Source organism: Amblyraja radiata, unplaced genomic scaffold (assembly GCF_010909765.2).
Source record: "Amblyraja radiata isolate CabotCenter1 unplaced genomic scaffold, sAmbRad1.1.pri S124, whole genome shotgun sequence".
Lineage (NCBI taxonomy): Eukaryota > Metazoa > Chordata > Chondrichthyes > Rajiformes > Rajidae > Amblyraja > Amblyraja radiata.
Window position 1 is genome coordinate 56779 of NW_022630110.1, and position 72089 is coordinate 128867.

At 49.8% G+C, this 72089-nt stretch overlaps 3 long non-coding RNA genes across 3 annotated transcripts in view; 2 read left to right on the plus strand and 1 right to left on the minus strand.

Moving 5' to 3' along the window:
• Positions 1–1130, plus strand: part of LOC116969217 — a 16052-nt gene extending 14922 nt beyond the window's left edge. The window contains exon 3 of the long non-coding RNA XR_004410682.1: positions 1121–1130. This is a non-coding gene — a long non-coding RNA (uncharacterized LOC116969217). The remainder of the gene's footprint in view (positions 1–1120) is intronic.
• A 3376-nt stretch (positions 1131–4506) lies between these two features.
• Positions 4507–5637, plus strand: LOC116969216. Its single transcript, XR_004410681.1, has 3 exons — positions 4507–4524; positions 5279–5449; positions 5595–5637. It is a non-coding gene; the product is annotated as an uncharacterized LOC116969216 (long non-coding RNA).
• A 28132-nt stretch (positions 5638–33769) lies between these two features.
• On the minus strand, positions 33770–58433 carry LOC116969215. Its single transcript, XR_004410680.1, has 3 exons — positions 58283–58433; positions 50752–50756; positions 33770–33780 (listed from the first exon to the last, which is right to left on the minus strand). It is a non-coding gene; the product is annotated as an uncharacterized LOC116969215 (long non-coding RNA).
• Positions 58434–72089: the final 13656 nt, after the last annotated feature.

Here is a 72089-nt window from a genome sequence, read left to right on the forward strand (position 1 = left end):
CTTGTTGCACTTGTGATGCCTGTGTATTCTTCATCACAATAGGAACCTAATAGGCAGGAGTGGCTGCTCTGTGGGAGAGCCACTAAGAGTGCATGGGGGGAGGTTGTGGGGAGATGCACTGAATGTGTGGGTGGGCGGGGAATGGCAAGGTGCTGAGTGGGGGGTGAAGGTAGGCGGGGTGACTGAGTGAACTGCCAGCGTACCAAGCGTGAGTGACTGCACTGCCAGCCCACGAGCCATGAGTTAGTCAACTGTCAGCCCACCAGCCGTAAGTGACTAAACTGCCAGCCCAATAATCTATTCAGTCCACCCTCTCCCCCATCTCTCTCTCACAGTCTGTCACCTGTTTTGGGCAGAATTTCTGGCAGTTTCTCAGCTGCCTGGTCCGAGTGATTGTACTGCTAGGCCTCAGTGACTGAGCTGCCAGCCCAAAAATCCATTCGGCCCACAAACTCCATACTAGTCCTCTGGAAACCAGTATATTCGGCCCACAACACTCATACTAGCGCAACAGAACGCGCCCTCCCCCCCCGCCCCCCCCCCCCCCCCCCGCACTGGCCAGCAATATTGGAATTGGTGGAGAGGTGGAATATTGCGTTGCGTGACCGGCCCTCCCGTTTAAGCTGGGACCCGACGGGTCCCACTTAGTCTAGTATAAACTATAAATAATAATGACAGGGAACATAAAAACGGACTGCAGACGTTTTTATAGATATGTGAAGAGAAAAACATTAGTTAAAACAAATTAGGTCCCTTGCAGTCAGAAACAGGTGAATTGATCTTGGGGAACAAGGACATGGCAGCCCAATTGAATAACATTAGTGGTTCTACCTTCACTAAGGAAGACATAAATAATCTGCCGGAAATAGCAGGATACAGATGGGATAGCAGCACATTTGGAAAGTGGTGAAATCATTGGAAAAAGTCAGCATGGATTTATGAAAGGTAAATCATGTCTGACGAATCTTATAGAATTTTTCGAGGATGCACCTAAATTCTATGTCTCTATGTTTCTATGATGAGAAGGGGTGGGGGGGGGGGGTGAGATTGCGCCGGGCCTGTGAGTTCAGCAGGGTAATGGTGTTGGGGAATAAGCTGTTCCTTAGCCTGCTGGTGCGAGACTCCTGATCGGATGAGGGCAAACAGTCCATGGTTGGGGTATGACGGGATCCTTAATGATGTTGCCAGCCCGTCTCGGACACCGTGTGCGGTGAAGGACAGCCATGGCAGGGAGAGGGGCACCGATGATGTGATGGCGGTTTTCACCACCCGTTGCAGTGCCTTCCTGTGAGCTGTGTTGCAGACGCTGTACCCAACCGTGAAGCACGTGGTCAAGATGCTTTCTATGATACAGCGGTAGAAGTTGGACAGGATCGTGGGGGACAGGTAGAAACATAGAAAATAGGTTGAGGAGTAGGCCATTCGGCCCTTCCAGCCTGCACCGCCATTCAATATGATCATGCCTGATCATCCAACTCAGTATCCTGTACCTGCCTTCTCTCCATACCCCCTGATCCAATTAGCCACAAGGGCCATATCTAACTCCCTCTTAAATATAGCCAATGAACTGTGGCCCCAACTACCTTCTGTGGCAGAGAATACCACAGATTCACCACTCTCTATGTGATAAATGTTTTTCTCATCTCGGTCCGAAAAGATTTCCCCCTTATCCTTAAACTGCGACCCCTTGTTCTGGACTTCCCCAACATCGGGAACAATCTTCCTGCATCTAGCCTGTCCAACCCCTTAAGAATTTTGCAAGTTTCTATAAGATCCCCCCTCAATCTTCTAAATTCTAGCGAGTACAAGCCGAGTCTATCCAGTCTTTCTGCATATGAAAGTCCTGACATCCCAGGGATCAGTCTGGTGAACCTTCTCTGTACTCCCTTTATGGCAAGAATGTCTTTACTCAGATTAGGACACCAAAACGGTACGCTATATTCCAGGTGTGGTCTCACCAAGACCCTGTACAACTGCAGTAGAACCTCCCTGCTCCTATACTCTTGATCGGTGGGCGGCGCGACTCCGGTCAGCAGCGGCCTCTGCAGTCCGTCTGTGTTTTATTATTTTTATTATTTTTTGTCTCGTTTTTATGTAGTTTTTGTTGATTTTTTTGTTGGGGTACGTGTGTGGGGGGGGGGGGGGGGGGGGGAGGGGGTAACTTTAAATATTTCCCCTGCACGGGAGACCCGACCTTTTCTTTGTCGGGTCTCCGTTGTCTTTGGGGCTGCAACGTGGAGCGGCCTCCAACAGGAACGACCTGGGGTTCCAGCTGCGGAGCGGGTGGAGCGGTGGTGGAGCGCTGCTGCCACCCGAACTCCGGAAATTCGGAGGCTGCAACTGCGGGTTTGGCGGGCGGCACCGGGAGCCCGCGGGTCCCTGCTGGGAGACCGCTTTTCGGGGCTTCCGCAACGGCGACTTCTCCCGCCCGAGTTGCGGGGTTGAAGAGCACCTGAGCGGGGCCTTACACCATCGCCCCGCGCGGCTTGGAATGGCCGCGGGACTTTGCGAGCGCACGCCGGGGGCTCTAACACCAAGACCCGGTGCGCGGCCTTGCATCACCCGGCGTGGCTTTAATGGCCGCGGGACAATCGCCATCGCCAGCCGGAGGCTTTGACTTTGACTCTGACTCTGACATCGGGGGGGAGAGTGCAGTGGAGAATTACGTTTTTTTGCCTTCCATCACAACGATGTGATGGATATTTGTGTAAACTGTGTTGTGTCTCGGGTCTTTTTGTTTTGTAATGTATGGCTGCAGGAACGACATTTCGTTTGGACCTCAAGGGGTCCAAATGACAATACATTGAATTGTATTGTATTGTACTTAAATCCTGTTGCTATGAATGCTATGAATGCTAATATACTTCTTCACTGCTTTGTTCACTGCCTGCTGCACCTGCATGCCTACTTTTAATGACTGGTGTACCATTACACCCAGGTCTCGTTGTATCTCCCCTTTTCATTCCGTTTGACGCTAACACGGAACTGTAAAATGGTTTCACTATATTGTGCTTCCGGCCTGCACCCCTTCTATGGGGCCGGCTGTCACTTTTGCTTAAGTGCACCACAGCCCTCTTTATGTTCCCCTCCCCATGTTGTCGGTGGTCGACTCCGTACTCCCCCTCCGTCATATCGCCTGTGGTCGACTCCGTTCCCCCGTCCCCTGTGTCGCCGGTGGTCAACTCCGTTCCCCCCTCCCCCGTGTAGCCGGTGGTCGACTCCGTCCCCCCCTCCCCCATGTCTCCGGTGATCGACTCCGTATCCCCCCCCCCCCTCCTCCAGGTCTGCGGTGGTCAACTCCTTTCCCCCTCTCCCGTGTCAGGTGTGTTGTAGCCGTTCTCTGCACAGGGAACATTTTCCCATCCTCGGGGAATGAGACTACATGGTGAAAGTCACCAAACACCACAACAACAGATATTTGCGGATGACACAAAGCTGGGTGGCAGTGTGAGCTATGAATAGGATGTTAGGAGTTTGCAAGGTGACCTGGACAGGTTGAGTGAGTGGGCAGATGCGTGGCAGATGCAGTATAATATAGATAAATGTGAGGTTATCCACTTTGGCGGCAAAAACAAGGAGGCAGATTATTATCTCAATGGGGTTAGGTTAGGTAAGGGGGAGGTACAGCGAGACCTGGGTGTCCTTGTACACCGGGCACTGAAAGTTGGCTAACAGGTACATCAGGCAGTGAAGAAAGCTAATGGAATGTTGGCCTTCATAAAAAAAGGATTTCAGTATAGGAGTAAAGAGGTTCTTCCGCGGTTGTATACGGCTCTGATGAGAACACATTGTGTACAGTTTTGGTCTTCTAATTTGAGGAAGGACATCCTTGTGATTGAAGCAGTGCAGCGTAGGTTCACGAGATTGTTCCCTGGGATGGCGGGACTGTCATATGAGGAAAGATTGAAAAGACTAGGCTTGTATTCACTGGAGCTTAGAAGGGTGAGGGGTGATCTTATAGAAGCATATACAATTATAAAAGGACTGGAAAAGCTAGATGCAGGTAAAATGCTCCCAATGTTGGGCCAGTACAGAAACAGGGTCCACAGTCTTAGAATAAAGGGGAGGTCATTTAAGACTAGGTGAGAAAAAACATTTTCATCCAGAGAGTTGTGAATTTATGGAATGCCCTGCCACAGAGGGCAGTGGAGGGCGAGTCACTGGATGGATTTAAGAGAGTTAGATAGAGCTCTAGGGACTAGTTGAGTCAAGGGATGGGGGAGAAGGCAGGCATGGGTTATTGATAGGGGATGATCAGCCATGATCACAATGAATGGCGGTGCTGGCTCGAAGGGCCGAATGGCCTCCTCTTGCACCTATTTTCTATTTTCTATGTATTTATTCAATCATTTGCGGTGCTTCCAGAAATATCTATTTGGAAGAAGTTTTTCCAGGAGTTGATTTCAGATTATTTCTTACTCTGTCTGTTTGTGTTTAGACTGGGAGGGAACAGGCTGGGAGATTCCGGAGTGAAACTATGTCTGCGGCTCTGGTGAATGCGGACTGTAAAATACAGAGACTGGGGTAATTTCCAGACTGAGAGAGATTGTGTTTACAGTTACAGTGTGTCTGACACTGAACATTAATATGATCAGTAATTATGTCACTGATAAACACTGGGGTTTGCACTGTTTCCTGTCTCTCCGTGTCCCTCACCCTCAGTCTTTCTCTCATCTCCAGGCTGGACGTTGTCGGTCTCACAGATTCTGGAGCCGAGGATCTCGTCTCTGCCCTCGGTACAAACCCCTCACTGACGGAGCTGGAGCTAACTGAGAATAAATTGGGAGATTCCGGCATGAAACAGGAGTCTGCGGCTCTGAGGAAGCCGGACTGAAAAATACAGAAACTGTGGTAAGTCCCAGACTGTGAGAGATTGTGTTTACAGTCACTGGGTGTCTGACACTGAACTTTAATATGATCAGTAATTGTGTCACTGATAAACACTGGGGGTTTGCACTGTCTCCTGTCTCTTTGTGTCCCTCACCCTCACTTTCTCTCATCTCCAGGCTGGACGTTGTCGGTCTCACAGATTCTGGAGCCAAGGATCTTGTCTTTGCTCTCAATACAAACCCCTCACTGACGGAGCTGGACCTGGGAGGGAATGACCTGGGAGATTCTGGAGTGAAACTGCTGTCTGCTGCTCTGAGGAAACCTGACTGTAAAATATAGACTGGGGTAAGTCTCAGACTGCGAGATTGTGTTTACAGTCACTGGGTATCTGCACCGAACATAAATATTTGCACTGTCTCCTGTCTCACCCTCATTCCCTCATTTCTAGGCTGTGGGCTGTTGGTCTCACAGATTCAGGAGCCGATGATGTCGCCTCCGCTCTCAGCACAAACCGCTCACTGACGGAGCTGAAACTGGGAAACAATGAACTGGGAGACTCTGGAGTGAAACTGGTGTCAGCGGGTGTTAGGAACTCGGACTGTGAAATACAGCGACTGTGGTAAGTTTCAGACTATGAGATTGTCTGTGCAGTCTCTGGGTGTCTGGCACTGAACATTAATATGATTAGTAATTGTGTCGCTGATAAACACTGGAGATTTACACCGTCTCCTGTCTCTCTATGACCCTCACTCTCTCATCTCCAGGCTGGACAGTATCAATCTCACAGATTCTGGACTCCACGATCTAACCTCCGCTTTTAGTACAAAGCCCTCACAGCTGGAGCTGGAACTGGGATCAAACTCCCTCACAGACCGATCTGTTGCCTCTCTTCGCCGCCTCATACTTGCCCTCCCGAGTCTGGAACGGTTCAGGTGAGAATTTGTGTTAATGTTTCATGTGTTAAAATATCAGGGAATCCGCTGGCTTCTCTGGTGATATTTGTAAGTAGTGTGGAAATATTAATCGCAGTCCCCTGTTTGTGACACTGTTGTTTAATTTCTTCCTTTCATCTTTGTTCCTCGACTGTTTCAGGCTGGGGAGGAATCGGTTCAGTGCAGATGGACGAACCAGCTGGAGAGTCTGCGTGGAATCAGACCCGGGCTGAGTGTGGAGCTGTGAACATCTCCATGTGTGAAAGTCACCTCCCAGGGAATAGGAATAATGTTGACCAATTTCCCGCCCACCCCTGTAAACGGCCGCGCTCCGGGATTAACCCTCAGTGGTTCCCAGCTCGGGCCGGGGTGGCTGTGACGTGAGAGGCAGCCGTATTGACACGTGACCCGGACACGAGGCGCTGCTGCTGATGCCGGATATCCGGTGCTGCCCCCAGTTTGATACAGGTGAATTGCAGCAATCTAGGATGTGACTTTATCATCTTCTTATCAAGTCAACATCACAAGATTATGATGATATTGATCATCCTGGACTGAGCACACTTCTCGGCATCTGCATTATCGGCAGCGTGATCGGCTGAGTTCCAGCGAGTTCCGGTGGGCGGCGCGACTCACGTCGCAGCGGCCTCTTCAGTCCGTCTATCTTTTTTATTATTTTCTGTCTCGTTTCAATGTAGTTTTAATTTTATTTGTTTTTGACGGGGTATGTGTGTGTGTGTGGGGGAGGGGGGGGGTGGGGAAACTTTAAAATCTTTCCCCTGTACGGGAGACCCGACATTTTCTTTGTCGGGTCTCCGTTGTCGTTGGGGCTGCAACGTGGAGCGGCCTCCAACCAGAACGACCTGGGGCTCCAGCCGCGGAGCTGCGGACTTACGTACCATCACGAAGTTCGCCGAGTCCGGAGCGGGTGGAGCGGTGGTGGCGCGCTGCTGTGACCCGACCCCCGGAGTTCCGGAGGCTCAAACCGCAGGTCTGGCGGACAGGAACACCAGGAACTGCTGGGAGACCGCTTTTCGGGGCTTCCGCAACGGTGACTTCTCCCGCCCGAGTTGCGGGGTTGAAGTTGACATGGAGCGGGGCCTTACATCACCACCCCGCGCGGCTTGGAATGGCTGCGGGACTTTGCTGGCGCCCGCCGGGGGCTCCAACAACAAGACCCGGAGCGTGGCCTTGCATCACCCGGCGTGGCTTTAATGGCCGCGGGACAATTACCATCGCCCGCCGGGGGCTTTGAATCTGACATGGGGGGGGGGGGGGGGGGGGAGAGGGGACTGCAGGGCAGAGATACGTTTTTGCCTTCCATCACAGCGAGGAGGAGATGCGCTGTGATAGATGTCTGTATAAATTGTGTAGTATCTTGGGTCTTTTACTTTTTGTATGTATGACTGCAGAAACAACATTTCATTTGGACCTCAACGAGGTTCAAATGACAATTAAAATTGTATTGTATTGTATTGTATTGTATTGTATTGTATTGTATTGTATTGTATTGTATTGTATTGTTGATGTACATTGGTTTTCCAGTTGAGCGCACTTCAGCAGGTATTGCAATGTTTGTGTTTCAATAGCACATTCGCAGGTGACATGGTTGGAGTTATATCCCCACTTGTTTAGAGACACCTTGGCTCTGCCAACACCAGTTCTCAATCGCTTGAGGCATTCCCATCTGGCCCAACTTGTGTCTACACCAGGAGGGAGTTGCTCACTTGCCGTTACTGGGCTCGAAATTAGCGGTTGCCCGGTTGCCACTGACCACTCAAAGTGCCGCCGGGAAACCTAAATGGCGAATCATTTTGCCCGGCTTGGCAACTTGGTTTATACCGAAGATAGACACAAACAACTGGAGTAACTCCGCGGGTCCGGCAGCATCTCTGGAGAAAAGGAAGGTGACGTTTTGTGTCGGCGACGGTTGTGGGAAAGATGCTAAGTGTGGCGTCACGGAGGGTCGGAGCGAATGACGGGCACCGCACAGCAGCGACGGCGAACGCTCAAGCTTCTCCTCCTCCCGTACCCCGCGCGGTCTGATAACGGCCGCTGGCTGCCGCTCCGCCAACGGCGCTTCCAAAAAACCCTTGGAGGAGCGAGGTGTCGATCAGAGGTGGGAGTAGAGTAGGGGGGGGGGGCTAGGGGGGGCTGAGGATAGAGCGCGGTGATTGGAGGAGGGAGACGTGCCAAAACACTCTCGGCAGACCTGCACCGTAGCCAGGACCGATCCCGGATCTCCGGCGCTGCAATCGCTGCCGAACCGCCACTGGACCATTCCCGTCCCCACGCGAGACCCCCCCCCCACGGTGGTGGCCAGAAACGTCGGGAGTCAGACGGGCGCGGTGTCCCCAGGCCCACAGCCAGCGCAGAGAAGCAGCGCTGCTCATCTGCCTGTCCCTGCCTGCATTGAGACAGGGCTGTCGCGAGCCAGGCAGAGTTGAGCTGCATTCAGCGCTGGATTGAGCCTCCGAAGCCTCGCGCGTGTGTGTGAGTGTGCGCATGCGCGCACGGCCGCCAAGATATTCTGACCGCGGTCCCCTCCATGTTTTGATTGCGCTTTCCGTGCCTGACAGGTGTTCTCCGAGGAGCGCTGACCTTCCTTCCCATCTCCTCTGCCCCTTCCTCCCACTCTCTCTTGTACGCCCCCCTCCGCTCCCCTTATCCCCTCCCCTCCTCATCCCCCCCCGTCTATTCGTCCTGCACTGATCTCCCTATCCACCTCGCATTGATTCTCCTGCCACTCCCCATCAATCCTACACTGGTCCCCCAATTCATCCTGTACTGATCCCCCTTCCCATCCATCCTGCACTGCTACCCCATCCATCCTGCACATATCCCCACCATTCAACCCCACTGTCATCCCCCGCGCTCTCCCCTCACAATTTTACCTACTCCAACCAACACGCACTAATTCCCCTGCCTCAATCCATCCAATCCGCACCGAGTGCCTTCTCAATCCCCCCCCACCATCTATCCATCCTGCACTGATTCATACACCCACCCCCTCCCGACCCTATTGTGCTGTAAATGTCTTCAGAGCTAACATTGACTATGTTTGATAACGGAATGCAATCAAATATTTTTTAATTCCCAATGTTATTATTTGTTTTAATCCATAAAGATGGGTTAATTAAATTGTGAACACGTGAAACATTAAAACCGCAGTGTTCGATTGTCACTGGCACGTTATTAGAGAATTCATTTTAACGGCAAATCAATGCTCTATGTATGGAGTGCCAGTACTGTAGTTGTTTAATGAGCAACATTCACAACTATACAGGGCTCTCGCTTAACTTTTTTCCCCTGTTGCCAGCCGGACAACCTTGGCAGCTTTTTAGGTTGCCAAATGACAGTTTGGGTGGTCATTTAAGATGGCTTGCATGACGCGTGTTCGGACGAAGTGCGTATTTCCCAGTCGGAATGATGCTCAATGAAGCCTTCGCATATTATATCTGCTTCAAATAAAGTCACAAACTAACATATTCACCAATCAAGACATTATATATACTACAATGACATGCAGCAACATTATAATACGGTATCTCAACTCTTTTTACACATTGCAATTAATGCAATTTTTATTATTTCTTTCCACTTCCAAACAAAAATGTGGTTGGATTATTCAGTGTATGATCAACCTGTGTCAATAAATCCTGGACCTTGATAACATATATGCTTAACCATGCACACTACAGATTGATGCAAGCATGTTTTCTGTGAAGGACCGAAAATTATCATAACATGGCCATACCATGTGTCGTTATTGCTGCTTCTGCTTTCACCTTGCATACCTATACAGTGCTCGTACTCAGGAGCAAACCCGTGTCGCCGCCTCACCTATCACCGCGTCGTCATCCGTACCGGGAGATGCATGACACTCGCAGTGTCCTAGCAACTCTAAAAAGACATGTACATCAGACATGTTTGAGGCAGGACATTCTTGCTCTTGATGGAATGCAGCGTAGGCTGACAAGATTAATTCCTGGGATGACGGGACTGTCATATGCTGAGAGAATGGAGCAGCTGGGGTTGTACACTCTGGAGATTAGAAGGATGAGAGGGTATCTCATTGAAATAAATAAGATTGTTAAGGGCTTGGACACGCTAGAGGCAGGAAACATGTTCCCGATTTTGGGAGAGTCCAGAACCAGGGGCCACAGTTTAAGAATAAGGAGTAAGCCATTTAGAACGGAGACGAGGAAACCCTTTTTCTCACAGAGAGCGGTGAGTCTGTGGAATTCTCTGCCTCAGAGGGCGGTGAGGGCAGGTTCCCTGGATGCTTTCGAGAGAGAGCTGGATAGAGCTCTTAAAAATAGCAGTGTCAGGGGATATGGGGAGAAGGCAGGAACGGGGTACTGATTGGGGATGATCAGCCATGATCACATTGAATGGCGGTGCTGGCACGATGGGCCAAATGGCCTACTCCTGCACCTATTGTCTATTGTCTATTGTCTATGTTGGTAGGTGTGGGAGAGTTGGGCCGAAGGCCCTGTTTTCACAATGTATGACTCGATGATTCTATGACTCTACGACTACATATGCTGCCATCCACTCCCAATATTGTAATTTACTGAACTCGCAATAATGTCCCGGCTATAAATGCACCATTGTTCTAATAAACTCTTGCGAGTCAAAACTCATATTGATTCGAGTCTAGTTCTATCACTGCGAGTCTAGCGAAACTTTGAAAGTTTGTTACAGCTTGTTGAATTCAATTTGAGCTTCGGCAGAGAAGAACCGTTTTACAGAATAAGAGAAGCGAGGCCGCACATGTTGAACGTGTTACAGATAAGCATTCAAATTCCGACATTTAAATCAGCATTAGAGGGAAATTACGTAAATATATAATCTCAAGTTCAGGTACTTTCACTTAGGTTAAAACATAATTAGTGGTTATATATCGTGTGGTGAAATCATAGCTGTGAATATTGTTGATACGATGTTCAGATACCATGAGGTGATGTTAATGTTCATGTTTGTGTCTTCCTGATCCCAGGGGAAGACTATCTCTAGTAGATATGAAGCGTTTCTCTGCAACGCGCTGTCAGTTGCATTCTAGCATCGAGCTTTGTGCTTCTCTCTCACTTCTCTCCAGGATGAAAATTATATTCACCGATTATCCGTTTTTTCTGCTGCCTCCCATAATCCAGATAGAAATGATGTATTACCCGATTATAGCAGTGCTTGGAATTCTTGGTAAGTAATTGGATCTATGTTACGAATCGTCCATGAAAGCATTTTTTCTACTTTAACCCTGGCAGAAGCGTGATGTTTAGATTTCCCTGTCCTCCAATCCATTGAAAGACGTCTATAGCCGTGTTTCTGAAGGGCTGAACTCAGTAATACCTCGTTTCGGTCACCTGAAATGTAGATTTCAACAGCAAATGCTGCAGTTGTTTGAAATGATTTAGCGTCTTTCATAAATGGTCTGTTTCACTGAACCTTCCTGTAGTCAATAAAATATTTTGTGTTTACATTATAGTTTCCATTTATCAGCTCTTCCTATACGGTGACACCAGGTAACGTGAGGTTCAAACGGAGTTTCGTTTGATCCTCACTGAGGTTCCAATGACATGTAATAAATGTTGTGTTGTCTCGTCATTTACAGGTGTAACAAACCGCGCTTCTTCGTCCCCTCTGTGCACACATATATCATGAGCTGTTCGGTTCCAACAAATACACTCTGGGTTCTGAATAAACATGACCCCGGCTGCGGTGCTGTTGGCCACAATGTCCCCAATGATTTACACCCAGGTGAAGGATATTATTCATCATCATTGCAATGCCTGCCATGGGTGGATATCCACTCTTAGCAGGAACAAACATAGTCTACTCAAGCGCCCCGCTCAATATTACATTATCTACGCATTGTTCTGTCATTGCGCGTGAGAAGCAGTTGCCTTCTGTAGCATCTGTGACAGTAGCGACATCGCTGCCGCAGGGAATCCATTGCGCCGGGTAAACGGCTGAAGGAAGGTCCCGTCTCTGCGTGATACTGGTCAGAATCTCAGGTACGTGTGTAGCGGTTCCGATTTCCTCTCAATGTGTCTGTAAACATGAATAGGAAAAATAAGACAGTTATACAGTTTATAACTGGCGAGATGTTACCGGGAGTGATAGGACAAGAGCGGTGACTGACTGATGAATTGAAATGATGAAGTGAAAATAGTTGATTTTATTGATATTCTGCGGGACGTTTCAGTCAAACAGAAAATGATGAAAATAACTGCAATTAACTGTATCGATGTAATTCGATGCAAAATAACGGCATCGTTTACTGTTAGAAATACAAATTTCATGTTAATGAAACGAAGCGTAAATGAGTAGAAAATCACGGCTAAATTTAAAGACATGCATTATAAGATACCTGGTGGCATTTGATTTCACTATCTGCCACAAGTAAAACGCCATGGCGTCTCGCTTCATTTTCAGATCACAGATTTGTAGTCTGATACTGCCCCTGCCGCGAACACCAGATACAATACTGTTCCGTGTAAATTCATTATTATTATTTTCATGCACTCATATGTTGCGATTCCATTCGCCCGTCAACACTGGCGACAGTCCTAACATTGCAAATGCTTTTCTTCCTCGTCGCCCAACCTTTTAAACATTTTGTGCGGTGGCCGCTCGCCCTCTCATGAATGTCTATCTCAACTCTAATCTTCATGTGAAATCGCGTGTTACGTGGGGAACCCTGTAACCTACACTGCTAATGCACTTTGTCGATTTCTGATTCTTCCCGTAACACAGCTAATGTGATATCGATTGTGATCCTGTCCCGGGGAAAGTGCGGTCTCTCCAAATGTGTATCACGCTATCTTGTGTCCATGGCTGCGGCGGATCTGTTGGTTGCTGTCATTGACGTTTTACTTTATCGTATCAATCATCTATATTTCCCCACAACTTTTCTCTTCATTACTCAAGTCTGTTCCTTCCATCGGGCCCTCAACCACGCAGTCACAGACATTTCCGTGTGGTTAACACTCTCGTTCACATTTGATCGATATTTGATGATTTGCTGCCACAATCTGAGATCTAGATTTTGCACCGAGAAAACTGCAGCCAGGGTTATAGCAACTGTGTGTCCGCTGTTCTGTTGCAAAAACATACCCTGGTACTTTGCATTTGAACCTTCTATATCAATACATAATGTAGCATGGGGCTGTAATGTAAAACATGAATGCTTCATTGAACCCACATGGATATTATTCACCTGGATTCACCGATGTTTCAGCCCTCTGCTCCCAATGTTCCTGATATTACTGCTCAACGCTCTAACAGTCGGGCACATTTTAATGGCCAGTCAAGTCCGCAAGAATCTGAGAGGCAGCAAGAATGGTGCGAATCAGAATGATGCCGAGCTGGAAAGCAGAAGGAATTCAATCATCTTGCTCTTTGCAATTTCGGGCAACTTCATTATGCTTTGGATGACGTATTTTATATGTTTCCTCTGGACACAGATAACAACACGGTTTTATTTTACCGGTTTCAGTGACCCGTTGTTTATCGCGGACGAAACCAGCTACATGCTCCTGCTGTTGAGTTGCTGCACAAACACGTGTATTTACGCGGTAACTCAGTCTAAATTCAGAGAGGAACTGAAGACCGGGATGACATATCTGTGGAGAATTATGTCTAAATGTGTTAAGGAAGGAATCTAAAGTAGAAACTATAAGAAATAAACCACAGCAGCATTGTCTATCCCGTTTCATCTATGCCAGAAATATGTTCGTGTATATCTGACCTATCTCAGTGCAACATCTAAAATATCCTGAAGATTTCTACATTTTGCTTTAGTGAACAAGTCGGCAGATTTAGACTGGGTTAGATACTGAGCGAGCTGATGGTCACGGGCTAAATCGTTATCATACATGCACACAACTTAATTAAAAACCTTGTTTGTCGGGAGATCTGTGTGGTCCTGGGAATAGATGGTTGGACATTTGTTTTAGAAAACAAAATATCTTTCCTCTCAACCTGTACATAACAAGGCGTGTTGCGTCATCAAATCTCCAATAATTAAACTGCACAGAAAAACGGGTAATTAACAAACTTCAGTGGGCGTTCAGTCAACACTCTGGGTGCAGTGAGCTGTACCTCGTCCGCTGTGATACAGTTCCCAATAATACAGATCACAATGTCACATTGAACGACACATTAACAATTTGCTACTGTGGACCAGCGCTTGGTGTTTATAGTGGAAGTGAGTTGATATAGCTATTCTTGTCAATGCTAAACGTGGTGGCTAGTGGATTTGTCGAGGGGTTTATTAGTTTGGCCCGGGGAGCCGTTGGAGCGAGAGGAGGAGTTACCGGGGCGGTGAGTTAAAAATCGAGCGCGGGGCTTGCCTTCACAGAGGCCCGGGGAGCAGTTGGAGCGAGAGGAGGAGTTACCTGGGCGGTGAGTTAAATATTGAGCGCGGGGCTTGCCTTCAGAGAGGCCCGGGGAGCCGTTGGAGCGAGAGGAGGAGTTACCTGGGCGGTGAGTTAAATATCGAGCGCGGGGCTTGCCTTCACAGAGGCCCGGGGAGCCGTTGGAGCGAGAGGAAAAGTTACATGGGCGGTGAGTTAAAGATCGAGCGCGGGGCTTGCCTTCACAGAGGCCCGGGGAGCCGCTGGAGTGAGAGGAGGAGTTACCTGGGCGGTGAGTTACAACCCAATCTGCAGCGTTCCATCTCACTTCCAGAGAAGGGGTCTGATGGAAGCATCTGATTGGTGGAAGCGGACCAGAGGAAGCAGCTGATTTGGGTGCAACCCCAGGTTTGCATTTCTGCTTTCAGGTTAAGGGTACAGTATTTATTAGTCAAGGTACAGTTTAAAGGATAAATATTTTTATAGTTTGAGGGAGTTGATATAATTTGGGGGTAAGCCATGTCAGTGGAGATTGGCCCCGTGGTTTGCTCAGCCTGCAACATGTGGGAGATCAGGGATATGGTCGCTCTCCCTGGTGACTACGTTTTCAGGAGGTGTGTCCAGCTGCAGCTCCTGTCAAACCGCATTGAACGATTGGAGCTGCGGTTGGATTCATACTGGACCATCCACGATGCTGATAAAGTCGTGAATAGCACGTACAGTGAGTTGGTCACACCACAGGTAAAAGTTAAGCGGACAGAAAGGGAACGGGTGGCCATTAGCCAGCATAGCAGTAGGCAGGTACTGCAGGAGGCCCCTGTGGTCATCACCCTCCTAAACAGGTATACCATTTTGGATACCGTTGGGGGAGATGGCTCATCAGGGGAAGGCAGCAGCAGCCAAGTTCATGGCATCATGGGTGGCTCTGCGGCACAGGAGGGGAGAAAAAGCGTGGAAGATCAATTGTAATAGGGGATTCAATTGTAAGGGGAATAGATAGGCGTTTCTGCGGCCGCAAACGAGACTCCAGGATGGTATGTTGCCCCCCTGGTGCAAGGATCAGGGATGTCACTGAACGGCTGCAGAACATTCTGGTGGGGGAGGGTGAACAGCCAGCTGTCGGGGTGCACATTGGCACCAACGATATAGGTTAAAAAAAAGGGATGAGGTTCTACAAGTTGAATTTAGGGAGCTAGGAGATAAACTTAAAAGTAGGACCTCAAAGGTAATAATCTCTGGATTACTACCAATGCCACGGGAAGTCAGAGTAGAAATAGGAGGATATTGCAGATGAATACGTGGCTTGAAAAATGGTGCAAGGGGGAGGGATTCAAATTTCTAGGGCATTGGAACCAGTTCTGGGGGAGGTGGGACCAGTAGAAACAGGACGGTCTGCACCTGGGCTGGAATGGAACCAATGTCCTTCGGGGAGTGTTTGATAGTGCTGTCGGGGAGGATTGAAACTAATGTGGCGGTGGGATGGGTGCAAGAGCAGAGCGACAGAGGGGTGTAAAATGAGGGTAGAAGCAATAGGTAGCAAGGTGAAAAGTAAAAGTGGCATACAAATCCAGGGCAAAAATCAAAAAGGGCCACTTTTCAACATAATTGTATAAGGGGTAAGAGTGTTGTAAAACAATCCTGAAGGCGTTGTATCTCAATGCAAGGAGCATTCGTAATCAGGTGGATGAGTTGCAGATAGTTATTAATGAATATGATATAGTTGGGATCACGGAGACATGGCTCCAGGGTGACCAAGGCTGGGAGCTGAACATCCAGGGATATTAAATATTCAGGAGGGATAGACAGAAAGGAAAAGGAGGCGGGATAAGACCCCCCCTCAAACTTCTAAATTCTAGCGTTTACAAGCCGAGTCTATCCAGTCTTGGTGACTTCATTCTGCATGGGTGACTTCATTCTACATATAGATTGGGTGAATCGAATTGGCATGGGTGCTGAGGAAGAGGATTTCTTGGAATGTATGCGGGATAGTTTTCTAAACCAACATGTAGAGAAACCAACGAGAGAGCAGGCTATTATAGACTGGGTATTGAGTAATGAGGAAGGGTTAGTTAGCAGTCTTGTTGTGCGTGGCCCCTTTAGCAAGAGTGACCATAATATGGTTGAGTTCTTCATTAGGGTGGAGAGTGACATTGTTAATTCAGAAACAAGGGTCCTGAATTTAAAGAAAGGTGACTTTGAGGGTATGAGACGTTAATCGGCCAAGATAGACTGGCAATTGATTCTTAAAGGGTTGACGGTGGATATGCAATGGAAGGCATTTAAAAACTGCATGGATGAACTACAACAATTGTTCATCCCAGTTTGGCAAAATAATAAATCAGGGAAGGTAGTGCATCCGTGGATTACAAGAAAAATCAAAACCATGGATGAAGCGTACAAATTAGCCAGAAAAAGCAGCCTACCAGAGGACTGGGAGAATTTCAGAGTCCAGCAGAGGAGGACTAAAGGCTTAATTAGGAATGGGAAAATAGATTATGAAGGAAAACTGGCAGGGAACATAAAAACTGACTACAAAAGTTTTTATAGATAAGTAAAGAGGAAAAGATTAGTTAAAAAAAATGTAGGTCCCTTGCAGTCAGAAACAGGCGAACTGATCATGGGGAACAAGAACATGGCAGACCAATCGAATAACTACTTTGGTTCTGTCTTCACAAACGAATACATAAATAATCTGCCGGAAATAGCAAGGGACCGGGGGTTAAATGAGAAGGAGGAACTGAGTGAAATCCAGGTTAGCCGGGAAGTTGTGCGAGGTAAATTGACTGGATTAAAGGCCGATAAATCCCCACGGCCAGATAAGATGCATCCAAGAGTACTTAAAGGAGTAGCCGCAGAAATAGTGGATGCATTAGTGATAATTTTTCAAAACTCCTAAGATTCTGGATTAGTTCCTGAGAAATAGAGGGTAGCTAATGTAACCCCACTTTTCAAAATGGAAGAGAGAGAGAAAACGGATAATTACAGACCAGTTAGTCTAACATCGGTGGTGGGGACAATTCTAGGGTCAGTTATTAAAGATGGGATAGCAGCACATTTGGAAAGTGGTGAATTAATTGGACAAAGTCAGTATGGATTTATGAAAAGTAAATCACGTCTGACGAATCTTATAGAATTTTTCGAGGATGTAACTGGCAGAGTGGATAAGGGAGAACCAGTAGATGTGTTATATCTGGACTTTCAGAAGGCTTTCGACAAGGTCCCACATAAGAGATTAGTATGCAAACTTAAAGCACACGGTATTGGAGGTTCAGTATTGATGTGGATAGAGAACTGGCTCGCAGACAGGAAGCAAAGAGTAGGAATAAACGAGTCATATTCACAATGGCAGGCAGTGCCGAGTGGGGTACCGCAAGGCTCAGTGCTGGGACCCTAGCTATTTACAATATATATTAATGATCTGGATGATGGAATTGAATGCAACATCTCCCAGTTTGCGGATGACACGAAGCTGGGGGGCAGTGTTCGCTGTGAGGAGGATGCTAGGAGGCTGCAAGGTGACTTGGATAGGTTGGGTGAGTGGGCAAAAGCATGGCAGATGCAGTATAATGTGGATAAATGTTAGGTTATCCACTTTGGTGGCAAAAACAGGAAAGTAGACTATATATCTCAATGGTGGCCGATTATGAAAAGGGGAGATGCAACGAGACCTGGGTGTCATGGTACGCCAGTCATTGAAAGTAGGCATGCAGGTGCAGCAGGCAGTGAAGAAAGCAAATGGTATGTTAGCATTCATAGCAAAAGGATTTGAGTATAATGGCAGTGAGGTTCTACTACAGTTGTACAGGGTCTTGGTGAAACCACACCTGGAGTATTGCGTACAGTTTTGGTCTCCTAATCTGAGGAAAGACATACTTGCCATAGTACTTAAAGGAGTAGCCGCAGAAATAGTGGATGCATTAGTGGATGATTAGTGTACAGAGAAGGTTCACCAGACTGATTCCTGGCATGGCAGGACTTTCATATGAAGAAAGACTAGATAGACTCTGCTTGTACACGCTAGAATTTAGAAGATTGAGGGGGGATCTTATAAATACTTACAAAATTCTTAATGGGTTGGACCGCTAGATGCTGGAAGATTATTCCCGATTTTGGGGAAGACCAGAACTAGGGGTCACAGTTTAAGGATAAGAGGGAAGTCTTTTAGGACCGAGATGAGAAAATCATTTTTGACACAGAGAGTGGCGAATCTGTGGAATTCTCTGCCACAGGAGGTTGTTGAGGCCAGTTTATTGGCTATATTTAAGAGGGAGTTAGATGTGGCCCATTTGGCTAAAGGGGGCAGGGATGGGATACTGAGTCAGCCATGATCATATTGATGGCGGCGCAGGCTCGAAGGGCCGATTGGGCTACACCTGCACCTATTTTCTATGTTTCTATGTTTCTATGTTTGCGAGGGGAGCGCGGAAAGGCTTCGTGTCATATGTTTGAAATTAAATCCACATAGGCAGTGATTTCATGGCAGACGCAGACACCGTGGGTAGAATATAATTTGGTATTATACGACTCTGTAGAGCAGAAACTGTAAAGTCAAATCCAGAATTAGAGCCAGATTACTGCATCTACACCGTCCCATCATGCACCACCAAGGTCTCTGCAGTAGCTGTGTAAAATAGTACACGATTCTGTGGACTGTCTCAACACGCACGTTTAATACAGAAGCAGCGATGTCGATCGAACTGTGGTTGGATGTGGAACCTCACGACTCTACGGTCTACAGCAATGGAACACAGTCTGTGAATCAGCGTTCAGATGGTCAGGAGGGCTGGGAAGAATTTCCTCAGTTGCAGGGATAAAAGTAGTAGATATTCGCCCACAAACCTGCTGCGACACAGCCATTGGGTATATTCTGTCCTTGAAGTACAAGGAATCACGTGGCTTCGTGCAGGGCAGTGATACAGAAGTAATGAATCCGATTGATGCATTTGTCCTGGTGTTTATTATGTTATTACTTAAAACAGAGAATGAAGCTCAAGCAACAAGCATTCCGTCGTATCTTGGTGAATATTCGCCCATCTTTCTAGATGTGGTAAAATAGTTTAACTGATCAATAGGTCCTTTATTGTCACGTGTACACTGAGATACAGTGAAATTTGATGTTACCCTGCAATCACACAAAAAAAGCAACAAGATACAAAGTTACATCAAAACGTAAACATAAACAGCCGCCATAGCGGCGTGCGGGAATCCCCAAGGCACACAGCATAGACGGAGAGCCACAGCCGTCAATCCAATGTCCGGGCCACACACACGCTCCACTGTGATGTGACCAGAGTTGCACCGATCGTTTGTCGCTCTCTCTGTCAGAAAGCCGTCTGCACCCGCACCGGACTCCAGGATGCTCCCGTGTTACATATATACATAGAAAATAGGTGCAGGAGTAGGCCATTCGGCCCTTCGAGCCTGCACCGCCATTCAATATGATCATGGCTGATCATCCAACTCAGTATCCCGTACCTGCCTTCTCTCCATACCCCCTGATCCCTTTAGCCACAAGGGCCACATCTAACTCCCTCTTAAATATAGCCAATGAACTGGCCTCAAATACCCTCTGTGGCAGAGAGTTCCAGAGATTCACCACTCTCTGTGTGAAAACGTTTCTTCTGTTATGACGTTCCCGTAACACAGAGACAACGCATTCACGTCAATCCCTCCCAGTCCCCACCAGCGCAGGCAGCATCCATCTTGCTATCGGAGACCTCGCACTCCTCACTGTGACGGAAGTCGAATACATTTTACCTTCTTCCTCCTTCAAATGCGGATTGATAACGAATACATTTCCCCACATAGTGTTGCAGTAAACATTTCCAGCCCAACACAGCTGGAAAATTACTCAACACTTCCAAGAACGATAGTTCCGTGTTAGGGGCTTTGAAATTAGTGTATGGATATATAAATAATGCAGGATTAAGAATCACTTGCACTCAGAGAAGACTATGGCGCCACAGTGCGGTAGTCGGTAGAACTGCTGCCTCACCGAGCCAGAAACACGCATTCGATCCGATCCAGGATGTGTCTGTGTGTGACGTTTGCACGTTCTAATTTTGACCGAGTACGTTCCGTCCGAATGCTCCGGTTTCCACGACATTCCATAGACATAAGGATTTATCGGTCAATTAAGCTCTGTAAGTTATCTCTAGTGTACCGGATGCCAAGTCAAGTCAAGTTTATTTGTCACATACACATACGAGATGTGCAGTGAAATGAAAAGTGGCAGTGCTCGCGGACTTTGTGTAAAAATATAAACAAACAAACAACTACAAACAACTACAAACAACTGCAAACAGAATGGAACAGAATCACATATTCTTTTATATATTAAATATTGTGGGCGGAAGGAAAAAGGGGAAAAAAACAGCAATTAAAAAGAAAACAATAGAATGGTACAGTAAAGTTAGTCCCTGGTGAGATAGGAGTTTACCGTCTTAATGGCCTCTGGGGAGAAACTCCTTCTCAACCTCTCCGTTCTCACAGCATGGCAACGGAGACGGTTGCCTGACCGTAGCAGCTGGGACAGTCAGTTGCAGGGGTGGAAGGCGTCTCCCATGATTTTCTTGGCTCTGGAGTTGCACCTCCTGATGTATAGTTCCTGCAGGGGGGCGAGTGAAGTTCCCATAGTGCATTCGGCCGAACGCACTACTCTCAGCAGAGCCTTCTTGTCCTGGGCAGAGCAATTCCCAAACCGGATTGTAATATTCCTGGACAAGATGCTTTCCACAGCCGCTGAGTAGAAGCACTGGAGGATCCTCGGAGACACTCTGAATTTCCTCAATTGCCCGAGGTGGTAAAGGTGCTGCCTTGCCTTCCTTACGAGTGCTGCAGCGTGTGATGTCCATGTCATATCCTCAGAGATGTGGACTCCCAGGTATTTAAAACAGCTCACCCTATCCACAGTATCCCCATTTATCCTCAATGGTGTGTACGTCCTCGGATGATGTGCCCTCCTAAAGTCCACGATCAGCTCCTTAGTTTTTTTGATGTTCAAGAGGAGGCTGTTGTCCTGACACCAGAGTGCCAGATCAGCCACCTCCTCCCGGTAGGCCTTGTCATCGTTGTCTGAGATCAGGCCCACCACCACAATGTCATCAGCAAACTTGATTATCTAGTTGGAGCGGAACCTAGCCACACAGTCATGTATGTAAAGGGAGTACAATAGGGGGCTCAGGACGCAACCCTGGGGGGGGGGGTCCTGTGCTCAGGGTGAGGGACTAACATGCATTCCCTCCCATCTTGACTACCTGGGGCCTGGTGGAGAGAAAGTCCAGGGCCCAGGCACACAGGGGGTTGTTGAGCCCTAATTCCATTAGCTTCTCGGCCAGTCTGGTGGGGAGTATCGTGTTGAAGGCTGAACTGGAGTCTATGAACAGCATCCTCACGTAGCCCCCCCTTCTGGCTGATGAGATGAGATGAGAGCGGTGTGCAAAACCTGGGAGACCGCATCGTCCGTGGATCTGTTCGGACGGTAAGCGAACTGTAGCAGGTCCATGTTGTGAGGGGGGAAGGCGCAGATGTGATTCTTCACCAGGCTCTCAAAGCATTTCATGACTACCGAGGTGAGGGCCACCGGACGGCAGTCATTCAGACAGGCTGGGTGGGGGGGGGGGGGGGGGGGGCATTTTTATGTACCGACACAATGATGGGGTTTTTGAAGCAGGCAGGGACCACGGACCTGTCCAGGGAGAGGTTGAATATTGTTGTGAGCACCGGAGCTAGCTGCGTAGCACAGGACTTGAGCACTCGGCCCGAGATGCCATCGGGGCCTGCAGCTTTCCTCGTGTTCACCCGTGTCAGAGCCCTCCTCACATCGTGCTCGCACAGCGAGAATGTGTTCACATTCCTCCCTTCAGCTTCGTTAGCCAGCCCGCTGGCGGTATTGTCGATAATCGGCAGACCTGGATGTGGATGGGGAAAGTAGGATAACATAACTCTGACGAAAGGTGACCGATGTCCGGCGTGGACCTGTTCGACCAAAGGGCCCGTATCATGGAGTCATAGAATCATAGAGGGATACAGCATGGAAACAGGCCGTTCGGCCCAACCTTCCCCCACGACCAATATGTCCCAGCTACACTAGTCCCATCTGCACGCGTTTGGCCCGTATACCACTAAACCAAACCCACATGTACCTGTCTAACTGTTTCTGAAAGGGTGGGATAGTTACTGCCTCTACAACCTCCTCTGGCAGCTTGTTCCATACACCGACCACAGCCAATGTGAAAAAGTTACCCCTCTGATTCAAATGAAATAGTTTCCCCTTCACCTTAACCCCATGTCCTCTGGACCGCGATTCACCTACTCTGGTCTTACCCAAACTATGCATCTCATGATTGCACACACCTCTATGAGATCACCCCTCATCCTCCTGCACTCTAAGGAATAGAGTCCCTGCCACCTCAACCTCTCCCTATACCTCAGACCGTCTGGTCCAGGCACCATTCTCGTAAAACGTATCCTTCAATCTTACCCTTTACAGCTTGACAACATATTTCCAATAACATGGTGCCCACCTTGATATCCGTGATGTATATTTCATTGAAAAAGGTATGATTTGCTTCTGCACAAATCCCCAGCATACCCTAGTTCGAGTCCTTTCTCGGCAACTCTCCAATCGGGGCATTCATGACTCACATAGATCACTGTCCTCAACTTCTCCATCCATCTCCTCTGCTGCAGCTTTTTGCATTCGCATTCCTGGTAGGAGCGCCCGTTGTTCAGCCACGCTGGTCATAGCCAGAAACGTGACATTACTGTGAAGCTGGAAGCAATTACTTCAATGTTGAATGCCGCATGTGAGTAAGGCTGCAGGAGTGCAGTCTAGGGTTTTAGGTCTGGAATAATATCTCAGCCTGGATCCGCTCCGACGGTCAAAGGTCATGTCCACACATCCGACATCAACTCGCTTTTATTTTCCCGCTTTCATATCAACCGTCCCAGATTCTACCGCGTATCTGTACAGTGGGGGGAAAGGCAATGGACAATTCACTAATCGGCAGGTTCATATGAACCCAGGTCACCCGTGGAACCCCACGTAGTCACGGAATCGGAACGAAACTTTCACTCTAGGTAGCGTTTAAGAGGCTCACCAACATCTCTACCGCTCACTGCACAACGCATTCAAACACTCAAACTCGCGATGCAGAGCTGAATATGAAAGCGCGGAAGAGCAAGTTATTCTCAGCATGTACTGACCACAGATTCAGAGATACAGGGCAGTGCAAATATATTACCACTTAATGAAATCATGTCACGTTCAGACACATTATTGGTCATTCACACTCACATAGAATGCTCTGACGCATGCACGTGCCCGAAGAAAAACATTGTTCACACAGAGAGTGGTGAATCTGTGGAATTCTCTGCCACTTGTTGAGGCCAGTTCATTGGCTATATTTAAGAGGGAGTTAGATGTGGCACTTGTGGCTTAATGTATCAGGGGGTATGGAGAGAAGGCAGGTACAGGATATTGAGTTGGATGATCAGCTATGATCATATTGAATGGCGGTGCAGGCTCGAGGGGCCGAATGGCCCACTCCTGCACCTATTTTCTATCTTTTTATGTTTCTATGTTTCTAAGACAGGCGGAGAAACACATGCACAGAAACACCAATAGACACACAGACCCACTCACATACCCACACCCACACCCACAAACACACACACACACACAACGCAAACACGGAGTTTTAGGCACGCGAGCACAAACACACACACACACACACACACACACACACACACACACACACACACACACACACACACACACACACACACACACACACACACACACACACACACACACACACACACACACACACACGCACACGCACACACGCACACACGCACACACACACACATACACCCGGACTTGCACCCGCACACACGGAGACAGGTGCAAACGATCACATATGCACACGAGTGCACGCACACACCTTCACACATTCACACATTCACTCAGTGTACGTGGCGCAGAGCAGGATTAATGCCTGGAAGGCTGCTGGCCCTGACGGCATCCCCGGGCGCGTCCTCAGTGCCTGTGCTGCGCAGCTGACAGACGTCTGGACTGACATCTTCAACCTGTCACTTGCCCAAGCAGTTGTCCCCACGTGCCTTAAAACCACCTCCATCGTGCCGGTGCCAAAACACTCCACTGCGGCGAGCCTCAACGACTTCCACCCAGTTGCACTTACTCCCATCATCACCAAGTGGTACGAGAGGCTGGTCCTGGCACACCTCAAAGGCTGCCTACCTCCCACATTGGATCCCTATCAGTTCGCCTACCGCAAGAACAGGAGTACGGAGGATGCCATCTCAACGGCACTTCACTCCGCCCTCTCCCACCTCGACAACAGAGACACTTACGTAAGAATGCTGTTCATCGATTACAGCTCAGCCTTCTACACCATTATACCCTCTAAACTGATCACCAAACTCGGTGACCTGGGCATCGACCCCTCCCTCTGCAACTGGATATTGGACTTTCTAACCAACAGACCCCAGTCTGTTAGGTTAGACAAGCACACCTCTTCAACCCTCACCCTGAACACCGGCGTTCCACAAGGCTGTGTGCTGATCCCCCTCCTCTACTCCCTCTTCACCTACGACTGCACACCTGTACATGGTACTAACACCATCATCAAGTATGCAGATGATACAACGGTGATTGGCCTCATCAGCAACAACGATGAGTCGGCCTATAGGGAGGACGTCCAGCTCCTAGCAGCATGCTGCGCTGACAACAACCTGGCCCTTACCTCCAAGAAGACCAAGGAGCTCACTGTAGACTTCAGAAGGTCTAGGGGCGGCACATACCTTCCACCAGAAGTAATTGCACTACTACGACTGTATGTACGTAAATATATTTATTGCTCATATTCTATGTCGCCCTTCTAGGTAGATGCTAACTGCATTTTATTGTCTCTGTACTTCACACTGCTCAATGACAATAAAGTTTAAATCTGAATCTGATCCGAATCTGACACACACGCACACACGCACACACGCACACACGCACACGCGCACACGCACACACACACACACACACACACACACACACACACACACACACACACACACACACACACACACACACACACACACACACACACACACACACACACACACACACACACACACACACACGCACATGCACACAAACACACTCACACTCACACTCACACACACACACACAGACACAAAACACGCACACGCATACGCACACGCATACACACACGCATACACACACGCATACACACACGCGCACACACACACACACACACACACACACACACACACACACACACACACACACACACACACACACACACACACACACACACACACACACACACACACACACACACACACACACACACACACACACACACACACACACACACACACACACACACACACACACGCGCACGCACGCAAACCGAAATGTAGACTTTCGCTTGATGTTTCTGATCCTTCGTTTTGACGACAGACTGGCCACCCCTGTGCCCACAGAAAGGTGAGTTTTGTGGGGCGGTGTAGGGGACCCGGGAGCATGGCGGCAAACCTGGATCTAGTATGTGGTAGCAATTCAGAAACTAAGCGATATTATGGATAATTTGTTTACGTTCATTGAGACACAAAAAGCTGGAGTAGCTCAGCGGGACAGGCAGCATCTCTGTCGGGAGATGGAATTGGCGATGTTTCCCGTCGAGTCCCTTCTTCAGACTGATTAGGGATAAGGGAAACGAGATATATAGACGGTGAAGTGGAGCGATAAAGACCAATGAATGAAAGATATGCCAAAAAGTAACGATGATAAAGGAAACAGACAATTGTTAGCTGTTTGTAGGCTGAAAATGAGAAGCTACTGAATCTTGACTGGGGGATTGGTAGAGAGACAGTGAATGCCGGGGCTACCTGAAGTGAGAGAAATCAATATTCATAGCACTGGGCTGTAAGCAGTCCAAGCGAAATATGAGATGCTGAACCTCCAATTTGTGATTAGCCTTTACTCTAAAAATAGAGGAAACCGAAAGGTCTGGGTCATGAATGGGAAGGAAAATTAAAGCATGCAGCAACATGGAGATCAGGTTGGTCACGTGGGCTGAGCGAAGGTGTTCCGCCAATCGATCGCCCAGTCTGCGTTTGGTCTCGCCAATGTATAAGCGTCCACATCTTGAACAACGGATACATTAGATGAGGTTGGAGAAGGTACAAATGAACCTCTGTCTAACCTGAAAGGACTGTCGGGATACCTGGACCGAGTCGAAGGAGGAGTTATAGCGACAGGATGATATACTATACTACTATACTATACTTTTATGAATTTGTCTAACTGGTTCTTAAAGGATGGGATAGTTACTGCCTCCACAACCTCCTCTGGCAGCTTGTTCCCGGCACCCACCACACTTTGTGTGAAAAAAATTACACCTCTGATTCAAATGAAATCGTTTCCCCTTCACCTTAACCCTATGTCCTCTGGACCGCGATTCACCTACTCTGGTTCGAACAAATCTATTCCCCTCATGATTGTACACACCTCTATGAGATCACTCCTCATCCTCCTGCACTCCAAGAAATAGAGTCCCAGCCACCTCAACCTCTCCCTATACCCCAGTCCGTCTGGTCCTGATCCCATTCTCGTAAACCGTTTCCTTGAATCTTACCCTTTCCGGCTTGACAACATATTTACATTAACATGGTGCCCACCTTGATATCCGTGATGTATATTTCATTCTTAACAAATGAAAAGGTCTGATTTGCTTCTGCACAAGTTCCCAGTTCGAGTTCTTTCTCAGCAACTCTCCAATCGGGGCATTCATGACTCACAGAGATCACTGTCGTCATCTTCCCCATCCATCTCATCTGCTGCAGCTTTTTGTACTCGCATTCCTCGTTGGAGCGCCCGTTGTTCATCCACGCTGGTCACAGCGAGAAACGAGACATTACTGTGAAGCTGGAAGCAATTCCTTCAATGTTGAATGCCTCATGTGAGCAAGGCTGCAGGAGTGCAGTCCAGGGATTTAGGTCTGGAATAATATCTCAGCCTGGATCCGCTCCAAAGGTCATGTCCACACATCCGACTTCAACTCGCTTATATTTTCCCGCTTTAAAATCAACCGTCCCAGATTCTACCGCTTATCTGTACAGTGCGGGAAAGGCAATGGACAATTCACTAATCGGCAAGTTCATATGAATCCAGGTCAAGCGTGGAACCCCAAGTGGCCACCGAATCGGAACGAAACTCTTACTTTAGGTAGGGTATCATAGTCCCACCAAGAAAGATATGCCGCTCACTGCACAACGCATTCAAACACTCAAACTCTCGCATGCGTCCGATGCAGAGCCGAATATGAAGACGCGGAAGAGCAAGGTATTCTCAGCATGTGCTGAGCACAGATTCAGTGATACATCGCAGTGCAAATATATTATCATCTCATGTTCAGATACATTAATGCTCATCCACACTCAGACAGAATGCTCTGTCGCATGCACGTGCCCGATGACAGGCGGGAATCAACAAGTACAGACACACCAACAGACACACAGACCCCCCCCCCCCCGCCCCCACACACACACAGACACACAAACCCATCGCACAGACTTACACAGAACCACTCCCTCCCCTGGTACACGCAGGCACACACACGCTCACACAAAGGAAACAGACCATTGTTAGCTGTTTGTAGGCTGAAAATGAGAAGCTACTGAAACTTAACTGGGGGATTGATAGAGAGAGAGTGTGAATGCCGGGGCTACCTGAAGTGAGACAAATCAATATTCATTCCACTATGCTGTAAGCAGTACAAGCGAAATATGAGATGCTGAACCTCCAATTTGTGATTAGCCTCACTCTAAAAATAGAGGAAACCAAAAGATCAGTGTGGGAACGGGAATGAAAATTAAAGCATGTAGCAACATGGAGATCAGGTTTGTTCACGTGGGCTGAGCTAAGGTGTTCCTGGAAGTGGGAGGAGTCAAAGGAGAAATTGTTGAGGGTGAGGACAAGCTCCGCTACGCGGAGACGAGTGTTAGAGGAGGGAATTTGCATGGTTCTGCGGTCGAGCTTTAAGGGATTCCTGGTGGAGGATGGAGGTGTAGCGTGACTGAACGTCCATAGTAAAGATGAGGAAGTGAGGTCTCGGAAATAGGAAGTAATTAAAGAGACGAAGGGCATGTGATGTATCTTGGACTTAATGTAGGTCGGCAGAGGTTCGACCAGTGGGCCACCACAGCTACGTGTGTTTTCCCGGTGCTTGCCTGCGCCTCCATCTTCTACCTTGTGGATTCCAGCTTCGTTTCCAGACGTCCCAGTTCGGACGCAACCCGGATTACAGGCACCGACAGTGGAAGTTCTCATTCCGTGCCCTGCGTTCTACACTGGCTTTGATGCGGTGGCACCAGCAGGCTCCCGCTCTCGCTCTCACTCTCCCGCAGCGCCGGGCCTCACTCACCCACACCTGCAATGGTCCCCACCTGTAATTCATTCAGCGACAGATCCACACCCTCAATAAACGCTACTTGGACTCTGCCAAGGATCACAAGCTTGACAGCCTCCAGACCGGACCCTCCACCAACATTCCCCGACACCAACCGCCGAGCCCGCACTCCCTCATATTTACTTTGGATTTTCAGTCACTCTAAACCCCCACCCACCACCAGGAAGGCCTTAAAGCCTTTTTAACAGGCCACCTAACAGTAGTCGTAGTTGGGGATGGCATCAAACAGGAAATTAGAAATGCGTGCAACAAAGGTAAGACAGTTATAATGGGTGACTTCAATCTAAATATAGATTGGGTGAATCAAATAGGCAGGGGTGCTGAGGAAGATGATTTATTGGAATGTATGCGGGATAGTTTTCTAAACCAACATGTAGAGGAACCAACGAGAGAGCAGGCTATTCTAGACTGGGTATATGTTATATGGTTATATATATGTTATATGGTTATATCTCCAAGTTTGCGGATGACACGAAGCTGGGGGTGGGGGGGGGGGGGCAGTGTTAGCTGTGAGGAGGATGCTAGGAGGCTGCAAGGTGACTTGGATAGGCTCGGTGAGTGGGAAAATGCATGGCAGATGCAGTATAATGTGGATAAATGTGAGGTTATCCACTTTGGTGGCAAAAACAGGAAAATAGACTATTATCTGAATGGTGGCCGATTAGTAAAAGGGGAGATGCAACGAGACCTGGGTGTCATGGTACACCAGTCATTGAAAGTAGGCATGCAGGTGCAGCAGGCGGTGAAGAAAGCGAATGGTATGTTATCATTCATAGCAAAAGGATTTGCGTATAGGAGCAGGAAGATTCTACTGCTGTTGTACAGAGTCTTTATGAGACAACACCTGGAGTATTGCGTACAGTTTTGGACTCCTAATCTGAGGAAAGACATTCTTGCCATAGAGCGAGTACAGAGAAGGTTCACCAGACTGATTCCTGGGATGTCAGGACTTTCATATGAAGAAAGACTGGATAGACTCGGCTTGTACTCGCTAGAATTTAGGAGATTGATGGGGGTTCTTATAGAAACTTACAAAATCCTTAAGTGGTTGGACAGGCTAGACGCAGGAAGATTGTTCCCGATGTTTGGGAAGTCCAGAACAAGGGATCACCGTTTAAGGATAAGGGGGAAATCTTTTAGGACCGAGTTGAGATAAAACATTTTTCACACAGAGAGTGGTGAATCTCTGGAATTCTCTGCCACAGAAGGTAGTTGAGGCCAGTTCATTGGCTATATTTAAGAGGGAGTTAGATGTAGCCCTTGTGGCTAAAGGGATCAGGGGGCTTGGAGAAAAGGCATGTACGGGACTCTGAGTTGGATGATCAGCCATGATCATATTGAATGGCGTTGCAGGCTCGAAGGGCTGAATAGCCTACTCCTGCACCTGAATTCTATTTTTCTATGTATCTTCCGCGACTGCAGAACCATTCAATGTCCCTCTACTAACAATCTACTCCGACTAGTGGAGCTGGTCCTCAACGTCAACAACTTCGCATTTGATTCCTCCCACTTCCTCCAAATCCAAGGCGTAGCTGTGGGCATTCGCATGGGCCCCAGCTACGCTTGCCTCTTTGTAGGGAATCTCTGTTCCCCCGAACTCTATCTCTGTTACATTGATGACTACATCGGTGCCACCTCACGCACCCATGCAGAACTCATGGACTTCATCAATGTCACCACCAATTTCCACCATGCACTCAAATTTACTTGTACCATTTCGGACCCTCCCTCCCCTTCATTGACCTCACAATCTCCGTCACAAGATAAGGACTAATGTCTGACGTCTATTACAAACCCACTGACTCCCACAACTATCTCGACTACACTTTTTCCCACCCTGCTTCCTGCAAAGATTCTATCCCCTTAATTACTCTGGGATGCAGCCTATCTGGCCCTGGAGAATTATCGGCCTTTAATCCATTCAATTAACTTAACACCACTTCCCGACTAACCTAGATTTCAGTCAGTTCCTCCATCTCATTTAACCCCCGCCCCCTTGCTATTTCCGGCAGATTATTTATGTCTTCCTTAGTGAAGACAGAACCAAAGTAGTTATTCAATTGGTCTGCCATGTCCTTGTTCGCCATGATCAATTCGCCTGTTTCTGACGCCAAGGGGCCTACATTTGTTTTAACTAATCTTTACCTCTTCACATGTCTATAACAAATTTTGCAGTCAGTTTTTACGTTCCCTGCCAGTTGACTTTCATAATCTATTTTCCCTTTCTTAATTTAACCATTTGTCCTCCTCTGCTAGTCTCTGAATGTCTCCCAGTCCTCTAGTAGGCTGCTTTTTCTGGCGAATTTGTACGGTTCATCTTTTGCTTTGATACTATCCCCGATTTCCCTTGCTATCCACGGATGCACTACCTTCCCTGATTTATTATTTTGCCAAACTGGGATGAACAATTATTTTAGTTCTTCCATGCAGTCTTTAAATGCCTTCCATTGCATATCCACCGTCAACCCTTTAAGAATTAATTGCCCGTCAATCTTGGCCAATTCACGTCTCATACCATCAGTTACCTTTCTATAAGTTCAGAACCATTGTTTCTGAATTAACAATGTCACTCTCCATCCTAATGAAGAACTAAACCATATTATGGTCACTCTTGACCAAGGGGGCACGCACAACAAGACTGCTAACTAAACCTTCCTCATTACTCAATACCCACTCTAGAATAGTCGTTGCTCTCTCGTTGGTTCCTCTACATGTTTGTTTAGAAAACTATCCCGCATACATTCCAATAAATCCTCTTCCTCAGCACCCCTGCCGATTAAATACCTTCCATTGCATATCCACCGTCAACTCTTTAAGAATAATTTGCCAGTCTATCTTCGCGTCTCATACCCTTAAAGTCACCTTTCTTTAAGTTCAAGTTAATTTCATTTTATTCATTTTGCACATGACGTTCTTATGCTTGTACTCAACGACATACATCATGAAGGCGGTGGAATTCTTCACCACCCCGTCTCCCTGTGCACCACATCCTGTAAAACAATATTCTTGTATTCCTTGTCGTACACGTTCCACGACGCTATTATCACTAACACATTAGCAGCTAGCCCAGCATCAATTCAAAAGCAGAAATTGAACGCAGATGAGGTCGAGTCTTCCGCCTATAGATTCAGAACAATTCCTGAACGGGCTCAACATCCGCCACACTAACTAATCTTTCACTTACATGGGATTCTCAATCAATATTAAAGAAGATAAAATCACACTGTAATTACCGGACTAGTACACAATTAAAGGTACAGCACATTTTATTGAACTCCACAGTATTGGATATGCAGCACATTACATGTCCAGCTGCTGCATCTACTGCCTGACGTCAGCGAGTTCCTAATATTATAAAGCATGTTCTAGGCGGGGCTATTACTAACAAACATTATAATTGGTTAGCATGCAATATCCAATCTACATCTCTTCTTGTAGAAGATGAAAAGCAACTACGGTGCCTTAAACAATATACTGAGGGTGTAACGGGTAGAGCTTGGACCCAATAGCATAATATTCGTCCGAGACATCCATGTCCGCATCCTCCTCCATAGCATCAGAGGAAAGCTCCGTCTCGTCGTCACTGGGCGCCTCAGACGGAAGAGGGGACAGAGTCTCAGGGGCGGCGACCCCTCTAGGAGTGGCGGACTTGGACGGCTGGTCGGGATGACGCCGGTGAAACTACCTGATGAGGGAGGCGTCCAGGATGTGTCGAGCAGGAACCCAGGACCTCTCCTCTGGACCGTAACCCTCCCAATCGACCAGGTATTGGAGACCCCTCCCGCGACGGCGGGAGCGCAGGAGGCGGTGCACCGTAAAGGCGGGGCCTCCGTCGATGAGACGAGGAGGTGGAGGAGGAGGGACTGCGGGGACCAGGGAGCTCTCCCGGACTGGCTTTACTCTGGACACGTGGAATGTAGGATGGACCCGCACGGAACGAGGCAACTTGAGCCTCACAGCCACTGGGTTGATGACCTTCTGGATCTCAAAGGGACCGCTGACCTTGGGTGCAAACTTCTTGGACTCCACCCTCAAGGGAAGGCCCCGGGTCGACAGCCACACCTTCTGGCCCGCGAGGTAGGTGGGGGCCTGGGTGCGGTGACGGTTGGCAGCCGTGGCGTAATGGTCCACGGAGCGGAGAAGAGTCGCCCTGGCTTGGGTCCACGTCCTGCGGCAGCGACGAATGAAGGCCTGGACGGACGGGCAGGAAACCTCCTTCTCCAGCGCCGGGAACAGTGGAAGCTGGAACCCGTAGGCACACTGGAAAGGGGAGAGCCCAGTGGCCGAGCTTCTCAGGGTGTTGTGGGCGTACGCCACCCACAACAACTGCTGGGACCAGGAGGAGGGATGCTTGGACACCATACACCGCTGCGCCGTCTCCATCTCCTGATTCTTCCTTTCAGTTTGGCCATTGGACTGTGGATGAAATCCGGACGTCAGACTCACGGTGACCCCCACAAGCGTGCAGTACTCCCTCCAGAAAACAGAGGCAAACTGGGGTCCCCGGCCGGAGACCACATCGACGGGGAGACCATGGAGCCTGAAGACGTGGAGTAACATGAGCTCGGCAGTTTCCTTGGCTGACGGAAGTTTGGGCAGGGCCACCAAGTGAGCCATCTTGCTAAATCTATCGACCACGGTCAGGATGGTGGTGTGACCACTGGATGGGGGCAGGCCGGTAACGAAGTCCAGGGAGATGTGGGACCATGGTCGATGGGGTACAGGCAGTGGAAGCAGATGACCCGCAGGAGCTTGGTGTGAGACCTTGTGCTGGTTGCAAACGGGACAGGCGTTGACAAACTCCCGAGTGTCCTTCTTCAGCCATGCCCACCAGAACCTCCGTAGCACCATCCCCTTGGTCCGCTGAATGCCGGGATGACAGGTGAGTCGAGAGCTGTGGGCCCACTGAGGAAGTCGGACCGCAGGGCAGAAACCACAAACAGGCGATCAGGCGATCATGTATTGGTTTTACTGAAAAAAATATGGTGTATTTGTATAGAAAGTAATCAAATGGTTAATATTGAGGGATCAATTTCCAAAGCAGCAGCTCCATTTTACATCAGTGTTATATGAAAGGTATTGGGTCCCGGCTGGTTCTCCAAGGCCGCCTTGACCCTCTCCTACACTTCCCAGGTGAGGGAGGCAACCCTGCGCGAGGACGGGAGGATGGTGTTGGGGCCAGAGGCAGGCTCTTCCTTCGCCAATAACTGTCGAGAGAGGGCATCGGGCTTCACGTTGCGAGACCCAGGTCGGTAGGAGAGGGAGAAGTTGAAGCGGGTGAGGAAGAGAGACCAGCGGGCCTGACGAGAGTTGAGCCTCTTGGCTGACTGGAGATATTCAAGGTTCTTGTGGTCAGTCCAAACCAAGAAAGGCTGCTCGGTTCCCTCCAGCCAGTGACGACATTCCTCCAACGCCAACTTAACCGCCAACAGTTCTCGGTTGCCAATGTCATAATTCCTCTCAGCAGGGGTCAGGCGTCGGGAGAAGAAGGCGCATGGATGGAGCTTCTGGTCCCCGGCAGCCCGCTGGGACAGAACAGCTCCCGCCCCCACGTAGGAGGCGTCCACCTCCACCACGAACTGTCCCTCTGAGTCCGGAGCTTGGAGGATCGGGGCCGATGTAAACCGTGTCTTGAGTGTCTGAAAAGCTTCGTCGGCCGCGGCAGACCACCGGAACGGAACCTTGGAGGAGGTGAGTGCCGTGAGGGGTGCGGCCACAGTACTGTAGCCACGGGTGAACCGTCGGTAAAAATTGGCGAACCCCAGGAACCTTTGGAGCTGCTTGCGGGAGTCAGGAACAGGCCAGGTGGTGACAGCAGAGACCTTGTCGGGGTCCATCTTGATGTTCCCTTGGCCAACGATGTATCCTAGGAAGTAGACTGACGGGGAGTGAAGCTCGCACTTCTCAGATTTAACGAAGAGCGAGTTCTCCAGGAGCCGATGTAGAACTGCCTGGACGTGGTGTACGTGTTCCTCCTTGGACCGTGAAAAGATGAGGATGTCATCAATATAGACGAACACGTACTTGTTCAACATGTCTCTGAGAACGTCATTGACCAAAGCCTGGAAGACGGCCGGGGCGTTGGTGAGGCCAAAGGGCATCACCAGGTATTCATAATGTCCCGTGGGAGTGTTGAAGGCGGTCTTCCACTCATCTCCCTCTTTGATGCGGACCAAGTGGTAGGCGTTGCGTAGATCCAACTTCGAAAAGATGGTGGCCCCCTCCAGGAGCTCGAAAGCAGAGGAGATGAGTGGGAGAGGGTAGCGATTCTTCACCGTGATGCCGTTGAGCCCCCGGTAATCTATGCAGGGACGCAGAGATTTGTCCTTCTTCTCCACGAAGAAGAACTCAGCCCCAGCAGGAGACGAGGAGGGACGGATGAGACCAGCAGCCAAGGAGTAATTGATGTATTTCTCCATGGCGCCTCTCTCAGGGGCGGACAGGGAGTAAAGGCGACCTTTAGCAGGAGCGGAACCAGGCAGGAGGTCTATGGCGCAGTCATAGGGCCGATGAGGAGGAAGGGAGGTGGCCCTAGACTTGCAAAAACCTCCCCAAAGTCATGGTACTCGGCTGGGACCCCCGTCAGATCTGGAGCAGAACTGGAGCAGGTGGCCGGTTGAGGAGCTGAGGCTTGCTTCAGGCACACTTGGTGGCAGGAATGGCTCCAACCCAAGATGACCCCCGTCCTCCAGTCGATGTTGGGGTTGTGTCGCCGAAGCCAGGGGTAACACAGGATGAGGGGAAGACGGGGAGACTGCAGGATGTGGAACTGGATGGTCTCATGGTGATTACCAGACAGGAGCATGCGCACTGGGACCGTCTGGTGAGAAACAGTCCCCAGGAGATGGCCGTCGAGGGCGTTGGCGGGAACAGGTTCAGGCAGGGGAACACAACTGATGCCAAGCTGGCGGGCTAGTTCCTTGTCCATAAGATTAATGTCACAACCAGAGTCTATGAAGATGGCGAGGGTGTGATAACCATCAGACAACAGCAGACGGGCATGACAAAGAGGGCGTCGGGCAGAGGAAAGTTCAGAGGTTCGACTCACCAGTAATTCCTCCGCTACTGGTGAGTCTGGCCTTTACTGGACACTTGGAGATGTAATGACCGTGTCGCCTCTCCCGACGTCTCGCCAGGATGCGTCGGTCCAGACGGGTCGTTAGCTCGATAAGCCCATCCAGAGAAGAAGGAAATTCGTGGGACACCAACTCATCCTTGATATAGTCATTCAAGCCCAGCAAGAAAGCGTCACACTGGGCCGGGGTGTTCCATTCACTCTGACGGGTCCTGGTGCGATAGTCGATGGCGAAGTCAGCGACGCTCTGGTTCCCCTGGCTCAACCCCAGCAGACCTCCCGCAGCGTCCGGCCCCATCGAAACCTCACCGAAAACCTTGCGAAGCTCCGCGGTAAAGGCCTGGAAAGAGGAGCAAGCCGACGTGCGTCGCTCCCATTCAGCCGTTCCCCACAGCCGAGCTCTGCCAGTCAGGTGATTAATGGTAAACGCCACTCTCGCCGCTTCCTGGGCGAAGGTGTAGGGCTGTAGGGCGAAGAGAATGGAACAGTTCGTGGTGAATGGGTTGCAGCCCTCCGGGTCTCCAGCGTAGCGCTCCGGGGTTCCCACCCGGGGCTCAGGTGATGGTCCTGGCGGACCGGGAGCTGGTGTTGTTGGAGCCGGAGGCGAAGCATGGGGTGTAGCCTGGGCGAGGTCGTCAGCTGTTGGACCTGGGTGGCTAGTGCAACCAATGCTTGCTCCTGGTTTGACACAGCCTGTCGAACCTCGGAGTTGGAAGCAGTGAGCATAGCTTCGTGCTGCAGGAGCGTGTGCTCAATCCTCTCGAAGCGGTTTGACGGAAACGTTGTGTGCGCTGAGTCCATTGTTGGCCAGATTGTACTGTAACGGGTATAGCTTGGACCCAATAGCAGCACAGAATCAGGCAGGTATAGTTGGTAACGAACTGTATTACGATACTGTAACACAGAGTAGTACCACAGGAATGGGTACACCGTACTCACACAGAGGCTCAGGATTGAGCGAGGGTTCCGAAGATGGGCAGGCAGGAGACGTAGTCGGGGTAGCGGAAGGTCCGGTCACCAGGAGATCCAACACACGATGCAAACAAACCCGCGAGGGACAGACGAAAGGAGAGTCGAAGCCAGGCAGGAAGTCGGGAAATCGCTGGAGTGTCTTGCATGAATGCTGAGAACAATCTGGCACTATGTGAACGGTGAGGAGAGTCTATATACCGGGTTAATTGGTGATCAGAGGCAACTGAGTGCAACAGGTGAGGAGAGTTGGGCTGATGAGAGGGGAGTGGCAGGCAGGCAGGTGAAGTGGATGAGAATGAGGAGAGGGCAGACTGTGACAGAGGGAAACATAGCAGGATTGTACAAAATCACCATATGTAATTGGCGGCCTGCAAACCCGTCCGGCCCTCATCCTGTAGGAGACCGCCTCGCCTTCCTTTGCGGGAGAAGAAATGGGAACCGGGAGTGGGACCACGACCGGCGACCCGGCGGGCCAGGTGGGAGAAGTCGCCACAGGCGAGCCAGGGCTAAACCGACGCGGGGAACACGCGGTAGCAATTACAGCAGGAGTTGGATGGAGTAGCTGGAACAGGCGTTGGGGCAAATACGTGAGGCCGGGCATCAGGACCTGTGGGCGCAGGACGCGGCTCCTTCACTGGAAGGTTATGTTGTTGGTTGCATTTGTAGAATACACCGTCCACTTCAACCAGGTAGGAACGTGGTTCTTTGGAAGGGCCGTAAACGTGCCCCAGCCTTTGTCGGTTTGCAGGCAAACCACTTGTCCATGTGGCAGTGGTTTAAGCGGCTTGCAGGACTTGGCGTAGAGTGGTTAAATTGTGGATAACCAAACATTTATCCGCATTAAGCTTCATCTGCCATGCATCTGTCCACTTCCCCGGGGAATTATAGACCAGTTAGCCTGACATCGGTGGTGGGGAAGCTGCTGTATTCAATTATAAAGGATGAGATAGCCGAACATTTGGATAGCAGTAACAGGATCAGTCCGAGTCAGCATGCATTTACGAAGGGGAAATCATTCTTGACTAATCTTCTGGAATTATTTGAAGATGTAGCTAGGAAAATGGACAAGGGAGAGCCAGTGGATGGAGTGTACCTGGACTTTCAGAAAGCATTTGATAAGGTCCCACATAGGAGATTAGTGGGCAAAATTAGGGCACATGGTATTGGGGGTAGAGCACTGCCATGAATAGAAAATTGGTTGGCAGATGGGTAACAAAGAATAGGGATTAACGGGTCCTTTCATAATGACAAGCAGTGACTAGTTGGGTACAGCAAGGCTCGGTGCTGGGACCGTGTCTATTTACAATAGACATCAATGATTTAGATGAAGAGATTCAAAGTAACACTAGCAAATTTTCAGATGACACAAAGCTGGGTGGCAGTGTGAACTGTGAGGAGGATGCTATGAGAATGCAGAGTATCTTGGACAGGTTGGGTGAGTGGGCAGATGCATGGCAGATGCAGTTTAATGTAGATAAATGTGAGGTTATCCACTTTGGTAGCAAAAACAGGAAGGTGTCAAGTTAGGCAAATGGGAAATAGAACGGGATCTGGGAGTCCTTGTAATCAGTCAATTAAATTAAGCATGTAAGTGCAGCAGGCAGTGAAGAAAGCGAATGGCATGTAGGCCTTCATAACAAGAGGAATTGAGTATAGAAGCAAATATGTCCTTCTGCCGCTGTACAAGGTCCGAGTGAGACCACACCTGGAGTCTTGGGTGCAGTTTTGGTCTCCAAATTTGATGAAGAACATTTTTGCTATTGACGGAGTGCAGCGTAGGTTAATTCCCGGGATGGTGGGACTGTCATATGTTGGATAGATTGGAGCAGCTGGGGTTGTATACTCTGGAATTTAGGATGAGAGGGGATCTTATTGAAACATGTAAGATTATTAAGGGTTTGGACACGCCAGAGGTAGGAAACATGTTCCCGATGTTGGGAGAGTTCAGAACCAGTGGCCATAGTTTAAGAATTAGGGGTAAGCCATTTAGAACAGAGATGAGGAAACACTTTTTCACGCAGGCAGTTGTAAGTCTGCGGAATTCTCTGCCTCAGAGGGCGGAGGAGGCCGGTTCTCTGGATACTTTCAAGGGAGAGCTAGATAGGGCTCTTAAAGATAGCGGAGTCTGGGAATATGGGGAGAAGGTAGGAACGGGGTACTGTTGGTGGGTGATCAGCCGTGATCACATTGAATGGCGGTGCTGGTTCGAAGGGCCGAATGGCCTACTGCTGCACCCATTGTCTATGTTTCTATGTAAAAGCTTTTCACTCCACATCACCGTCTACATCTCTCCTGCGACTCTCAGTCTGAGGAAGGGTCTCGACCTTGAAATGTCGCCCATTCCTTCTCTCCAGAGATGCTGCCCGCCCCGCTGAGTTACTGCAGCATTTTGTAGTCTGCCCCCCCTTGAGGTTTTATCTCAGGTTTGCAGCCTCTGCAGCTGCTGTGATCCCCCCCCCCCCCCCACGTGGTGTAGGAACCGCGGTGGCGGGGCCAGCCGCGCCGTGGCAACCGTTGCTAGGGCGGGATGGGCGGCTCGGGTTGGCGGAAGGCGCTGTCCGTCCAAGGGGCGGAGACGCAGCTCCGATTCAAGTTCAAGAGAGTTTATTGTCATGTGTCCCAGATAGGACAATGCAATTCTTGCTTTGCTGCAGCACAACACAATATATAGTAGGCGTAAATACAGGTCAATGTGTCCATATGCCTAAATATAAATATATACACACATGAATAAATAAATAGATAAAGTGCAAATAAACAGGTAATGGTCTATTAATGTTCAGAGTTTTGTTTCAGTTGAGTTTAATAGCCTGATGGCTGTGGGGAAGTAGCTATTCATGAACGTGGTCGTTGCAGTCTTCAGGCTCCTGCACCTTCTACCTGAAAGCAGCGGGGAGGTGAGTGTGTGGCCAGGATGGTGTGGGTCCTTGATGCTGCTGCCAGGCGTTTTGATGCAGCGACTGCGATAGATCCCCTCGATGGTAGGGAGGTCAGAGCCGATGATGGACTGGGCAGTGTTTACACTTTCTGCATTCTTTTCCGCTCCTGGGCGCTCAAGTTGTCGAACCAAGCCACGATACAACCGGTCAGCATGCTCTCCACTGTGCACCTGTAGAAGTTCGAGAAAGTCCTCTTTGACATACTGACTCTACGTAATCTTCTAAGGAAGTAGAGACGTTGATGTGCTTTCTTGATAATTTCATCAGTGTTCTTTGTGTGGGAGGTGATGGGCCGGTACTTCACTCTGGCGAAGGCGGCAGTCCCTGGCAACACCGCGGCCGCTCGGCAAAGACGGCAGCGGACTGGCCGATCTCCTCGCCACTCTCCTCCACCATCCTCAACCAGCTCAAGGCCGTGCTGGCATCCGTACATCTGAATTTCGAAATCCACGGGGAAATCTCATGCTTATCATCGTCCCGCTGACGGACAGCGCCCTCCGCCAATCGCAGCTACCCATGGCCCCGCCCCCGCGGCTCCTACACCAAGTGGGTGTGAAAGGGGGGGGGGGGGGAGTGGAAGAGTGGGGTTGGGGGGAGAGTGAGTGGGGGAAGTGGGAGAGAGAGGGGGAGAGAGAAGTGGCAGAGAGGGGGGAGAGCACGAGAGAGGAAGAGAGAGGGAGAGGGGGTGGAGTGGGGGAGAGAGTGGGGAGGGAGGGAGATTAGGGAGGGGGGAGAGAATGGGGGTAGGATGGAGAGGGGAGAGAGAGTGTGAGGGGGAAAGAGACAGGGGAGAGAGGGGGAGCGGGGGAGTGAGAGGGAGAGTCGGAGGAGAGAGGGGGCGAGGGGGAAGAGAGTGGAAATGGAGGGAGATTAGGGAGGGGGAGAGAATGGGGGAGGATGGAGAGGGGTGTGAGGGGGAAAGGGGGTAAGGGAAAGACACAGGGGGGATGAGGAGGGAGCTAAAGAGGAGTAGAGAGGAGGGGGAGAAGATAAGAGCAGGGGGGGGGCGAGAGGGGGAAATCATGCTTTATTTTGCTTTTAAATGCATTTAGTCGTCAAATTGCTGAATTTTGGCCCAATAATCTTCACTCTAAAACATTTAGTTCCAAGCATAAACACACAAATATGTTACATCTGTTGCTGAGCACCCACAACATATCTCGCAATAATGTTCTTTGGACCAGAGGTTTAGTACGTTGGTGTCGGCCCAGGCCTGTGTTCTGGGCTTTGTCCAAAGTTCTGAGATTCCAGGCCTGTTTGTCAGTCCTCAGAGCTGTTATATAGGATCCAGGCATGTGTTGGCTGGGCCCTCTCCTCTCTCATTTCCTCTCGTTCCCCTCCTCTGCCCCCCTTTCCTTCTCTTCTCCCCTTTCCTCTCCTCCCCTTCCCCCTCTCCTCCCCTTCCCCCTTTTCTCCCCCTCTCCTCCTCCCCACCTTTCTTCCCTTCTACCCCCTTCATCCCTTATCATCCCCCTTCATTCCTTCTCCTCCCCCTCTCTTTCGTCCCCTCCACCCCCCTCCTCACCTTTCTTCCCCCGTCCTCCCCACCTTTTTTCCCCTCTCCCCCTTCATTCCTCCACCTCCCCCCTCTCTTTCCTCCCCTCCCCCCCTCCCCACCTTTCTTCCCCCCTCCTCCCCACCTTTCTTCCCCCCTCCTCCCCACTTTTTTCCCCTCTCCCCCCTTCATTCCTCCACCTCCCCCTCTCTTTCCTCCCCTCCACCCCCTCCCCCTTTCTTCCCGCACTCCTCCCGCTTTCCTCCCTTCCCCCACTTTCCTCGCCACTCCTCCCCACATTATTTCCCTCTCCTACCCACTATTCCCTTCTACCAACCCTTCCTCCTCCTTTCCCCCCTCCTCCCCTTCTTTCGCAACTCGTCCCCTTCTTTTCCCCCACCTCGCCTCCTTTCCTCCCCTCATTTCCTCCCCTCCTTTTTAAGAGGGAGTTAGATGTGGCCCGTGTGGCTAAAGGGATCAGGGGGTATGGAGAGAAGGCAGGTACAGGATACTGAGTTGGATTATCAGCCATGATCATATTGAATGGCGGTGCAGGCTCGAATGGCCGACTCCTGCGCCTATTTTCTATGATTCTATGATTTCCTCCCCTCCTTCTTTCCTCCCGTCGCCTCTCCTTCGCTATCCTCTCCTCCCATCTCCTCCCCCCCCCCGTTCTCCCCCCCCCCCCATTCCACTCCTCTCCATTTGAAGGGAATCTGATTGGTGATTGGACGGGACGCATTTGGAGACAGCGGGTGATTGGGCGGAAATTAGACCGGCGCGGATTTTAAGGGGAGCTGGTCGGCGATTGGACACAATCCCCTTGACGACAGCGGCTGATTGGACGCCGAGTGACCGCATTATGTGATTGGACGCGAGTCGCATTGAGACAGCGTCTGATTGGCTGCGTAAAGGGCGGGAGGCGCGAGGAGTCGGTTACAGAAACCGTTTGTATTCGAACATATGGGAGAGGGAGAGAAGACTCTCCCACAATGGTCTTCAATCCGTCTTCATTCGCCCAGACAGACGCTGACGATGTGAACTAGTGCCGGGGCCACGTGTTCAAAATGTTGCAGGGACCGGATATATTCAGCGTCGCCTGGAATGTGGCGAGAGGGAGGCGGTGACGTCACAGACGTGGAGCAGTCGGTGTCGACTCGCGACCATCAGGGAGATGAAGCTGCAACTCCTGGACACAGGGAGATGGTGAAGCTGCAACTCCTGGACACAGGGAGATGGTGAAGCTGCAACTCGTGGACACCGGGAGATGGTGAAGCTGCAACTCCTGGACACAGGGAGATGGTGAAGCTGCAACTCCTGGACACAGGGAGATGGTGAAGCTGCAACTCGTGGACACAGGGAGATGGTGAAGCTGCAACTCCTGGACACAGGGAGATGGTGAAGCTGCAACTCCTGGACACAGGGAGATGGTGAAGCTGCAACTCCTGGACAGGGAGATGGTGAAGCTGCAACTCCTGGACACAGGCAGGTGGCGAAGCTGCAACTCCTGTACACAGGCAGATGGCGAAGCTGCAACTCCTGGACACAGGGAGATGGTGAAGCTGCAACTCCTGGACACAGCGAGATGGTGAAGCTGCAACTCCTGGACACAGGGAGATGGTGAAGCTGCAACTCCTGGACACAGGGAGATGGTGAAGCTGCAACTCCTGGACACAGGGAGATGGTGAAGCTGCAATTCCTGGACACAGGGAGACGGTGAAGCTGCAACTCCTGGACACAGGGAGATGGCGAAGCTGCAACTCCTGGACACAGGGAGATGGTGAAGCTGCAACTCGTGGACACAGGGAGATGGTGAAGCTGCAACTCGTGGACACAGGGAGATGGGGAAGCTGCAACTCCTGGACACAGGGAGATGGTGAAGCTGCAACCCCTGGACACAGGGAGATGGTGAAGCTGCAACTCCTGGACACAGGGAGATGGTGAAGCTGCAACTCCTGGACACAGGGAGATGGTGAAGCTGCAACTCCTGGACACAGGGAGATGGTGAAGCTGCAACTCATGGACACTGGCAGGTGGCGAAGTTGCAACTCCTGGACACAGGCAGATGGAAAAGCTGCAAGTCCTGGACACAGGGAGATGGTGAAGCTGCAACTCCTGGACAGAGCGAGATGGTGAAGCTGCAACTCCTGGACACAGGGAGATGGTGAAGCTGCAACTCGTGGACACAGGGAGATGGTGAAGCTGCAACTCCTGGACACAGGGAGATGGTGAAGCTGCAACCCCTGGACACAGGGAGATGGTGAAGCTGCAACTCCTGGACACAGGGAGATGGTGGAGCTGCAACTCCTGGACACAGGGAGATGGTGAAGCTGCAACTCCTGGACACAGGGAGATGGTGAAGCTGCAACTCCTGGACACAGGGAGATGGTGAAGCTGCAACTCGTGGACACAGGGAGATGGTGAAGCTGCAACTCCTGGACACAGGGAGATGGTGAAGCTGCAACTCCTGGACACAGGGAGATGGTGAAGCTGCAACTCCTGGACACAGGGAGATGGTGAAGCTGCAACTCCTGGACACAGGGAGATGGTGAAGCTGCAACTCGTGGACACAGGGAGATGGTGAAGCTGCAACTCGTGGACACAGGGAGATGGGGAAGCTGAAACTCCTGGACACAGGGAGATGGTGAAGCTGCAACTCCTGGACACAGGGAGATGGTGAAGCTGCAACTCCTGGACACAGGGAGATGGTGAAGCTGCAACTCATGGACACAGGGAGATGGTGAAGCTGCAACTCCTGGACACATGGAGATGGTGGAGCTGCAACTCCTGGACACAGGCAGATGGTGAAGCTGCAACTCCTGGACACAGGCAGATGGTGAAGCTGCAACTCCTGGACACAGGGAGATGGTGAAGCTGCAACTCCTGGACACAGGGAGATGGTGAAGCTGCAACTCGTGGACACAGGGAGATGGTGAAGCTGCAACTCGTGGACACAGGGAGATGGTGAAGCTGCAACTCCTGGACACAGGGAGATGGTGAAGCTGCAACTCCTGGACACAGTGAGATGGTGAAGCTGCAACTCCTGGACACAGGCAGATGGTGAAGCTGCAACTCCTGGACACAGGGAGATGGTGAAGCTGCAACTCCTGGACACAGGGAGATGGTGAAGCTGCAACTCGTGGACACAGGGAGATGGTGAAGCTGCAACTCGTGGACACAGGGAGATGGTGACGCTGCAACTCCTGGACACAGGGAGATGGTGAAGCTGCAACTCCTGGACACAGTGAGATGGTGAAGCTGCAACTCCTGGACACAGGGAGATGGTGAAGCTGCAACTCCTGGACACAGGGAGATGGTGAAGCTGCAACTCATGGACACTGGCAGGTGGCGAAGTTGCAACTCCTGGACACAGGCAGATGGAAAAGCTGCAACTCCTGGACACAGGGAGATGGTGAAGCTGCAACTCCTGGACAGAGCGAGATGGTGAAGCTGCAACTCCTGGACACAGGGAGATGGTGAAGCTGCAACTCCTGGACACAGGGAGATAGTGAAGCTGCAACTCCTGGACACAGGGAGATGGTGAAGCTGCAACCCCTGGACACAGGGAGATGGTGAAGCTGCAACTCCTGGACACAGGGAGATGGTGGAGCTGCAACTCCTGGACACAGGGAGATGGTGAAGCTGCAACTCCTGGACACAGGGAGATGGTGAAGCTGCAACTCCTGGACACAGGGAGATGGTGAAGCTGCAACTCGTGGACACAGGGAGATGGTGAAGCTGCAACTCCTGGACACAGGGAGATGGTGAAGCTGCAACTCCTGGACACAGGGAGATGGTGAAGCTGCAACTCCTGGACACAGGGAGATGGAGATATCATGTGTTGTCTTCCCGCAGCGACAACAAAGTTCTGGGCTGGACCTCGGTCCATCAACCCGGCGGCAGTGAAGTGAACCACAGCCTCAGCCCAGCATGTGGTTGCACCGTGTGATCATCAAGACGAGGAGGTAAGTGAGTCACGGCCTCACCGACCCGATTATTCTTCACGTCAACCAACGCCGGACACTCCAGCAGCAGACGGTAGCAACAGCGGCACCAAGCTGCGGTAGCGGGACAGAGACAGTCCGGGGTGAGAGGGGTTGTGGAGAAGAGTGAGAGGGGAGACAGGAGAGGGAGAAGTGGGGAGAGAGGAGGGGGGTGCGGGTAAGGGAGGGGGAGAGAGAGGGAGAGAGACAGGAGTGCGAGGGAAAAGTGAGAGAGGGCTGGGTGAGAGGGGGAGATGTAGAAGGAGGGGGAAGTGGGGAGAGGAGGGGGGGGGGGAGAGGGGCAGATATAGAGAGGGAGAGAGAGGGGGAAAAGACAGGGAGGAAGAGAGGCAGTGAGAACGAGAGAGACAGGCAGCATCTCTGGAGAGAAGGAATGGGTGACGTTTCAGTCTGAAGAAGAGTCTCGACCCGAAACATCACCCATTTCTTCTCTCCACAGATGCTGCCTGTCCCGCTGAGTTACTCCAGCACTTTGTGTCTATCTTCGGTTTAAACCAGCATCTGCAGTCCTTTCTTACACTGAGAGAGACGGAGAAACCAAGGGCGACAGCGAGAGATAGATAGACAGAGAACGATAGAGACAGATCGAAGGACAGAGAAACAGCAAGAGAGAGGAAAGACAGAACAAGAGAGAGACCGAGAGATAGATAGAGACAGAGAGTGATAGAGAGAGACAGAGGGAGACAGTGATAGAGAGAGATAGAGGGAGGGAGAGACGGAGGGAGAGAGAGTGAGTGAGAGCGAGAGATTGAGAGAGAGAGACGGATAGATAGAGAGTGGGAGACAGAGGGAGAGAGAGACGGGGAGAGTGAGCCGGAGAGGGAGGCGTTGAGGGGACAAACGGTCACTACCCGGATAAGGGCAGCATCGGGGGGGCCGAGCGGCCGCAGGTCGAGCTGCAGCAACTGGGTGAGGTGCTGGAGAGACGAGACCCGGCCCCTCTCACAGTCCACGCACAGAGAGGCTGCCTTGGGATGGTGAGCCTGGGGGAGAGAGAGAGGGAGAGGGGGCGAGAGGGAGGGAGGGGAGAGAGGGAGGGAAGAGAGAGAGAGTGAGGGAGGGAGAGAGAGAGGGAGGGATGGAGGGGAGAGAATGAGGGAGGGAAAGAGAGAGGGTGAGGGTGGGAGGGGGGAGTGATAGGGGAGAAGAGAGGAAGGAGAGAATGCGATCAGTTTGTGATCACCCACAAACTTCCCTACCTCCGTCTTTCCCTCTTTCCCACCCGCTCGCTTTTCCCTCCCATCTCTCTCTCTTCATCGTCTGAATGAGGGTCTCGACCGGAAACATTGCCCGTTCCTTCTCTCCAGATGTTTAAGAAGGAACAGCAGATGCTGGAAAATAGAAGGTACACAAAAATGCTGGAGAAAGTCAGCGGGTGCAGCAGCATCAATGGAGCGTAGGAAATAGGCAACGTTTCGGGCCGGAAGGGGTTCGGCCCGAAACGTTGACTATTTCCTTCGCTCCATAGATGCTGCTTCACCCGCTGCGTTTCTCCAGCATTTGTGTGTACCTTCTCTTCAGATTCTGCTCGTCCCGCCATCTCCCTTCCCCCTCCATCCCTCTCCTCTGGCCTGCTTTTCCCTCCCCCCTCGTTTATCACCCTTCCTCTCTCTCTCTTTCTCCCTCTCAGCCCCTCTCCCTTTCCTCCCTCTCTCTCCCCCTCCTCTCTCTCTCCTCTCCATCTCCCCTCCCTCTCCCTCCCCATCTCTCTCTCGTCCTCCCTCACTTGCCCTCCCTCCTCCTCCTCTCTCTCTCCTCTCCCTCACTCCCCTTCCCCGTCTCTCCCTCCCCCTCCACCTCTCTATCTCCCCTCCCTCCCTCTCTCTGCCTCTCTCTCCAGTGTGCTCACCTTGCCTCCAGCAGCCACGTTGAGGGTTTGCATCTTGGCGCCGCGCTCCTCGAACGCCTCCACGAGTGGTGTGAGGAGGTCGCAGCCCATCTTGAGGGTGTCGGTGGAGGAGGGGGTGGGCGGGGAGGGGGCCAGCGCGGTCGGGAGGATGGACGAGTGCTGGGAGACCACTGGAGCGGAGACACGCGGGGGGCCCGTCAACACAGAGGAAGCTCCGTCCCGTTCCCCTCTCCTGTCTCCTCCCTTTCAGCCCCCTCCCCACTCCTCATCCCATCCCCTCCCTCCCCTCGTGTCCCATCCTCTCCCCTGTCCTCCTTGCCCCCCTTAAACTATTATGTTTTATTCTTAATTGTTTACTGTATATCGTGTTGTTCTATGGAGCGGAGCACCACGGCAAATTACGTGTACGTGTACAGACTTGGCCAGTAAACTTATTCGTTCTAGTCGCATTCCTCCCCGCCTGTCCCCGTGAGCACCCGATGCCCACACTGGGTGAAGGGTTTGTGGAGGGAGAGGGGGAACGGGGACAAGGTTCGGGCGCACATTTGGGGCCACGTAGCAGGAGCCACTGAAGCTTCTTTCACATTCTGCTGTTGATACCGGAATTGTATTTACGGCCGTTCGCAGCTGCTGAAAATCTGGAGAAAATATCTTCCCTTTAGATTCCTTGAAGGCTCTGACACAAAGCCGACCATTTAAGCCAAATTGTTCTACCATTTCTTCTATATCATTATCCCCAAAGTTAAAATGTGAATCTCCTGGAATATTGTAAATATCTATATATTTCAACTTGTTAATTAACTTTTAACATTTATCATTGGAAGCTGTTGTAGATTCAAGCAGCCTGGATTTCATATTATCCAACTGTTGTCTATATATATAGGAGGTACTTTACCAGCTCTCAAATTTATCCCGTTAAATATCTCTTGTTGCTTTCCCCACTTGAGTATAACATTTTCCTGGCTTCTCTATTTGACATTCAAGAACCTTGATAGTTTGTTTAATTTCCTCACGAGGACAGTTTTGGTTCAGCAGTTCAATTGACAGTTCAGACAACTCTAGCAAACTTTCCATCAACAAGCCCAAATTACTTACGAAAGCTGATGATTCTAATATTTTTTCAGCCCCTCGTACTTTGCTCTCTCTCCACTAGATCTTGAAGCATCACAGCTTGCTTTTACAAAATGCTCCCAAATAACTTTATAAGACGCCACATTGCCTTTACAGTTCGGTAAGACGAAGCAACCCATCTCACACTGAAAACACCACCAATTTTCAACAGTTGACAGTGAAGAGCCTCAGCACATGCAGTTAACTCATCCTGATTCTTAGGAGACCTATGATATAAGGAATACAATGTATCACAAAATATCTGAAAATGATTCAAACCTGCAACTTCACTTATAGCATCACCTACACTGAGTTCAAGCCTGTGACTGACACAGTGCCAAACAGTTGCATTAGGGAAATCATCAAGAAATAGTTTTGCAACCCCTGCATTTCGTCTTAACATTACTGATGCACCATCAGTTACAAGTGATATCACATGTTCTTTTAAGTACTGTATTGAAAAACCATTTGCACCAGGTTTCATATGTTCTGTCAAAATATAATGATATAGGTTGGGAAGTTTCACCAACTGCTGCTCTCAAGCAGGCTACTAGAACAGTTCCCCATTAATAGTAGTAGATTCATCAATCATAAGAGACATTTTAGATTGTTTTGAAATTATAATTTCCACCACTGTCTTTCGCATCTGATTCCCTATGCGGTGAGAAACATATGCACATCACTTGCGAGAGTGTAGAACATACGCTATGTCGATGCTGTTTCTTGCTTGCAGTTCAATATCAGAAGACATATCTGGGTATGGCCTACTTTTGTGTACAAGATGATATACAGTTCTAAAAACTTAACCTGTTTTTGCTTCGTCCTTTTTCAGTGACATATACACTACATTTTCGATTGCTTTTTTTTTCAGCTGTTTCATTGATTTCTTGGCATCGGATATGAGCTTCACTAATTTTGTGCTTAAAAATCTATTTTGTTAAACTCATTAAGTTTTGCTTTGTCATCAATCACTCCTACTACATTAACACTGCACCACTCACGAGACAAATTAATTCCTCGTGTTCGTTCAAGTCCAAGAAGACACTTGCTGCATACACTACATCCTAGTTTTCTGTTTTTAACCATTAGCCAGGGATATTCTTTATTTTTGTTTAAGTACATTTCTTGTGTCCAACAGTCTGGAAGATCACATTTTTCAATATATTTTGAAATGTCTTCACATGCAGCATCAGGCGAAACAGCTGCACTGGTTACATTATCATTTTAAAGTAATGTTGCCTTCTTTTCTGGCTGAGTGTTTTCATTATCATTTATTTCTTCATCGATCTGAAGACGCTGTCTTTTAAAGTATCTCAGTATGCTCATTTTCGCTGGGTACACAAATCTGAAATTTGTAGATATTTGATAGTGAAATATAATACAATTTGATAATGATATATAATAAAATATTTCCGCTTGCACTATTCTTTTTCTAAATAAAACCATCTACAATAAAATATTCACCACTCAAGATTTAGGCTGGAAAAAACTATTGGTACTACTTATCCATTCTAATTTAACTGAAGCACTAAATCTGAAAATGCAGTTTCTTATTGGGGCAGATAATAGAAAAAGTATCTTGGAGACAGCGGCTGATTGGAGGGGAGGATACCGATTTGTTGATTGGACGTGTTGTTACGAATATAACTAGTAGTGTGGGGGAAAAGTCCATGAGCCATAATTGCCACATACATACCCAAAAGTAGAAACGTAGAAAGTTAGAGCGTAAAAAACATAGATATTACGAGCTTTGTAGTCTCCTTGTACCAATCAAACGCCAAATTCAAAATTCTATATTTTGAAAATGGGCAAAGCAAAAAGTAGCATGTTCACTAGAAAGGCTTACCCTAAAATAACTGATTGGAAGGGTGTGATTTTCAGTCAGGACGTCTGTACCATCCAGTCAGTGAGCTCGCGGTCAGGATAACTTCTCTATTAACCCTCTACGTAATAACAGAGAGAGGGAGAGAGTAGCGGAGAGAGGCACAGGGGGGAGAGAGGCACAGGGGGGGGGGGGTGGAGAGAGAGGCACAGGGGGGAGAGAGGCACAGGGAGGGGGGTGGAGAGAGAGGCACAGGGGGGAGAGAGGCACGGGGGGGGGAGAGGCACAGGGGTGGAGAGAGGCACAGGGGCGAGAGAGGCACAGGGGGAAAAGAGAGAGGCACAGGGGAGGGGAGAGGCACAGCGGGAGAGAGTGGCACAGGGGCGAGAGAGGCACAGGGGAGAGAGAGAGAGGCACAGGGGGGAGAGAGAGGCACAGGGGAGGGGAGAGGCACGGGGGGGGGAGGCACGGGGGTGGGGAGAGAGGCACAGGGGGGAGAGATAGGTACAGTGGGAGGGAGGGAGAGAGAGGCACAGGGGGGGAGAGAAAGGCACAGCGGCAAATAAAATAACGTGACTGTACCTGAGCTCATGCTCGCAATCTTCTAGTCCTGATAGTGGGTTTAACAAATTTCCCTTTGAATTGTATTCAAAGGAACGCTGTGTCATTAATACATGGACAAAACACAATTACATTTACTGAGCAATGTGGATCCTACTGGCCAATGTACAGTCCTTTGAAAACAAAGTGGAGGAGTTAAGGGCAAGGCTGCTTGACCAAAGGAGCTGAGAGATGTACAAATGTATTGATGACACATTGTATAACTACGACCTGTAAACTACTGGCTGTTAACAATTGCTAACAGTCGCAGTTAACAAATCGCTTTTCGTCTGAGTTGAATAAAGTGATAAACGACACGCATCTTTCTGCAGTACTCATTAATCTGAACAGAACACAGAGCATTCCCTCAGCTCCCTTTGGAGCAGCCTTGCCCTTAACTCCTCCACTTTGTTTTCAAGGGACTGACTGTACATTGGCCAGTAGGATGGTAGGAGAGGAGGTGGAATTCCCCTGCGCTTCAGTCTGACCTGAAGTCCTGCCCGTCGGCCACGTTTCCGGACACAATGGAGGCGTCTCCGTTGTTTGCAGGTGATGTGTTTACTGTACCTGCTGTTTCTGCGAACCTGCGCTGGAACGGGCATTACCCTGCAGACGGCAGCTCCAACTCAGTTGCTCCAGGAAGATCCTGCTCGTCGGCTCCGGAGGTCTTCCCGGTGATTATAGGTACAGTACCTGTGATCCTCAGTCGGTTTGGGGGGGGGGGGGGTCCAACGATCGAGGGGTCGTTTACAGTCGGGGGCTCCCGTAGCTGCGAGTGATCGCGATATCACTAGTGCCTTCAAGTTCTTGTCCGTTGCGGCGCCGATCTGTGCCCTTTCTCCGATCCACGTGAGTTGAGTTAAGCTATAAGTAATTCTCTTCTGTTGAGCTGCTGGCAAAATGTCGACATATGCAGGTGCCATCTTCACTGCCTATAGGCTCTGCAGGCGGTCACGTCACTTCCTCCATCATGCTATCAGCAGAGAGCAGAGGCCTGTGTTATAGACTCTGGGCCATTGTTGTAGGACCCAGGCCTGTGCCTTTGTCTACAGACCTGTGTTTTTATCTCCAAGCCTGTGTTATTGGATCCTGGCCTGTGTTGTGAGCTCCAGGCCTATGTTATTGGCTCCGGGCATATGTTATTGGCTCCGGGCCTGTGTTATTTGCTCCAGGCCTGTGTTGTAGGCTCCAGGCCTGTGTTATAGGCTCTGGGCCTGTGTTGTATGCTCTGGGCATGTGTTGTACGCTCCGGGCCTAAACTCTGTGCTTCGGCCTAAATTCTGGGCCACATGACTGTATTATAGGCTCTGAGGGCTGTCAGATCGCCTCCTCCATCAGGCTATCAGCAGAGAGCAGAGACCACCCCGACTGAAGTCCCGTCACCCCTTTGCTCCACATGGAAAATAACTCCTATAATCCATCCAGCCAACTGAGACAAAAGCACACTAGATAGCCACGTAGTGGCCACCTGGAGTGGAAGGCAACCTCATCTCCATTACACAGCTACATCTCTTCACCAGATAAAAGCTGTCCAGGGTCTGACCTCCCCAGATGAGCATGGGTGAAGCTCAACAGACTTGGTACTGGAGTTGGGCGTTTCAATGCCAGCATGTGGAGATGGGGGCTCCGCCAGAGCCCAGCCTGTGAATGCGGAGCAGAAAAGACAGCCAACCATGTCATCTCTGGGTGCCCGCTCTACCACCCACCAAATGGAGTTCAGGGCCTGGCAGACATTGACGCAGAGACAACAACCTGGCTGCTCAACACCCGGCTTGTGATCTAACTATTCCTTTGGTTTATTTATGTTTCATTCGCAAGAAGAAGACATGCATCCCGCGGCTTTAATGGCCGCGGGATATTCCAGCGCCCGCTGGGTGCTCCAACATTGTGACATTTAGACCTGGAGCGGGACCGTACATCGCCCGGCGCGGCCTAAAATGGCCGTGGGACTTACCATCGCCCGCCTGGGCCTTCAACATCAGGCTTCAACATTGGGAGAAAAATGGAAAGCAGGGGAGATAAAAGACTTTGCCTTCCATCACAGTGAGGAAGAGATTCACTGTGATGGATGTTTGTGTGAATGGGTGGATTGGTTGTGTGTCTAGTAGGAATCGTTTTTTGTTTGTACGGCTATAGAAACAGAGTTTCGTTTGAGCCTCACTGAGGTTCAAATGACAATAAATATTGTATTGTATTGTATTGTATTTATTATACGCTCTGGGCCTGTGCTATAATTATAGTCTGCGGGTCTAAGTTCTTGGTTTTAGCCTAAGTTCAGGTGTCACGAGCCTGTGTTTGTGGGCCACAGGGCGGTATTATAGGCTCCATGCATGGGTTTTATGGTTTGGCCCAAGTTCTGGGTTTTGGCCTAAGTTCTGGGCCTCAGAGCCTGTGGTGTAGGCCTCGGGGCTGTGTTGAAGGCTCCGGGTCTGAGTGTGGGATTGGCCTCCACTTTATTTTCAAGGGACTGTACATGGGCCAGTAGGATGGTAGGGGGAGAGGGAGTCGAAGTCCCCTGCACTTCAGTCTGACCTGAAGTCCTGCCCGTCGGCCGCGTTTCCAGACACAATAGAGGTCTCTCCGTTGTTTCCAGGTGCCATGTTTACTGTACCTGCTGTTTCTGCGAACCTGCGCTGGAGCGGGGATTCCCTTACAGACTGCAGCTCCAGCTCCGTTACTGTTAATACCTTAGTCTCATACAGGTTGAAGCATAAGCATCTTTATTGTCTAGTTCATCATCACATATGCAGAACATCACACGGTCAGTCTACTGCAGCTACTGCCAGGCAGCAGGTGAGTTCTTACACTATAAATCACATAATTAGGCCGAGTTGTACTTACTAAGCATTCTGATTGGCTAACATGCAATAGCCAATCTACATCTTTTGTATAAATGAAAAAGCAACTAAGGCATTTCAAACTATAACGGGTAAATACTAATGGGGTTAAACATAATCGCCATATCTAATAGGTGGCTTGCTAACCCGCCCGGTCCACGTACGGTATGGGGCTGCCTCATCAACCTTTTCTTCCGAAAAGTTGATGGCTGGGTTTGGTAAATCCGGGGGTCTGTGTGGAGAGACCGCAGGGGAACCCGGGGTGGGCCGTCGCGGGGATCCCGGGGTGCCGGTTACAACAGGGGACACAGCGACAGACTTACGCGGGGAGTGGGTGGACCGGGTAGCGGTAGGTGTTGAAACGGCTGCAACAGGAAAGACATTCCGAGGAAAGACATTCTTGCCATGGAGGGAGTACAGAGAAAGTTCACCAGACTGATTCCTGTGATGGCAGGACTTTCATATGAAGATAGACTGGATAGACTCGGCTTGTACTCATTGGAATTTAGAAGATTGAGGTGGGATCTTATAGAAACTCACAACATTCTTAAGGGGTTGGACAGGCTAGATGCAGGAAGATTATTCGCGATGTTGGGGAAGTCCAGAACAAGGGGTCACAGTTTAATGATAAGGATAAGAAGTCTTATAGGAGCCTACACCGCCATTCAATATGATCATGGCTGATCATACAACTCAGTATTCTGTACCTGCCTTCTCTCTATACCCCCTGATCCCTTTAGCCACAAGGGCCACATCTAACTCCCTCTTAAATATAGCCAATGAACGGGCCTCAACTACCTTCTGTGGCAGAGAATTCCAGAGATTCGCCACTCTCTGTGTGAAACATGTTTTTCTCATCTCGGTCCTAAAAGATTTCCCCCTTATCCTTAAACTGTGACCCATTGTCCTGGACTTCCCCAACATCGGGAACAATCTTCCTGCATCTAGCCTGTCCAACCCCTTAAGAATTTTGTAAGTTTCTATAAGATCCCCCATCAATCTTCTAAATTCTAGCGAGTACAAGCTGAGTCTATGCAGTCTTTCTTCATATGAAAGCTCTGACACCCCAGGAATCAGTATGGTGAACCTTCTCTGTACTCCCTCTACGGCAAGAATGTATTTCCTCAAATTAGGAGACCAAAACTGTGAGCAATACTCCAGGTGTGGTCTCACCAAGACCCTGTACAACTGCAGCAGAACCTCGCTGCTCCTATACTCAAATCCTTTTGCTATGAATGCTAACATACCATTCGCTTTCTTCACTGCCTGCTGCACCTGCATGCCTACTTTCAATGACTGGTGTACCATGACACCCAGGTCTCGTTGCATTTCCCCTTTTCTTAATCGGCCACCATTCGGATAACAGTCTACTTTCCTGTTTTTGCCACCAAAGTGGAATACCTCACATGTATCCACATTATACTGCATCTGCCATGCATTTGCCCACTCACCCAGCCTATCCAAGTCATCTTGCTGCCTCCTATCATCCTCCTCACAGCTAACACTGTCCCCCAGATTCGTGTCATCCGCAAACTTGGAGATGTTGCATTCAATTCCATCGTCCAAATCATTAATATATATTGTAAATTGCTGGGGTCCCAGCACTGAGACTTGCGGTACTGCACTAGTCACTGCCTGCCATTGTGAAAAGGACCCGTTTACTCCTACTCTTTGCTTCCTGTCTGCCAGCCAGTTCTCTATCCACATCAATACTGAACCCCCAATGCCGTGTGCTATACGTTTGTATACTAATCTCTTATGTGGGACCTTGTCGAAAGTCTTCTGAAAGTCCAGATATAACACATCCATTGGTTCCACATAATCCACTCTACTAGTTACATCCTTGAAAATTCTATAAGATTCGTCAGACATGATTTACCTTTCATAAATCCATGCTGACTTTGTCCAATGATTTCACCACTTTTCAAATGTGCTGCTATCCCACCTTTAATAACTGACTAGCAGTTTCCCCACTACCGATGTTCGACTAACTGGTCTGCAATTCGCCGTTTTCTCTCTCCCTGCCTTTTTAAAAAGTGGGGTTACATTAGCTACCCTCCAATCCTCAGGAACTCCTCCAGAATCTAAAGAGTTTTGAAAAATTATCACTAATGCATCCACTATTTCTGGGACAACTTCCTTAATTTCTCTTGGATGCAGCCTATCTGGCCCTGGGGATTTATCGACCTTTAATCCATTCAATTTACCTAACACCACTTCCCGGCTAACCTGGATTTCACTCAGTTCTTCCATCTCATTTGACCCGCGGTCCCCTGCTATTTCCGGCAGATTATTTATGTCTTCCTTAGTGAAGACAGAACCAAAGTAGTTATTCAATTGGTCTGCCATGTGCTTGTTCCCCATGATCAATTCACCTGTTTCTGACTGCAAGGGACCTACATTTGTTTTAACTAACCTTTTTCTCTTCACATATCTATAAAAACTTTTGCAGTCAGTTTTTATGTTCCCTGCCAGTTTTCTTTCATATTCTATTTTCCTAATTAAGCCCTTTGTACTCCTCTGTTGGACTCTGAATTTTCCCAGTCTTCTGCTGGTGGTGCGCGGGGCTCTGGATAGCGTGTCTGTGATGTGCATGTCTTTACCTTTTTTGTCGACAAAGCGGAAGTCAAACCGTTGTAACTGCATTATCATTCGCTGTAGTCAAGCTGGGGCAGCATGTATAGGCTTGCTCAGGATGGTGACCAGTGACTGATGTACTGTTTCGACCGTGATGGTTTTGCCAAAAATGAACTATTTAAATTTTAAACGGAGAAAGACCACGGCGAGCAGTTCCTTCTCTATCTGAGCATAGCGTTGTTCAGTTAGAGTCAGGGTATGTGATGCATAGGAAATAGGCATCACGTCGCCATCGAAGGATGTTTGTAGGCATGATGCGCCTAGCCCATACTGGGATGCATCGCAGGTGATAGTGACTGGCAGATTGAGATTGAAGTATGCCAGTGTAGGTGCGCTGGCTAGCTAGCTGAAATTTTAAAGTCTTGAGAGCTCTTTGGTGTTGCGGGTACCGAGACCATGCATTGTCCTTGTGGGTCAGTTGTCGTAAGGGAGCAGAAAGTTCACTGAGGTTGGGAATAAACGTGTCCAAGTAATTGACCAATCCGATAAATTGTTGTAAGCTGGTGACGTCGGTTGGGACCGGCAGCTCGTTGATGGCTGCAGTCTTTAGTGGATCAGGTTATAATCCGTTGCTGGTGAACACGTGACCAACGTATGTGGCTTCTGAGACTCTGAACTTGCATTTCAGAGGGTTGAGTTTTAGATTAATGTCTCTGTTCAATGTCTTTTTCAAGTTGGCATCATGCTCGGCCAAATCTCGATCGTATACTAGGATGTCGTCAACAATGATGGCACATGGATATTCTGTGAATAGTTGTTCCATTGCACGCTGAAATACTTCGCTAGCAGAGGTGATACCAAAGGGCATTCTTAAAAACCGGTAGCGGCCGAATGGTGTAGCAAAAGTTGTTAGGGCAGATGATGCACGGTCCAACGGGATTTGCCGGAAAGAGCTTTTGGCATTGAGGACTGAGAATACCGTTGCATTACCGATCTGTGCCGCTACATCCTCGGTGGTTCTCATCGGAGAGTGTTGCCATTTAATTGCTGTATTCAAATCTTTAGGATTGATGCAGATGCGTAATTCCTTCATCTTTTTTTGTAGTGACGCCGATAATGGCGACCCAGTACCAGGGTTCACTGACCTCGGCAATGACTCCAATGGAGATCATATGGTTGAGTTTGGTATGTATTTTTTCCCGCATGCCATGAGGGATGCGTTGGGGTGAACGAACTTTTGCGGTGACCGTATGATCTACAGTGATCTTGTATATCGTTGGCAGTTTGCCAAGTTTGTCATCAAATAAGTCATTATAGTTGGATAGCATCTGTTGTGTTGGTTCCTCTATCAAACAGAGTTGGTGGACAGCACGTCCGAAATAAACCAGACCCAGATCGTGGCATGCATTGATGCCAGGCAACGTTTCTGAGTTTGGTTGGACAATGTAGAAGCTTAGGTTTTTTGTCTGCTCGTTGACAGTGTACTTTAAATCAGCTTTACCCAACGGGTGAAGAACCTCCCCCCGTAAGCATGTAGGGTGGAGGAGTCCTTTTTCATGAGTTCAGTGGTTCTTATCTTGTTGAACTCTTTGAGTGACATAACGTTTACTGTGGCACCGGTGTCGACTTTGGCAGTTATTGATTATCATAGGTAGACAAAAATGCTGGAGAAACTCAGTGGGTGCGGCAACATCTCTGGAGCGAAGGAAATAGCAAGAAGGAACTGCAGATGCTGGACATTGATTATTATGGTCACCACAAGATCAATCAGTTTGCCTGGGGAGCGCAGGTTTAGGGTGAGTACGGTAGAGTCTGTGTCTGTGTTATAGGAATCGTTCCGGTGGGAAACATCGTCTTGTTCTTGGGAATCAGAATCAGACGGCTCTTGGTGAATCAAGTGCAGATTTGTCCTTGAAGCAGTGCTCCCACGAGACCGACAACAATTAGCATAGTGGTTGAGTTTCTTGCATTTATGACATACTTTTCCATGGGCAACGCAAAATTGGCGGCCCCTAGAGTGGAAATAGACAGTTTGTGCATCTCGTGGCAGGCATATTTGGATCTTTGCGGGACGCATTTAAAAATGTCTGCGGAGAATAGTTAGCTAGATTCACATTATGTTGCTGTGGAGGACTTGCACTGTCAAAATCAGCTAGTGGGGCTACAGTTTCTGCCATTCGACATGCATCTTGTTCTCTCAAGTATGCGATTCGATGGCAGGTCTCACAGTTCTCTAAACTGTCTCAGCAGCGCCGCTGGGTTGTCGATAGTCTCAGCTGGCACCACTACCAGACCGTTCCGTCAAGTTGTGCTGGTGCGAGTTCGAAGGAGTCCGCGAAGATCAAAGCTTCTGGACCCGCTAGATTCAACAGTAGCAAGCAGCCACCTGAGAACCAAAAATCATTTTGTAAACACAAACTTTTTTTTAACAAAAGGCGAGGCAAACAATTGGGTAGCAAGCATCCACCTGACAACCAACATTCATTTTGTGAAGAGAAACTTTTTAAAACAAAAGGCGAGGCAAACAGCCACCTGACAAACAAAATTCATTTGTGAACACAAACTTAAAAAAAAAAGGCGAGGCAAACAATTGGGAAACAGCCACTGTACAGCCGCATCGAGGGGGCTCACCGTGGAGTGGATGTGCGTTCAGTGTTATTCGCAGCTCAGAGAGCCGTGACCCTCTCGCATCCTGGGTCTGGCGGAGACTGAGTGAGGCACACTTCCGGGTTTTATAGTCCCTCCCCCTGTCGCCTGCAGGGGGAAGATGAGAGATTGGGGAATTTTGTAAAAACATTAATATATCTCTCATTTCTCATCGATGGGAAAAATCCTCTGGTCCCGGAAGGCGAAGGGGGGCTCTGGGCGAGGTGGCCAAAAATGACAGCCGTAGGTGGCGGCGTTTCCTCGGAAATCGCGCCACAGTGGGCCAAAAGCGGTCAAGATCAGACTTTGTTAATATAGACTTGACCAAGTGGTACCCGTTAGGCCCCGTCCCCCAACAAGGTTTCACACGCGTGGGCTGGTCCCAGAACACAATATTCCACCACTCACCCATAACCCCCAATTGCGCGGGCATGGCTGAAGCTTTCCTGTTGTGAAATAACCCCCCCCATACACACACACACTAACCCCCCACACACTTACACCCCCAACACACTAACTCAGCCACAAATTAACCCCCCCCACACACACACTAAACCCCCACACACACTAACCCCTACACACTAACCACACACACACACACTAACCCCCCCCCCACACACTAACCTCTCACCCACACACTAACCACCCCCACACACTAACCACCCCCACACTAACCCCGTCCCCCACACACTAACCCCGAACACACGTTGCCCCCCAACACACTAACCCCTCTACCACACACTAAACCCCCCCACACACACTAACCCCCACACACATTAACCCCCGCACACACACACTAACCCCCTACACACACACACACACACTAACCCCCCACACATTAACGCCCACACACACACACTAACTCCCCCACACATACACTAACCCCCCCACACAATAACCATCCCACATACACTAACCCCTCCACACACACTAACCCCACCACACACTAACCCCTCTACCACACAATACCCCCCCACACACACTAACCCCCCCCACACACACACTAACCCCACACACACACACACAACACCCCCCTTGATATTGTATTAATATTATTTATTTGCTCCTTTTACCCCATCCCCACCCTATCCCAACTCACAGGCGTGTCTAAAGACGGAGAGATTGGGGGGTGGGGTAGAGAGAGATGGCAGAGAGAGAGGGGACAGAGACAGAGAGGGGCAGAGAGAGAGAGGGGAAGAGTGAGAGGGGCAGAGACAGAGAGGGTCGGAGAGGGGGAGGGGGCGAATGAGGGGGGGGGCAAGAGAGGTCAAGTGAGAAAGAGGAGGGGAGGGAGATAGGAGGGGGGAGAGCGGAGAGAGGAGAAGGGAGAGAGAGGAAGGCGGTGGAGAGGGGGGGTAGGCTGAGGGGGGCACAAGGGAGGCCGGGGGGGGGTTGGAAGAGACGCCGGGTGGAAGAGAGTCCCCAACTCGCAGGCGCGTCTAGAGAGGGAAGGGGGGGGGGGCAGAGAGAGGGGGGAGAAATGGAGAGGAGGAGTCATTCGCGCGTGATTTTTTGAGAAGAAGTGACAACACACAACACATAAATGTACACACACACACACATCCATGGACAGAGTTTTATAATTATGGAGATAGATACAGATATTGAGAAAAGCTTATCAAGTTCAAATTTATTGTAACATGTGCCAATTAAGGTACAGTGATATTTGAGTTACCATACAGCCATACTAATCCAGTTTGTAATCCAGATTAAAAAACTGGTGATATCTCAGTTTTCCGCGAGATAGTGGGGGTGGGACTGATGATCGAGGGCGCCGATTGGACGAGAGAGACGTCGGTCAGCAGGCAATGGGGGCGGGACATGATGATTCAGCGCGATCATTGGAGGAGGGAGGAATAAGAGGGGAGGGGGTGAGTGAGGATAGAGCGCGGTGATTGGAGAAGGGAGAAGTGGCACAGACCTGCGCCTCATTCGCAGCCAGGATCGATCCCGGCACAGTCCAGAGTGCCCCGCCCCCCTGCTCGGGGGTGGCCAGAGACGTCGGGAGTCAGACGGGAGCGGTGCCCCCAGCCAGCGCAGAGAAGCAGCGCAAAATACAGCTCAACTCTGCCTGCCCCGCCAGGTTAACCTACAGCCCTGCCTGGACTTGGGGGAAATATGGCCAGCGGGGAGAAGCAGCGCTGGTGTCCTGTCAGTCCAGGCAGGGCTGTAGGTTAACCCGGCGAGACAGGCAGTTGAGCTGCATTTAGCGCTGGATTGAGCCTCCGTTTGTGTGCGCATGCGCGCGCGGCCGCCAATAAATTGTGTCCCCTCTGTGCCCTCCATATTTTGATAGCGATTTCCGTGCCTGATGGAAGGTAATAAAGTTCAATTATCTTCCTCGTTTGTTCACCCGTGGTCGGGGCTGTTGAATCCGCCACAATCGGCGCTGCCGACTGACCGATGTCTGAAGCCCTCGCGTCGGAATGACGGAAAATAGGTCAGCGGGAAGGATTGGATCACCCTACAGCAAGGAGCTCCCGAGTCGGCCTCTTCTTACCGGAGACCGCGGGCTTCACTGTGTTAAAATCCACAGGCCTCGAGGTTGGAGCTCCTCACGGGCGATCCTCGGTAAAGGAGAAAATTTGCATCTCTGTCGAGGTAAGTGACTGAAAAAAAGTTTCCCCCAATTTCCCCTCCCCAATGTAAAAACCTAGAAACACTAAAACATACTTTTAAAACATACTTAAAATGCGGGAAACGGTGACTCCAGATTTATCCTGACGCCTCTTGCCAGCGAGAAGAGGGGGGATGTCCATTTAATTTGGATAATTCAATGTTCATGTCATTGGGCTGTAAGCTATGAGGTGCTGTTCCTCCAGTTTGCGTGCCACCTCACTCTGGCAATGGAGGAGGCCCAGGACAGAAATACCAGTGTGGGAAGGGGAAGGGGAGTTAAAATAGTTGGCACCCGGGAGATCCAGCAGGCCTTGGTGGATCGAGCGCAAGTGTAGGGTGAAATGCTCGCCTAGTCTAGATACAAGGATCAGCAGATGCTGATTTACAAAAAGAGACACAATCTCCGGGAGTAACTTGCACCTCTGGGGAGCATGGACAGGCAACATTCTAGATCAGGAATCGTCTTCCGCCTGCTTGGTGTGTGTGTGTGTGTGTGTGGGGGGGGGGGGGGGGGGGGGGGGAGAAAGTTGTAAAGGAGAGGTGGGAGTGGTCGCCTTAGATTCCCTTCCCTCTACAGATTTGGCCTGACCAACTGAGTTCCTCCACCGCTTTCGAGAGAATGGACAGACGACATTTTGAGTCAGGACCTTTCTTCAGACTGATTGTAGCAAATGCTGGAGTAACTCAGCGGGACAGGCAGCATCTGTGGAGAACATGGATAGGTGACATTTCACAGAGTGCTGGAGTAACTCAGCGGGTCAGGCAGCATCTGTGGAGAACATGGATAGGTGACGTTTCAGAGGGCTGGAGTAACTCAGCGGGTCAGGCAGTATTTGTGGGGAACATGGATAGGTGACATTTCACACACTGCTATAGTAACTCGGCGGGTCAAGCAGCATCTGTGGAGAACATGGATAGGTGACATTTCGGGTCAGGACCCTTCTTCAGACTGACACTATGTTAACAGGTGATGGAAAATAAGTAGATAAAAGGGTGTGGTTTATGGAGAGAGGAATGTATATGTGCAGCTTTTAAGGGACATTGGTCACGTAGCATTTGGAGTATTGCATACAGTTCTGGTCACTCCATTTACAGGACTGATGTGAAGGCTTTGGGGAAGGTGCAGAGATGGTTAACCAGAATCGTTTAAAAACAATGAACTGCAGATGCTGGTTTACAAAAAAGGACACAAAATGCTGTAATAACTCTGCGGGTCAGGCAGCATCTCTGGAGATGACTGGGTGACGTTTTGGGTCGAGACTGAGGAGGGTCTCGACCAGAAACGTTGCACATTCCTTCCAGCATTTTGTGTCTACCTAAACGTCGCAGTGTGCTAGCAGACTGGAGGAGCGGGCAAAGGCCTTGCTACAGAGCGGGCAGGTGAAGGGGCGCTGGCCGGTGTGGACTCGCCAGTGCTCCAGCACGTGGTCAAGGCGGGTGAAGCTCTTATCACAGGACGGGTAGGGGAAGGAACGCTCACCGTTGTGGGTACGCCGGTGCTGCCACAGGCTGGAAATACCGGTAAAACCCTTGCTACACTCAGCGCACACAAAGGGTATCTCTCTGTTGTGTATCCGCTGGTGCTCCCATAGCCCCCATGCTCTCTTGTCACAGTGGGAGCAGCTGTTCACCGGTGTGAGTCTGCCGGTGCAGCGTCAATCCCCGCTAGCTGTCAAACGACTCACCACAGTACGGGCAGTCCGAGGTCTGGCCACTGGTGTGCACGTGCTGGTGAGACAGGGCGTGGGAGGCCATGGCAACGCGCTCTCCGCACACCAGGCTGGGGAGAGGACGGTTGCCGGCGTGCATCCGTTGGTGGGACAGCAGCCTGCTGGAGTAGATGAAGCCCTTGCCGCACTGAGCGCAGGTGTAGGGCCACTCCCTTGTGTTGGTGCACTGGTGCAGCTGCAGGCTGATGGACTGGATGAAGCCTTAGTTTTGATATATCATCTAGTTCTTTAAAGTCTGGGTTTGCCAGACTGAGTTTGTCAACGGTACACAAAATTGCTGGGGAAACTCAGCGGGTGCAGCAGCATCTATGGAGCGAAGGAAATAGGCGACGTTTCGGGCCGAAACCCTTCTTCAGACTGAGGGGGGGTGGGAGAAAGAAGTAAAAGGGGAGGAGGGGGAGGAGCCCGAGGGCGGGCGGATGGGAGGAGACAGCTAGAGGGTTAAGGAAGGGGAGGAGACAGCAAGGGCTAGCAAAACGAGTTTGTCAACGTATGTTTTCATTGTTTTGTCAATTTGTTTTGCATTTTAGGTGGAAGTGCACCTCTCTTTCAACCTCATCTATCAAACAGTGGCCGCATATTCTATTTTCTCTTGGTTCCCAAAATCTCTTCTGTCTTCCTTTTTCAACTGCCAAATGGTGGTCACTCAACCTGTATTTGGCGAGGGTCTGTCTCTGCTTTATGTTGAGAGATAGTCTGCCAATATATAATCTCTTTTTAGGGCACGGTAACATTCTAATCTGCTTTGGCTTTTGGTTTCTTTATCCCAATGTTCCAAATAAGTTTCTTTACATTGTTTGATAATTTGATTCACTCTAACTGGTGATTGGGGGGCAGTATTGATCTGAGGCTGGTCAGGGTTTAACTGGATAGGGTTGAACTGTATAGGGGTAGTTAGTCTCATTACCAACTGACACAGGGAACACTTTTCAGGGTTCACCTTTTGGGTTTGAAGGGCTTTAGACTGGAGGGTATCTGGGGGGCTAGATTTAAGGTGATTCCCAAAAATTAGTGCTCGTTTCTGGATATTAATTTTCAGTGGGTATCTGCCTAATTCCGCCCTACATGCGTTTGTTGGTGCTTTCTTTGTATACGGAGAATGTTCTGACAATAATTCGCATGCAGGGCCTTATTGTATGCTTTTCCCATTTCATATAGTTATGGTGACTGAGCGGACGCCATACCTCACTACCATCAAGCGCAATAGGCTGGATTACACGGTCAAATATTTTAAGCCAGATTTTAATTGGCATTTGGATGTTGTAGAATCTTATTTTTATTACATACAGAGGTCTTTGAGCTTTCTCTTGTAGTGCATTCACTGCCATGTTGAAGCTCCCCGATGCTGCAACCGTTAGACTAAGTAAGTATAGTGTGTTCAATAATGATACAATTGAGAGTAAATTGAGAGTGTATCTATCTATCTATCTCTCTATCTCTCAATCAATATCTATCTCTCTATCTCACTGTATCTCTCTCTATCTCTCTCTATCTCTATCTCTCTCCCTCTATATCTCTATCTCTATCCTCGACTCAGTGCCCGGATGCTCGGCATCCCCCAGGTCAGTGCGCCCTCCGCCTTCTCCCACGTGCCTCCTCACCCCCTCACATCCCCCCCCCTCTCCCCTTACAACCCCCGTCCCTTCTCTCCCTCCGCTCACTTCCACCGTCCTCATCCCCGTCCCCATTTCCCCCCCTTGCCTTACCCCCTCCTATCACCCCTCTCACTCCCCCATCCCCCTGCTCATCTCCCAATTCCCGCAATCCTCCCCCTCTTTAAGTACTAGTAATGTTCACGTGTTAGTAATGTCCTGTTTGCCAGCTTGTTGACCCTCTGTGTTCCCCTCCTGCAGGGTTTAGGAGCCGTTGCTGTGGACGGAGAGACGGAGATGTGAGCGGCCATTGAGGGAGGCCACAGTGCCGGTGAGCCCCCCATCTGCCCGGTGTGCGGGCTGAGCTTCGAGGGGCTGAGCTTCGTTGGAGGACCACATGACGGGGCACAACAAGGAGAAGCGTTATGAGTGCGACGTGTGTGGCAAGGTCTGGCAGCGCCCGGGCGAGCTGGAGACCCACCGGCGGGTGCACACGGGAGAACGCCCCTTCGACTGCTCGGAGTGCAAAAAGAGTTTCAAGACGGCCAATGTCCTGGAGGCCCACTGGCAAGTCCACACGGGCGAGAAGCCCTATGGCTGCTTCACATGCGGCAAGAGCTTTACTAGGTTGTCTGGGCTGCGGGAGCACCAGTGGGTGCACAGCAGTGAGCGGCCCTTCACCTGCTCCGACTGCGGCAAAGGCTTCAAGACGTCCACGAACCTGAAGGTGCACAGGTGCCTGCACACTGGGGAGCGGCCCTACACCTGCAGCGACTGCGGCAAGGGCTTCACCACCTCCAGCAACCTGCTGAAGCACAAGCGCACCCACAACGGCGAGCGTCCCTACACCTGTGCCCAATGCGGCAAGGACTTCACCCACTCCAGCAGCCTGCAGCAACACCAGCGCACCCACACCGGCGAGCGTCCCTACACCTGTGTCCAGTGCGGCAAGGGCTTCACCCAAAACAGCCACCCGCTGGTTCACCAGCGCACCCACACTGGCGAGCGCCCTTACACCTGCGACCAGTGCGACAAGGGTTTCTCAATCTCCAGCAACCTGATGGAGCACCAGCGCATCCACACTGGCGTGCGACCCTACACCTGTGTCCAGTGCGGCAAGGGCTTCCCAAGCTCCAGCAACCTGCTGAAGCACCAGCGCACCCACACCGGCGAGCGCACCTACACCTGCGCCCAGTGCGGCAAGGGCTTTATCTAATCCACCTGGCTGCTGTCCCACCAGCGCACCCACACCGGCGAGCGTCCCTACACCTGTGTCCAGTGCGGCAAGTGCTTCACCCACTCCAGCAACCTGATGGAGCACCAGCAAACCCACACCAGCGAGCGCCCCTACAACTGTGCCCAGTGCGGCAAGGGATTCACCCGCTCTGACACCTTACTGGAGCACCAGCGCAGCCACACCGGTGAGCGTCCCTACGTCTACACCCAGTGCGGCAAGGGCTTAGAAACATAGAAAATAGGTGCAGCAGGAGGCTATTCGGCCCCGAGCCAGCACCGCCGTTCATTGTGATAATGGCTGATCGTCCCCTATCAATAACCCGTGCCAGCCTTCTCCCCATATCCCTTGACTCCACTAGCCACTAGAAGTCTATCTAAAGGGCCTGTCCCATGAGCATGCGACTGCATGCGGCAAGCGCGCCCTAACGTGGTCGCTTGAGCCATACGGCCTCGTGGGGCAGGTCCCACTTCGATCGGTGGAGCCATCTTGAGTTGTGCGGAACTGGTCCCGACATCGCGCGGGGCTCCGAAAAATGTGCTAAAATTCCGCGCGGCAACGGCCTGCCGGCCCGCAGCCACATTGAATTCCATAAATTCACAACTCTGGGTGAAAAAGTTTTTTTCTCACCTCAGTCTGAAATGACCTCCCCATTATTCTAAGACAGTGGCCCTTGGTTCTGGACTCGCCCAACATTGGGACCATTTTTCCTGCATCTAGCTTGTCCCGTCCTTCTATCTATCTTCTACCTATTAACATCTATATTACTAAAAATCTGATCTTGACCGTTTTTGGCCCGCTTGGCGCGATATCCGACAGAACGCCACCACCTACGGCCGTCATTTTTGGCCACCTCGTTCGGAGCCCCCCTCCGCCTTCCAGGAGTGGAGGATTTCTCCCGTCATTGAAAAATGAGAGAGGTATTAATGTTTTTACAAAATTCCCCATTATCTCTGCTTCCCCCTGCTGGCGGCAGGGGGGGGGGGGACTATAAACCCGGAAGTGTCGTGCCTCACTCAGTCTCTGGCAGACCCAGGAAGCGTGAGGGTCACAGCTCTCTGTACTGCGAATAACACTGTACGCACGTCTACTCCACTGTGAGTTCCCTCGATGCGGCTGTAAAGAGGCTGCTGCCCAATTATTTGCCTCGCCTTTTTTTTTAAAGTTTGTGTTCACAAAATGAATTTTGGTTGTCAGGTGGCTGCTTGCAGCCCTTTTTTTTTAAGTTTGTGTTCACAAAATGAATTTTGGTTGTCAGGTGGCTGCTTGTTGCCCAATTGTTTGCCTCGCCTTTTTTTTTTAAATTTAAGTTTGTGTTCACAAAATGAATTTTGGTTGTCAGGTGGCTGCTTGCTGCCCAATTGTTTGCCTTGGCTTGGCTTTTAAAATCGTTGCAACCATTGGCTGCCAGCCCAATAATCCATTCGGCCCACAATGACTATACCAGCCTTCTGGAAACCAGTACCTTCGGCCCGCAACAACCAACACTAGCGCAACAGAAAGCCCCGCCCCCTCCCCACTGGCAAGCAATATTGGAATTGGTGGAGAGGTGGAATATTGCCTTGGTGACCAGCCCTCCCGTGTGACGCTGGTACCCGACGGGTCCCACTTACTCTAGTAATTTAATATGTTTCTATAAGATATCCCCTCATCCTTCTGAACTCCAGTGAATACAAGCCTAGTCTTTTCAATCTTTCCTCATATGACAGTCCTGCCATCCCAGGGATCAATCTCGTGAATCTACGCTGCACTGCCTCAATCACGAGGATGTCCTTCCTCAAATTTCGAGACCAAAACTGTACACAATACTCCAGATGTGGTCTCACCAGAGCCCTATACAACTGCAGAATAACCTCTTTACTCCTATACTGAAATCCTCTTGTCATGAAGGACAACATTCCATTAGCTTTCTTCACTGCCTGCTGTACCTGCAAGCCAACTTTCAGTGACCGGTATACAAAGACGCCCAGGTCTCGCTGCATCTCCCCCTTACCTTACCTAACCTAACCCCATTGAGATCATAATCTGCCCCCTTGTTTTTGCCGCCAAAGTGGATAACCTCATATTTATCTATATTATACTGCATCTGCCACGCATCTGCCCACTCACTCAACCTGTCCATGTCACCCTACAACCTCCTAACATCCTCTTCACAATTCACACTGCCACCCAGCTTTGTGTCATCCACAAACTTGCTAGTGTTGCTCCTAATTCCCTCTTCCAAATCATTAATATACATGGTGCTACCTAACTGAAGCTTGAACTCAGGACTAGATGAAAAGTTATACTTTATCATCTATGAACCTATCTCCAATGATGTATTATTAGTAAATCATTCCATTCTTTTTTTAATCTTGACATTTGTGGGGGGTTTTTTCTTACTTCCCATCTATAAAAAACTAGATGCAGAATCAATCCACAATTGATAATATTAATAATGTACGACTGATATACATGAAATGTATATAATATGTGTTTGCTCCTAATAAAAATATTTTCTCACTCGCTCCTTTCTTGAAAAGTGGGATAACATTAGCTATCCTCCAATCCACAGGAACTGATCCTGAATCTATTGAACATTGTAAAATGATCACCAATGCGTCCACCATTTCTAGAGCCACCTTACTGAGGACCCTGGGATGCAGACCATCAGGCCCAGGGGATTTATCATCCTTCAGCTCCATTAGCCTACCCAATACTAATTCTCGCCGAATGAAAATTTGTTTCAGTTCCTCTCCCCCCGTAGATACTCGAACCTCCAGTACATCTGGGAGATTGTTTGTGCCTTCCTTAGTGAAGACAGACCCGAAGTACCTATTCAACTCTTCTGCCATTTCCTTGTTGCCCATAATAATTTCACCCGTGTCTGCCTTCAAGGGACCCACATTTGACTTTGCTATTTTTCCCTTAACATAACGAAATAAGCTTTTACTGTCCTTCTTTATATTCATGGCCTGCTTCCTTTCGTACTTCATCTTTTCAGCCCGTATTGCCCGTTTTGTTTCCTTCTGTTGTCCTATAAAAGTTTCCCAATCCTCTGGCTTCTAGCTACTCTTTACTGTGTTATACATCTTTTCTTTTAGTTTTATTCTATCCCTAACTTCTCTTGTCAGCCACGGTTGCCTCCTACTCCCCTTAGAATCTTTCTTCCTTTTTGGAATGAAATGATCCTGCGTCTTCCGGATTATGCCGATAAATCTCCTCTGTACTCTCTCTATTTTGTTGACATCCTTCCTATAAATGGGCGAACAAAATTGTACACCATACTCCAGAATCGGTCTCACCAATGCCTTGTACAATTTTAACAATACATCCTAACTTCTATACTCAATGCCCTGATTTATAAAGGCCAGCAGACCAAAATATTTCTTTACCACCCTATCTACATGAGATTCCACCTTCAGGGAACTGTGCACAGTTATTCATAGATTCCTCTGTTCAACTGCATTTCTCAATTCGCTACCATTTACCATGTACGTCCTATTTTGATTTGTCCTGCCAAGATGTAACTCCTCACACTTATCAGCATTAAACTCCATCTGCCATCTTTCAGCCCATTCTTCCAAATGGCCTAAATCTCTCTGTAGATTTTGGAAATCTACTTCATTATCCACAACACCAACTATCTTAGTATCATCTGCATACTTACTAATCCAATTTACCACACCTTCATCCAGATCACTGATATACATGACAAACAACAGTGGACCCAACACAGATCCCTGAGGCACCCCACTAGTCACCTGCCTCCAACCTGACAAACAGCCATCCACCATTACTCTCTGGCGTCTCTCATTCAGCCACTGTTGAATCCATCTTGTTACTCCTGCATTTATACCCAACAATTGAACCTTCTTAACCAACCTTCCATGAGGAACCTTGTCAAAGGCCTTTCTAAAGTCTATATAGACACCATCCACTGCTTTACCCTCATCAATTTCTCTAGTAACCTCTTCAAAAAATTCAAGAAGATTAGTCAAACATGACCTTCCAGGCACAAATCCATGTTGACTGTTCCTAATCAGACCCTGTTTATCCAGATGCTTATATATATTATTTCTAAGTATCTTTTCCATTAATTTGCCCACCACTGAAGTCAAACTAACAGGTCTATAATTGATAGGTTTACTCTTAGAACCCTTAGACCCTTTGTGTGAGCTGAGTGTGGCAATGGTTTCACACGCATGTCCAGCCTGTGGCAGCACCGGCATACACTCAGCGGTGAGAGTCCCTTCCCCTGCCCGTCCTGTGAAAAGGGCTTCACCACCTGGACCACCTGCTGGAGCACCAGCGTCCACATCGGCCAGCGCCCCTTCAACTGCCCGCTCTGTGGCAAGGTCTTTGCCCGCACCTCCAGCCTGCTGGCTCACTGCGATGTGGATAGGCGCTGTTTAGGTAGAAACAAAATGCTGGAAGGAATGGGTAACGTTTCTGGTCGAGATCCTCAGTCTCGATCCGAAATGTCACCCAGTCCTTCTCTCCAGAGATGCTGCCTGTCCCGCTGAGTTACTCCAGAGGTCATAGAGAACCAGATAATATGTTTAAAGAGAGGGGGGGGGGGCGTTGTGGTAGAAAACTGAGGGGTAACCTATTCACGCAAAGGGTAGTGGGTGTACGGAACAAGTTGCCAGATGAGTTAGTTGAGACAGGGACTATCACAACGTTTAAGAGGGATTTGGGCCAAATGCAGGTCGATGAGACTTGTGTGGATGGGACATGTTGACCGGCGAGGGAAAGTTGGGCCGAGGGAACTCTTTGGCTCTTTTTTCTGCGATTCTTTGAAACACGACGGGTCCTCACAGACTGTTTAGTGGTGTGTACTCTTAAGCCCTTCAATAAACCGACTTGCTCGAAAAACTCAGCACGGATCTACAAGATGTTTTATCTTAGGTCTGACCCATCTGAGGTGCGCCCCAGTTAATGCCAGATTCAGGGTACAGGTTGAGTGGCACAGTGTCGCCGCGCCAGAGATGCTGCTTTACGGAGCCAGAGAACCGGGTTCAATCCTTATTGCCGGTGCTGCCTGCATGAGGTTTGTACGTTCTCTCTGTGACTGCGTAGGCTTTCAGCGGCTGCTCCGTTTCCTCCCAGCTAATGTTTATAGGTTAATTGGCTTTGGTAAAATTGTAAATTGTCCATAGTCCTGCAGTCATACAGCATGGAAACGGGCCCTTCCGCCGAACTTGCCCACACAGTTAGCCCCATCTGCCTACTTTTGACCTATACTCCTCTAATCCTACCCTATCCATGTACCTGTCTAAATGTTTCTTAAATATTGCGATAGAACCTGCTTCAACTACCTCCTCCATCTGCCCCCTCCCCTGCCTCCACTGTCCACCCTCGCCTCCTTCCCCCTCTCCCTCCTACGCCCATGCACCACCTCCACTTCTCCTTCTGACCCCCTCCCCCTCTGCACCACCACCCCCTCTGCCCTCCCCCTACTGCCACGCTCCCCTACCGCTCCCCTTCGCCCCTTCTGCCCTTTCTCTACCTCTGCCTTCTTTCTTTCTCTGCCCCCTCTCTCCCTCTGCCCCATATACCCCTATGCCCCATCTCTCCCTCTACATTCTCTCAATCTCAGCCCTCTCTCTCTCTGCCCTCTCTCTCTCTCTACCCCCTCCCTCTCCCTCTGTAGCCGCACCTGCGCAGTTGCGGCTGCGTGATGGATAGGGCGAGGAATGGGGTAAAATGAGCGAATTAATAACATTCGTATAATATCAAAGGGCGGGGTTAGTGTGTGTGTGTGTGTGAGGGGTGGTCAGTGTGTGTGATGCCTCAGCCCCCCCCCCCCGTCCCCCGCAACCGCGCGTTGGGGGGAAGGGACCCGACGGTGCCACTTGGTCTAATAACTATTAAAGTCAGATCTTGTATGAGGATGTGTGTGTGTGTAATCACATCTTTGCGAATTATTTACGCGGTAACAATACAATATTTCCATATTCCGTTAGACATTTTTCCCATGGTGTCCAAACCGCCTTAGCTGAAAATTTCATGCTTTATTTCTCGAGTTATTATTGAAAATGGTAAAAATAAGACAACATTTGGAATATTAAAACGACTGCCTTTCGCTGATGAGGTCACAATGGGTCTGCATGCCTGGGAGCTGCGAGTGACGTCCCAACCCCGACCCCTCCCTCCTCCTTCCGTTATTCAAAAGATGCCACCGGATGTGAAGTTGGGCTGTGGACTGAAGACTCTCTCCCCCGGCCTCTCTCCCCTTGGCCTCTCTCCCCCGGCCTCTCTCCCCTTGGCCTCTCTCCCCCTGGCCTCTCTCCCCTTGGCTTCTCTTCCACCCCCACATCCCTTCCATCTGCTTCCCCCACCCCCTTCCACCCTTAACCCCTCCCCCTCTCTAA